Raw genomic sequence first — 70445 nt, 5'->3', positions numbered from 1 at the left:
GGTTTAAGTTCGACTAAAAGAGAGTTAATGAGATTCTCCTAAGGTGGGAAAATGTCTGTTCCCCCTCCTCTTGTTGGAACCTAGGAAGGGAATTTATTGAATAAAAAAGTATAAGGACACATACAATATACATTCATCTCAAATAATCTATAGAAACTTGTCATTCTACGAGGAGTCGGCGATCTTAACCATCGAAATTTTCCATGGAAACACACATATTAACGGAAATCCTCGATAAAATTCTAAAATCAATGAAATATCTTAAAACAATCTGCAACCGTAAATTGCATAAAAGTAAAATCAACATTATCACAATCTTACTTGATGCACTCCTCGACCCTGGGCTGCCTAAGGAAGGCCAGGAACTCGGTCTGCTCCGACAAGTACATTTCCTTCCCCTCCTCCTTCTCACGTAGTAAACCAAGCTAAACCCAAATCATCATTAGTTTTCATCTTTATAGCTTCGGCAATCGGCATCCTTCCTTACGAGCATCTGCTCGTAAATTATTCTTTTAACTTCATTTATCAAGATCACGATGAGGATATTTTTGGTAGAAGTGTTGATTATTTTGGCCGGGAACATCTTTGAGAGGTAAATAATTATGAATATTTTGAAATACAGGGTTATCAACATAGGATGAGACAACAGTCTCGATTTATGATTCCATGCAACTGAAAACTTTTTTTCTTTCTTTGTTCAATCATACAATAAGACAGTTCAAGACTGTACTTCTAAGTGTTTTAGGTCGTCTTTACAGTCTCATTCTTTAAGTGGGTAACCCTGTAGGTAAACACTTATTCTTATTATAAGAATAACACAAATTCTTTATAGGATAGAATAAGATCTCAACCTTGTTCTGATAGATCTCGATCAACCAGAGGACGATCAGTGTTATCTGTGTTTTCTCACTCGGTCTCAATCCTTCCAGCTTCCTTTTCAAATAGTTCGTCAGAGCATTCTTCTCCTGCAAAGTAGTCATTCATCAATATATTATATAATTCATAAAGCTTACACAAAAACAAGAATTGATGGAAAATCCTATGCACTCTGAGAATGAAAAGTTAAAAGAACCTCCATATTGATGCAATAAAAAAATATATCTGGATCCAGTTTTCTTTATTAATCTTTATATGGAAATATCTGTTTTACTTCCATGATTCTAAAATTGATTGAACACAAAAATTTTAAAACAAAGCGAAAAAATGTTCAGAATGAATCTCGGGCTTAAGCATTGATCTCCAATCTCCATCTGACAGCAGAACAACTGATAATTCTATTACTCTTCAATATCCCGTGGTGGTCATATCATAAAGGGATAAATTTAATCGAGGGATCAAGCATTTATCATCAAATTTAAAAGTGCTCACGTTGGATATCGAGATCAAGGATTACCATAACAAAGTTCCGATATCTGAATGCTTTCTAATAATTTTTTTCTTTGTTTATTGTTGCCCAGGGTACTCATAGAAACACACGCCGTTTACCCGCGCTTGGTGGTAAATTACGATTGTAGCTATTTTTCCCTTTAAAAGTGGATCCACTCAACTTAGACTCTCAGAAACGAAGCTAAGAACGTTACCATTAGACATAAGATATAAGATACAATTAGGGCGACTCACAAAAATTCTCCGAAATAAAGATTAAATTTCCCAATCAAAATTTAAGGCAAATCGGTGAAGGGGTTCCTGAGTTATGATTTGACGTACAAACAGACGTACAGGCAAACAGAGATAGCAACTTTACATTTATAGATGTCCCTGGATTCCAGATTCGTGAATATGTTTAATATTACCTCTACACCCATAAACTTGAGAGTAACTTCCTCAAAGGATGATTTGGTCTTAGCATAATGCATAGCACTCTCAACATACCTAAAAATATTCAATATTCAATTAATATTTTCAAAAATAATTTATTGAAAGAATTACCTTTTCTCATCAAAAAGTTTCTCCGCTTGTTTTGTTAAGATGAGATCCAGAGCTGAAGCCTAAGAGAATTAATTAGATAAGATTAGAAATATTATCATCACAAAGATTCGAGAAACTTTTACTTATTGCGGTTGCGTATCTTAAATTCACTAAAATAATTGAATTTTTAACTTCAACTAAAACTTAAATATCACAATAAGAATAAAGGATTCGAGGATTTTTGAGGATATTTAACGGTCAAATACTTGTCAAATTTGTTTAAACTTGTCAGATAAAAGTTTTCATAATCTGAAAAATATTTAACTATTGTCGATGCTATGGAAACTGACCTAAAGGAAAACGACCTAAATGAATTCCGACCTAATTATTGAGTAGTTTAGATGCTATAGGTTCCTAGGGTCCTAACTAATTAGAGCAGTGTTTAGTTGCTATAGGTTCCTACAGTGTTTAGTAGCTATAGGTTCCTAGGTAAGTGTTTTATGTGATCTACAAGCCAACCACCAAATTTAAATTGTTCGCTATATCCCGAACAAAGGGGAGGGTGTTAATAATCCTTTAGAGGTCTCGAAATTGCAATGAATGTTGCAATTCTCCAAATCAACATCTTGATTGCTTCCGTCATTCATATTCATTAAGTACTTACATTCTTTAGGCCATTACGATAAAAAAATACAAATTTAAAAATACTCGACGATTAAGGTGATGAGGTGGTCGAAAGAACTAAAAAATCTAGTTAAAGCCTAACACTATCTAGCATATATCAAGGACACATCGGCGCATTGCATAAATAGATTTTTAAAAATCAATTATGAATTGTATTTTCAATTCAAGTTGCAAGGGATTTCCTTCAAAACTTTCTATTGCATTCAATCTATAAATCAATCAAATATTACGACATTGTAAACTTGTTCTGTTAAATCATATTCATGAATCTTTAATTTCACATTTTAAATGTTTTATTTATTTGTTTTTTTCTAAATTTATTTTTCAGCATAAGCTAAAGTTTACCAAGAAAAATCCTTTTTTTTCCTATTTTGAATAAAATAACCTTGATTTTAGTAATAATCTGGGATTTAAACATTTGACATATAAATCCCTCTCAGTCAGTCCTTGATTATACAAGTTGTATTGTTTAAATAAAATTATTCAACTGATATACATTTTAGAATAAACACAAAAATAACGAGGGGGAAAGGCCAGGGGAGGGATCAGAGTTTTTTTAAGGAAAAAACTTGATATAGTTTTACCCAAAAATAATTCATTTCTCTAAAAGTTAACTCAACTTTAAAAAGTATCTTGAGAAATATTTAGTATTTACCCCCTAATTATGGTAATATGAATCCTACCTTTAACCCTGTCAGGGTAGAGCAGCATCACATGGAACTCTGTCACTAAAATAGATAAACCAGTATAACCAATCTTAACAAACTTCTTTCTCATAAAGAACATATTTAATGTTACCTAGAGACTAGAACATGTTTTAGGTTACTTTAAATATATTAATGATACTTTAATGTTACCTATAACATGATTATTTTTTATGGTATTTAGATCTAGCACGTTTTTGTTACCTAAAGCATGTTCTTGTTATCTAAAGCATGTTATAATGTTACCTAGAGCTATGGATAGGAACGTTCGACTTTTTTCATTTTGTTCGTTCATCGTTCGTGAACGACCCATTTCGTTAATGTTTTTTTTTCAAAACTATCGTTCATTTTCCATCCATTTCGTTCGTTTTCTCATTGAACGATCGTTCAGTATAATCGTTCGACCATTAAAAAATCGTTCGTTCTGTAAAATAACTATAGTTATTAAAAAAATTGTTCCAAAAAATCGTTTGTTTTCAAAATCTTTTAGAAAATTCGTTTGATTCATAAAAAATGATAGTTTTTCTTTTCTCTGAACGTTCGTCCATCGTTCATTTTTTTAATGTTTAATGTTTAATGTTACCTAGAGCATGTTTTGGTATCTCCTGATTTAATGGATTAATCAGCTGGCAGTCAACAGTTACACTGTCACTATCTCCCTCCCAGGGATCTATTTTTCCTGGTAAAACAAAAAAGATATTATTTTCTTTATTTTCCTTAATATTTTCATTAACATATTCAACATGTTTTGAGTTTGAAGATAAAAAATATGTATTTTTTATTCCACTTTTAGATAATTAATACATAATAATTAATTTAATTCAAATTATAATCAATATGTTTTCTCACTTTTAAATAAAACAGTGAAAAAATGGCGCAAAAATTACAGAAAAACGAAAGGATTTACCCCTGGAGAAATGGAAATATTCACCCTGCATTTTCCAGTATATTATCTCATTGTTTACCAGTATAAAGTCCTGGCTCTGTTAACCAACCAAAGTGAGACGGGAGTCTTCGTTTCCCCTGCTGGGAGTAGAACATAGAGAGAGTGGAGTATTTCAGGGAGCTAGGGAACTCAAGAAACCTTAACAATAAAAGGTGGAGTACTTCAGGGAGCTAGGGAACTCAAGGAGCCTTAAATATAAAGGGTGGAGTACTACAGGAAGTTGGGAAACTCAAGGAGCCTTAAATACAATGGGTGGAGTACTTCAGGAAGCTAGGGAACTCAAGGAACCTTAAATACAAAGGGTGGAGTACTTCAGGAAGCTAGGGAACTCATGAAACCTTAAAAACAAAGCTGGAGTTTTAGTGTACGAGGATTATACGAGGATGAGATCTGCTAGAAACCCCATCTTGGGCAACACAAACCGCCCACAGCTGTAACTGACCAATCAAGCTACCACATTATTATTATTTTTATTATTATTAAAGGACTGGCGCTCCTGTCCAACCGATGTATCCATGGATAACGATTAACGCCCCAAGTTATCCCGGTCCAGGAGACTTATCACTGGGCGGTTTGCCTCGATTTGTAACGAGCGGTCCGCTCGGAACAGAACCATTTCTGGTTATCTTCAGTTTATATAAATACGTTTCTTATTCTACCTCTATATACATATATATTTATTTTGGGTGTTAAGAAGAATTACTACGATGACGCATATAGTCACGTTTATTTTCCATAAAAGACTTAAATAGACTTACCTTGCAGCTTTATTCAGATAATTATTAAAAACATGGTGAAGAAGTGGTCTTTCTGAGCTGTTACTAACATATCCCTAAAACCAACAAATTGATAAAAGTAATGATTATTGCGTGATTTAAAATAAAACTTGTGGGGAAAAACTTAAACTTTTTATCTAGCTGGTTCAAAAATTATACGGGTAAGGATAAAAATCTTTTAAATTTAAAAAAAAAAAAATGTTGGTTTTTCCTGTAGTTGATACATCCTATGTGGTGTTGTAGCGATGACGTAGTATTTAGTTGTATTGGGTACATTATGGTACTCTAGACCAGTAACCGGTACATGCTGTCCTATAAAATATAGTTGTATTGGGTACATTATGGTACTCTAGACCAGTAACCGGTACATGCTGTTCTATACAATATAGTTGTATTGGGTACATTATGGTACTCTAGAGCAATACATAATGTCCTTTACAATATAGTATAGTTAATTGGGTTCATTATAATACTCTAGACCAGAACATACTGTCCAATACACTATAGTTGTGTTGAGTACATTATGGTACTCTAGAGCAATAAATATTGTCCTATACACTATAGTTGTATTGAGTACATTATGGTACTCTAGACCAGTAACCGGTACATGCTGTCCTATACACTATAGTTGTGTTGAGTAAATTATGGTACTCTAGACCAGTAACCGGTACATGCTCTCCTATACAATATAGTTTTATTGAGTACATTATGGTACTCTAGACCAGTAACCGGTACATGCTGTCCTATACAATATAGTTGTATTGAGTAAATTATGGTACTCTAGAGCAATACATAATGTCCTTTACAATATAGTGTAGTTAATTGGGTACATTATAGTACTCTAGACCAGTACATACTGTCTTATACAATATAGTTGTATTGAGTACATTATAGTACTCTAGACCAGAACATACTGTCCTATACACTATAGTTGTGTTGAGTACATTATGGTACTCTAGACCAGTAACCGGTATATGCTGTACTATACAATATAGGTGTATTGAGTACATTATGGTACTCTTAGACCAGTATATACTGTCCTATACAATATAGGTGTATTGAGTACATTATGGTACTCTAGACCAGTAAATACTGTCCTATACAATACAGTTGTATTGAGTACATTTTGGTACATGAATTTCTAACCTTTAACGTAAAATATGCGAAACCACAGATTTTAATCCAAGTGTAAAATATCAACCAAATCATACAATTTTTAGCCTTTAAACCAAATTTAAGCGCGGACCTCAGAAGTGATCATTCAAGTTGCTTAATTATTATTATTATTATACACCAACGAAGAAATTTTACACCAACGAAGAACCATCAATGTACTTCGTTGGTAGAGCTCTCAATCTGTATGTTTTTACATAGTGTATTTAGCCTCGATATCAACTTTTCCTTAAAAATGTAAAATGTAGACGCAAACTGATTCTACATAACTTGCTCAAATTATATGTAAACGATTTGGTTGTAAAATATTTTTATTCAATCCACATAAACCTGTCTCGTCAACAACCTATTTTATGCATTTAATGTTCCACCACTTCATTGGTACAATTCTCAATTCGTATGTTTTGCATAATCTAAGTAGCATTGATACCAAATTTTTATTTAAAAAGTATCCGTAAATTAACTCCTATATAATTCTCACAAAATATATGTAAACGAGTTTGATGTAAAACTGTCTTATTTAATCCATGTAAACTATTTTGTACAATTTAAATAATCTCGATACGGAGATAATAAATATCTAGATCTCAAAAAAAAATTATTATTTGTAGAACCTGATGATAAATATTCATGGATTCGGATGCTTTTTTATATGACGTTAATATGATTGCTCAATCTGTTATCACATCAATATGATTCTTAAAAAGTGTAAATAAAAATGATATTATTTTTACCTTTTCCTATATCATACAGTTGTTTATAATATATTTCTGGTTCCTTTGTGAACATCCTAGGATCAAATTTCTATCAAATATCTTACTTTTAAATTCAGAATGTCTAAAAGGTGGGGGGGGGGGGGGCGGATTGAAAAATACGACAACAATTGGCAAAACTTCTTGTATGAAATTAATGAATTTTTCAATTTGTAAAAATTTAGCCATCAAAAGTCTCCTTAAAAATAGCTCGAAAACATATTTCTGGTAGAAAATGTTTACTCCTGAAATATTTAGATGAAATAATGTTATAATCCTAATGTTGTAAAAAGAAACGATAAAAATATCCAACTTTTCAGGAAGCTATGCAAATTAGCTGTATAATATTTTATATAATATAATATAAGATATTTGTTCTCAAAGGAAAAATGCCCCCTATTAATTTGAAGAAACATAAATAGGCAGATCAACAGGGCCAAATAAACAAACCAAAATAATCTGATATTGTCTGAACTGCGGAAGTAAAATGGTCTTAAAATAATTTATTTTTATTTGATAATTCCTTTCGTCTGTACATAGTTCAGTTTCTATAATAAGACCCAGGGTTGTACCAAGCAGTACTGGTCCTGTACTTCCCTCTCCTGTACTCTCGGGACTGTACAGTGAACATACAGGATCAACTAATTACTCAAATGTACATTGTACATACAGCTACAGGATCAACAATCACTCAAATGTAAAGTGTACATACATAATAAACTAAGTGCTCAAATGTAATTGTACATACAGGCGTGATCAATGCGTATATGGCTTAAATTCAATTAATACAGAAATATGTGTTTTTACAAAAAAAAAGAATCAAATACAAAAATAACTTTTTCAATAATCTTTTTCTCAAAATTTTCTTATCAAATCCGATTGTATAAAGGTATAGATCAAAGTAAAAATAATTTTATTTAAAGAAAATTTTCCATCTAAAACCCCGATCTTGAATGCCAAGCTGCCCATCTAAAAAATAAACCATATCAACAACCAACCAATTCAAAAGTTTTCAGTGTATGTTCCTAAATGCAACGGCAGAAACCAGATTCCCCTTGACCTTGCCACAGATCCTTGGTTTGATACTTTTCTTTGGTAGGTAAACAAGCTCAGCCTGACAAACAAACAAACAAAATTATACAAGGTTTACAATTTTAGGGATTACAAGGAAGGGAGAATTTTCAGCGTTAGTTCTTTCTTTGATGCTTTTCGCTAACACTTTTTTGTAGTTGGTGATTTCTACAAAAAAAATACGTCTTATGAAAAAAATGAACAAATCTAAAATTATTGTTTAAAAATAATCAATAACCCACAAACTACAATAAAGAAATATACAACTAAAAAATGAAATTTTTTTATTTTTAAGAACGAAAATAAATTGATTTAGTACCTGTCCATCAGCGGTAGATTTCAAGCTTATCAGTAAATGTTTTCCTGAACAAAAACACAGAATAATACTAATTCAAATCAAAAATGTCTAACAGAATTCGTTTATGCATTTAACTTAAACCCCCCCCCCCCCTTCAGCTCTTCTTTATAAAAATAATAATAATCTATAGAATCTAATAAATGATTTAAAGAGGCTTTAAAATGCAAACGCTTTTATAATCCATAAAGATGTATCACCAAAAATCTCTTTCATAAAAAGGCAGAATTCCACTCCGAACAAATCTTTCTAATATTCTTATATACATTTTACTTCTTATTCATCGATTTTGACATTTCTGAAATGTTCTCTAACCTGTTGAATCCAGAAATAGATTTGATATCTTTGTTCCAGGAAGAAACTAAACATAATTCACAAATAAAATACAAATATATTTTATAAAAGTTTTAAAACCATAACCTTTTTTGGTAAAAAAATCACTTAATTAACTTTTTAATCAAACTTTTTTATTTTCTTTGCTTTTAAGATCAAATTCATCCTTTTTATTATGTTTCATAACAAATTTCAGGGACCGTTGTACACTTGGATATGTGTGTTACTGCACTACTTGTCGAGAAGTTTATTTCTGATGTTGGGTTGAAATTTAAAAAATGTCTTTTTGCTTTTCACTTGTTGTGAACCGTTGATGGTCCTCTGAAAATGTGTACCTTATTCAGATCTATTTCCTCTAGAACATCAGGAGCCAAATCCTGATCTATTCTGATCAGAGTTCGATTAGCCAGTGCCATAACTAAATAAATCAATGATTTCATGATTATACTCTCTCTAACCCAACTATCACTCTAGGTTTTAAACAACTATGTAATTTTTGCAATTTTATATTTCGTTATATGTACATCATCAGATGGCTACTTATCTGTAAAAAGGATAACAAATTAAAAATAAAAAATAAAAATAGTCAATGGTATTTTAAAACAAATACAAAACTAAAGTGCAAACGATATGAAGCTATACTAATAAAGGCTTAAAACAAAAAAAAATACATGAACTAAATTAAATAAAGAGACAAAGAACCAAAAATTAAATAAATTCAGTGCTTAGGATCCGGATCCGGTGGATCGGCAAGATTTTTGCTTCCTGGATCCGGATCCGCAAAAATATGCGGATCAAAGGGGCAAAATTTCAAGCAAAAACTGCAATAAATTTTTTTCTGAACTATTTAAAAAAATCCTGATTTCTGAATGGTTCCTCAAGTTTTAGCATTAAATAAACGAAAAAAAATAAGACAAAAAATTTGAAAATTCCGCTTTGCTAAAAAATTCAGTAAATATAAAAAAATAACCTGGATCCGGAATTCCGAATCCGCATCAAAATTAAATGGATCCTAAGCACATTGTTTACAAAACAACAACAATGTACACAATGTAGATATAAATTGTTAAAAATTATGCATTTGTCTTGAAGAAAGATAAAAATTTCTTTTTGGAAGATAGCACCCCCCCCCCCCCACTTGTCGAACATGATAATGTGAAGTGACAATTTTGTATTTGGATCTAAATGTATTAATACATATACATAAATAGTATAGTATCGTATTTGTGTCTGAATTCTAATTCTTACCTATATTACTGTTGGAGACTACTAGATGAGTAAGCGGATGCTTTGGAGTAAAATTAACTTGCATCTAGACAAATAACGAAATAATAATATTTTAGTTTTAACCAGGAAGGGTATATATTTTTATTTGTTCTTAAAAACTGTTCCTGAAGATTTGGGGGAATTGTTAAATTAAACATCACCCCTAAACCCGAGTAATTTTTAAACCCATAATAAAATAGTTGAACAATCTGGAAGGATATGGTTTAAGAAGGGGGGAAGGTAACAACTTTTCAGCAACCTTTGTTCCCCTTAATCCTAGTAGATATTTTTACCTTTTTAAATATTGGCATTTCTTCCGCCAACCTTTCATTGTTAAACTGTGTTGTACCAACCATTTTAGACATTTTTATAATCTGACATATTTAATATAGGCTTATAATTGTAATAAACGTGGAATTGTGTTACTCGTCTAAATTATATTTATCACAAAAAATCTAATTGTCAGAAAAAAATGTCGATTAATTTGCCATATTCGTTAGTCATTAAGCCTGTCCTAGAGAACGATTTTTGGAACCCCCCCCCCCCAACCCGGCCTCCCATCAATTTTGTACATAACCACTTATGTTTCAGCAAAATAATTATCTTTTTTTTATTATTTTACGGTTAGGTTGGGTTAAAACGATTTCCGGACCGAGCGCTGTGGCTAGGAGAGGCTAGGAGGCCGAGCGCCGTGGCTAGGACATGCTAGGGGGCTGGGCGCTGTGGCTTTATGACCAATTATAAGATAAGATAAGATAAAGTTTATTGCTAAAATAAATGTATCTGTATACAGATAGAGTTTACAATCACAAAATTGATGATTATATTAACAGTACAAGTATAAAGCAATTATATCCATGTGTTACATCGGAGATCCATATAAAAATTTGATAGGAAAGGGGTTGGGGGGCCAAAAATTGTTCTCTAAGAAATTACCACGTTATTTAGTTATGATTTAGCTCTGACTTCCTCCCCTAACTAGCCTGGGGAGTGGGGAACCACAGTTAGAAAATGTTTTACGAATCGGATAGTTCAACGAAGGTTGGTAATTTCCTAGAGAGCGATTGGCCCCCCGCCTCCCCCCTCCCCTCCTATCAAATTTTTGCATGGATCTTAAATGTAAGACATGTGGCCGCAGCGCTCGGCCCCTAGCCTGTCCTAGCCGGAGCGCTCGGCCCATAAAGTGTCTTAACTTAACATTAACCGTGGCCACAGCGCTCGGCCCCCTAATCTGTCCTAGCCGCAGCGCTCGGCCCAGAAAGTGTCTTAACCAAACCTAACCCTAAATAATAAAAAATTTGCTGAAAAATAAGTGGTCGTGTGCAAAATTGTAAGGAGGTGGGGGGGCCGGGGGAGTGCAAAAATTGTATACTAGGACGGACCCCAAAGGTTTTACGACAAACGCTAAATAACTCTTTGTTCTTTAAATAATTTCGTATTTTTTTCTTGGTTGATCACTACCAGATATATTTGTCTCAAATTTAACTTTAATTCATTTAAATTCATAGAAGTAGAAATGTATCGTGAGTATTATCTTTACGAAAGAGAAGAGTTGGGGAGAGCTTGTTAAATTTGTTAAAACGGTTAATTAGATTTTAAATTGCAATCAAAACAAAATTTAAACGCCCATGAATTTCAGCCCGCGCCGCGCATAATCTTTGATTGAATCAAAGGAAAATTGCCTTTCATTTGAATCATACACTTAACTGTTTCAACACGAATCACTTAAATTTTCACTCTTTTCATAGATTTTCTTTACTAACTTATTCAGTTAAAAGTTAAAGAAACCTTACAATTTAATCTATTCTCGAGGAACATAAGATTTTTAAGACACTGTTGATGTACGCGGCAAAAGTCGCATTTCGGTTCATTGATGTACAGGTCGTCTTTACACTTTCTCTCTTCCAAGAGTTGCTTTAGTAAGTGTGATTTTTAAAAATCCAGCCGCCTGCCTTCCCCCGCTCGGGAGACAGATCCGTCGACTTTTAATTTAAGGTTTTGATAGTTACAAGCTTTCTAGAAAAATATTAATTCAACATTCCACAAAATATTTAATTTTTTTATTTTTAATTAATGTCAAAATTCTTACAGTTAATTCATTGTGGTACTCAATTTTCAGAAAACAGCCCCTGTTTTAGGTTAATTTTAGCCATCCAGGGTGGTGGGGGGCTCAAATTGTTCCAGGGCTGGGGGTGGGCTAACCCCTCCCCAAAATTTTTTTCCCCCGGGTACATTTTTAAGCCCCCTGTAGACTAAATCCGAAAAACGCCATTGATATGTTCCCCTTACCATATATCGACTCCGCCGTCTCGATCCACTCCAGTCAGGGTTGGGAGAGTGCTTGTTGGAAATTAAATAGCCCCACCCGGTATCATGGTATGAAAATGCAATCTGTAGATTTTTTAATAGTTTCACTGGAATGTCAAAAATATTGCCAAAAAATAAAAACCCGTAAACACACTGGTGATCGGAATTTCAAAATGTTTTGCATAATCTAAGTAGCATTGATACCAAATTTTTATTTAAAAAGTATCCGTAAATTAACTCCTATATAATTCTCACAAAATATATGTAATACACACACAAGAAACGCCAGGGCATCCTGGTAGATGATAATAATCAGAACGTGAAAAAATTGGATGTAGAATGATGTTGAGATTATACAGATGGGCACGTTCGGCTTTTTTATTTCTTTCGTTTATTTTCCACCTATTTCTTCCGTTTTCTCATTGAGCAATCGTTCAGTAACATTTTTTGTTCATTAGAATTATTCTTACAGCAATTCAAAAGATAGTTCGAAAAAACGTTCATTAAAGGGAGTGACCGGCTATGTAAGGTAGTTGAACTCGTTGAACTGAGGACGCAGTGTTGTGGAAAACTTCTTTAGGATTTATTTGAGACATATTTTACTTTTTAAAAGTATGTAAATCCTGAGTTTGAGCGCAAATTCGACGTTCAAAACTCCTGATTTGGGGGTGGATACGATTTCAGAATTAGCTTTTTTTTAAATTATTAATTAACGACGACATAAAATGTAAAAATATTCTACAATAAACTATTGACGTCATGTTTAGGAACATTTTGAGAAAATAAAAATTAATCTTATCATCGAAAATAAGTAATCTTGTTCAATTATGAGTTTCTATTATCTCATTATTCTAGTTTCTCGTTATTCATAGAGATGTTCGCAGATTTTCTATAATTATTATTGAAATAATCGATTTTAGCATTGATTTCTTGACAAATTTCTTTTGTGAAATATGTTCCTAGCCATCTATAAATTAGATTACTGTATAATTTTTATTTTATTTTTCGTTGTCGTTATTTAATAATTTTAAAAAAACTAATTCTAAAAGCGTATTCACCCCCAAATCAGGAGTTTTGAACGTCGAATTTGCGCTCAAACTCAGGATTTACAGATCTTTAAAAAGTGAAATATGTCTCAAATGAATCCTAAAGAAGTTTTTGACAACACTGCATACTCAGTTCAATTACCTTACATAGCCGGTCACTCCCTTTAAGTAAATAAAAATAGTTTTTTTCAAAATCTTTTAGAAAATTTGTTGTTAAAAATCATAATTTTTTTTTAAATTCAAATGAACGATTTTAAACCTATTGTTTTTAAAAAACTATTATTTTTCATTTATCTGAACGACACCATCGTTCACAAAAACGATGCCCATTTCTAGAATTAAGATTTAAGATAAGAATATATGAAGAATATGAATGAATATAAGGATGTGGAATTGGTATAACTTTTATTGTATGCGGATGAGATTGAGAACTTCAGGATAATAATTGGAATAGGTGGGAATATAAGATCGGATGAGGTTTATAGGAGGCATGTTATGTTAATGATGTGTATAAGTGCGGATATAAGTTCAAGTTAAAGATCATTCAAATCCATTAAAAACATGAAAGACTATGATAAGCAAATTTTTAGATTTTCAACCCCCTAAATTTAGATATAATCTAACTTGTTAAGTGTTGATTTTTTAGTTTGGACTTTGTAGTCAGCGACAATACTTTTCTTTAATTGAAATAATATACTTCATATTCTTTATTTGGTTTAAAAATAAAATTCTATATTTTAAACTGTAATTTTAAATAATTCTTAATATAAGAACTTCGTCATAGTTTACTTATAATTTATGCATTTTTGATGATGATATACACATTGAACTAAAAGACAAGTCTTTGATTGAACCAAAACGTTCAAACTCTTGCGCAAAAACTTTTAAATTTCCTTTTAAACTGGAGATAGAACCAAATGCTTTGCAGTTCTAAATATAACATACTAGCTGAAGTGCCCGGCGTTGCCTGCGGATATAAGAAAATTTTTTACAATATTTAAAAGAAAAAAAACTTTTTTTTGAAAAGTAAAAAGTTAAAAAAAAAAATTTCGAATTTTTTTTAGTCTATACACTAAAAAACACCCTCCAGCCACCCATGAGTGCCCATGATCAAATTTCAGCCCTCTCGGTCCAGCCGTTTGACCGGATATAGGCAACATATATAAATGTCTTGTTTTATTATATAGATATATACATACATACATACAATACGGACATACATACTAGAGATGTGAACGTTTTGATTTATCTAGTTTTTAGCTTTCGTTACGATAGTGTTCATCAATAGTATAAACGTTTGAAACGTTACATTGCACATTATGAAATTTTATGGGATAGAGTAACGTTATGTAACGAATTGTCTGCACTTGAATACTTTATACAACGTTAAGCTTTGGTAAATGTTTGTAAAAAAAGTAATCTACGTTAAGCTTTTGCATTTCCTGTTTTAAAAAACTTTCCCAACGTTGCGTTAAAGCAAAAGTAATATAACCACAATGTTTAATCATTCCACTTTCATGCAAGGTAATTGTTATTGTAATAACTTTTTTATTACACTATTTTACAACTGCCAATCAAAACTGTAATTATTCGTTTTGTTGATATGAAAAAATGTTCTATGTTACGATGTATTTAAATGTTCAGGCCTTAACGTTTCTTATATTACACTTCATTGAAAATCATATTATTTCTAAATCAAAGCATTACAAGATTTTTTCCGTGATAATTGCATTGGGTAGCAAAGATAGGGATTAGAAATCTGAGTTTGTGACACCAACTCAACATATGCTCCTTGTGGTTTGTAAACTAAAGCTAATGCCGCTTTTTTACTCACTTTGTAAGGAATATAAAAAAAATCACAAACAAACTAAACATTCACCACAAATTATGATTTTCTAATCTCTATATCTTTGCAAGCTGGTGTTGTAGACTTTTGATATTTCAAACTATGGCTACTGTTAGATAAGAAATTCTAAAGGAATTGAGTTGTTGTTAACTTAGATATTACAAATTTTAAAAAAACCGTTCAAATAATAATATTATAACATCTTTATATTGCTGCGTCGAAAAATTATCGATGATTATTGGTTGTACTATCTGAATGATTTGTTTGGAATTAAATTGATTTTTTTACGATCTGAGTTGAATATTGCAACTTTCTGAATTTGTATGGACGCTATGTTCTTCGGTATGAGTCGTTTTTAACAATTTTCTTCTAATAGACGCAACAGATAGAAGTAAGATTAGAAACGATCAAATGCGCTTGTTTTTCGCCGTAAGCCTATACCCCTTTTCATTTTTCGCGAACACTCCCTTTAACATTGTATAAGGTATCCAAGTGCAGAAAATTCGTTACATAACGTTACTCTATGCTATAAAATTTCATAATGTGTCATGTAACGTTTCAAACGCTTATACTTTTGATGAACACTCACAATCAAAACGTTGACATCTCTAATACATACATACATATATACACTTATATATAATATATATAAAGATAGAGAGAGAGCTTTAAAATATATAATTGAGCTTGTAAAATCAAACTAAAGGCCAAGGCGTTAGGACATTTTAAAGTCGACCCTGAATTGAATTTCGAAGACTAATTTTCATATCTGTCTAGATCTCTGTGTATATTATCATCTAATCCTGATGAGATATTTCATATCCATCTCGTATCCAAACAGATGAAAATCCATCTCGTACAGTTGGAATAAATCATTTATCTCTTCTTCGTTCAGTAAATTAAAATATGCATCCCTGAAATAAAAAGTATATTATAGTTTTAAATGTAAAGATATGGCAGTACTCTTCACACTTTTATTTAAACAATAATTTGAAAGAAATTGTTGTACTTTTAGCTTGAAAATTGTTTATTTCTAACAATTTCAGTAATTTTCTGTAGTAAGAAATCCACAAATAACTTTTATGGAGAAACCCACAATTTAAAATAATTAGCTTTAAAAATAAAAAAGGATATTTTTTGTAATCATACAGGGTGTCCCAAAAACATAGGAATTCAGTGACGAATTGGATATCGTCTTTGTTATGAATTAGCATTGTAATACCTAATTTCAAACCCATAATATTATTATGTCTGCTAGAGTTTATTTTATGAAAAGGGTAAAAGACTGTAAAGATGTGTCTATAATGTCTCCGCAAGATGAACAGTGAAGACGGACAAGTTTACTCTGTTTGTATACTGCAATTTTCTTGTTTTACTAAGTACAACCGTATGCAGTAAAAACATAAACAAACAAAATGTGAACATAGCAGACGAAACTCTTACAGATTACAGCTTTCTCAGTAGGTATCATTATTAAAATCTTAGAATTATTTAAAAAGACGATATCGAATTCGTCACTGAATTTCCATGTTTATTGGGACACCCTGTTTATAAATGGAGGGTCGCTTAACATTTCGTCTATTGTCCGTGCTCTTAACCAGTGATTAACAAAACTTTTACATTTTTTCTTGCAAGTTTTTTCTACAGCATAAAAATGAATTAAAAATCTTTATAAGATTCTCGAGCTGGGCGAAAAAGATTGAACAGAAGTTACACTTCTTTGTTTTTTTTCAATATGAATATGATAATCCGAGAATTTTAACGTTCTGAAGGAAACCATGTCGACGTAATTTATTTAGTGACCGTTAATTTTTGAAGTTGCATGCTCGATGTACAACAGTACCTTTAAATCTTCGTCTGACAAAAAATGTCAAACAAAATTTTCCTTTTTACCATCATAAATTCTATGTTTCTTTGTCAAAAGAATCCAACAATTGTTGGATCGAAAAATGACTTACTTATCATTGATCAGATAAGGATATTCCGTTGTTATCTATATATAAAAATTTGGCTTGTCTGTCTGTTTGTTTGTATCCAATAAACGTTAAAACGGCTGAACCGATCGGGCCCAAATTTTTTGTGAGACATCACGTGACCACAGGGAAGGTTTACGAATGATAAAAATTAAAAAAATGTGTTTTAAAGGTTTTTAATTTTGTAAAAAATTTAAATTTTTGAAAATCCGCGAAATTTTTTTCTTTGTTTTGAAATGTAAACAAAAAGAACATGTTCAGAATTTAAATAGAAGATGGGCGCGAAGCGCCCTAAAAGCATAGTCTATATATATACTTTGTTTGTTTGTCAGTTTGTATCCAATAAGCGTCAAAACAATGAACCGATCCGGCCCAAATTATGTGTGGGACCTCGCTTGACCCGGGGAAGGTTTATGGAAGATTAAATTTTCAAAAATTTGCTGCTGACAAATTCGATTTTTTGAAAACTTTGAAAATCCACAAAAATATTTTTATAAAATCCGCAAATTTTGTTTGTTTTTGATTTACACAAAGAGAACATGTTCAAAGTTAAAATAGAGGATGACTATATTGCATGAAACTGTTTAATTGAATTTAAAGGTCAAAGAGTTTAGAAAGAAAATAAATGTTTGAATTAACCTAATATGTTGATCAATGGGTTGGCCAGGGTATCTGTTCTCCCACTGAGGGATTATGAGATCCTCCACATTCAAGCGGTTTAATAAATATCTGCAATCACAAAATAATAATCAGACAGGGTTACCCACAAAGGATGAAACTGTAAAGACGACTTGAAACCCCTAAAATATGACGATTCCAAGTTTAAAATATGTCTTCTGCCTTGAATGTGGTCTTGAAATGGTTTATTTAATGATTTGGAAAAAACAAGTTTATGGTTGCAGGGAATCATGTGTATAATTAAATATACAGTATAAATTCCGCACAGTCGTCTCTGGCGTCTTATCCCTTGTGGGAATTCCTGTATAGACTGGTTCCTGGAATAAAAACATTATACAAAGTTAAAGGTGTTGTAATTGAAAGAATTATTCAACCCTGATTCGGCGAATAAGGATAGAATCCATCTTTATAATCTCATCTTTTTTATTATTATTATAATAATATCATTGTTTGTTATTTGTATTGTTTTAGTGCCCAAAAAAAATATTTAATAATATGATTTTTCAATTTTTTCTTGATATATTTGTTTTGAAAAAACAAAGCTAATTTACCTTTCTTCAGCTGCCATATTTTCATATTTTATTATAACGTTATAGTTTAGTCCTTTTCTGCAGAAGCTGCAGAGATCACTGATAGGCATCCAGTGATCGTCCATTAATTCATCCTACACAATAGAAAAAAGATATAGGCCTCCAGTGATCATTCATTAATTCATCCTATGCACACAAAAAATAGATATCATTGATTGGCCTCCAGTGATCATCCTATACACATAGAAAAAGAGATCATTGATAGGCCTGCAGTGATCATCCTATACACATCCTACACAATAGAAAAAAGATATAGGCCTCCAGTGATCATTCATTAATTCATCCTATGCACACAAAAAATAGATATCATTGATTGGCCTCAGTGATCATCCTATACACAAGGAAAAAGAGATCATTGATAGGCCTGCAGTGATCATCCTATTCACAAGGAAAAGAGATCATTCATAAGCCTGCAGTGATCATTCTATACACAAGGAAAAAGATATCATTGATAGGCCTCCAGTGAACATCCTATACACATAGAAAAAAGATATCATTGATAGGCCTGCAGTGATCATCCTATACACATAGAAAAAGAGATAATTGATAGGCCTGCAGTGATCATCCTATACACAAGGACAAAGAGATCATTGATAGACCTGCAGTGATCATCCTATACACATAGAAAAAGAGATCATTGATAGGCCTGCAGTGATCATCCTATACACAAGGAAAAAGAGATCATTGATAGGCCTGCAGTGATCATCCTATACACAAAGAAAAAGAGATCATTGATAGGCCTGCAGTGATCATCCTATACACAAAGAAAAAGAAATCATTGATAGGCCTCCAGTAATCATCCTAAACACAAAGAAAAAGAGATCATTGATAGGCCTGCAGTGATCATCCTATACACAAGGAAAAATATATCATTGATAGGCCTCCAGAAATCATCCTATTCACAAGGAAATAGAGATCATTGAATTTTATTCCAAAATAAAATATAAAGGTAAACTTCAACAAAAAAATCTTCTGAAGGAACACATTTTAAAAGGATAAACTTTAGTAAGTATAAATTCCGAAAATTTCAATTTAGACTACTGGGAAAAGTCTTTTAGTAGTTTGTCTTAAAAAAGTGTCTTTTAGAATTTTTATTCCTTTACAGAATGTCCTGTAGAATATGGCCTTTCTGTAGAGGTCATTTAAGTCTATTTTTCCTTGTATGTCTTTCAGGGGTTGTATTTCATATCATACGGTGGTAGGCGATTATATCAATATAATGATGACGAGTTTAAATTTAAAGTTTGATTTATATCAAGATTTCAAACAACATGGATACACAAAAACAAAGAAACAGAGATAAGATATCAATTAAAAAAGCTTCACTTTAATTGCTTGTAAACTTGTAATTCGAAAAAAAGCTTATTCAAAATTAAAACTTAAACAAAAAGCCGTCTTCATTATACTGATATAATCCCCTATCACCGTAGTAAATCATCACCTCTATAATTGCTGTAACAAACTCCCAGAAAGTAGGTTCTGATCCTTTCCTTCCAGGGACAACCATTGGAGCACCGTTATTCATATTCCTCTGAAAATAAAGTCTTAATCATCAGAATAAAGCGGCATACAAGTTATCGTCTTCAAATTAGAAAAAGTCGGAAAAGTTTTTTAATCTGTAAATGTTCACATGTTATGATTGATACACGGTTACCCACAAAGGATGATATATTAATGACGACATGAAATTTTCCGTTTTGGATAGATTACTAAATGATGTGGGGGAAAAAATATCGAAAATAACAAATATTTTTTAAAACTTCAACTGAAAGTCAATTCTTCACCAAAAAATTTGGAAAACATGTATACATTCAGTTAAACCCTAAATGAGTCATACATCGAAAGAATTTATCAAATGTCGTCTTGACAATTTTAAAATAGGTTTTATACTATTTTACGTAAATCTCAGTATAAATAAATAGCCATGAATATGCAGGAACAGTTCTAAAGAGCTCCATATAATCATTTAATTAAAAAACTAAATATCTGCAACATTCCATTATCTGAAAGTGAAGATTTGATGAATTCTTTCGATGTGATTATGTAATTTGAAATTGTATTTAATCAAATTTATTATTATTTCTCCAACCTGATAGAATTTGTGTCCAAACCTAGCGATTCCTCTCTCTCTGTATCGTATTCGTGTTACATTTAGGGGAAACAACACATTTATATTAAATGGGATCCACAGTTTGTCTTTATACTACCAGGAAATTCAAAGGGCTTGAAGGGAGTGTTCGCGAAAAATGAAAGGGGGTATAGGCTTGCAGCGAAAAAAAGCGCCTTTGATTGCTACTAATATTACTTCTATCTGTTGCGTCTATAAGGAGAAAATTGTTATATATTGTTTATATTTTCCAGAAATGTTCGAAAATCCAGCGCCAGCGAAAATTATTTTTTTTTAAATCAAAAAGAAACGCTTATTTTTCGCCGTAAACTTATACCCTCTTTCATCGAAAATCAGAGTTTGTAACAAATACTCAATTTCTTAGTGAGGTTTTCAAAATTTTTGAACTAGTTCATCTTATATAAAATAACACGTCGGGATATGTAGTTCTTTTGTAAAACTCGAGAAAATTCTTTTCATGGAATGTTAGTGCATTAATACCATTACAATTTTATAAATTTTTAATCGATGGCTAGACACACAAGGTTTTGTGTTAACCATTATTAAGATTGATGAAATCTATTAAAATTGTTTAAATTGTTGAAATATAAATATGTACACACTAGCCTGTATTTACGAACAATTTCTTTTCCATACAGATTATAATAGTATCTGTTTTTCTAAAATTAAAGATTATTTTGAAAGATGTCATATGTTTTTTTTAGTAACTGCAGGATGTTATTTGCACGAAATATGTGCCTTTAATGACATTTTAAACCTAAAATGTCAAAATATCGGACAGTGGACTTAGGTAGAATTTTGTCTTTTTTTCGCACATCAAAACAATTTTTATTAAAATTGTTTAAGAGAATGTAAGAATAAAGACTGAAAAATGTCGTCCAGCCGTCTCTGATATCTTGTTCTTTAATTTTTACAAGTATGAAAAGATGAGAATCTGTAGGCATTACTTTTTCAATAAATCATATTCTTGATTGAAAAATGGAAATTAACTACATTTTATTAGAATTGCAATATTTAATAATCTTTATTTGAATCTCATGCTTTTTCTCGTTAAATGTAATAATTCAAATTTTTATTAAAAAAACGGTTTTAATGTTGAACAATTTAAGCTTTATGGTTTATGCACACTGTTTGAAATACACTTACTCATCGTAGCACCTGCAGTCATGATGTGAGCGTGCACATTCTGACCAGTGCTATGCAGACTCGCAGGGTAGCTCTGGACCTTCTGAATTCCAGTCTGAGAGGGTCCAGAGCTACTCTGCAAAGCACTGGTCAGACTCTGCAGTCTGCAAAGAACTGGTCAGAATGTGCACGCTCTCATCTGACTATGCTTGATGAGTAAGTATAATTAAAATAGTGCATTTGACCACATTGTTTATTTTTTTATTTTAAGTCTTTTCCTCTTTCTGCCATAACAGGATGCCCAAATAAACATGGAAGACTGATCTTGAGTTATGTATCATCTTTTTATCACGCGGTATTATTTCGTTATCAACATTTAATAATATCCCACTTAAAACAGTTAACACCTCAATTACTATTCTTGGGAATTCCAAAATGTGGTCTATCCAAAGATAATATATAATCATATTATCACCTGGGTCTACCACTTTTGTATACCTTTAAAGTTATTGAGAAAATTGTCCAGATTCCAATTTTTCAAATAGTACATCAAAATTGCTTAATTCTTCAATATCAATGTCAATATTAAAGATACAAAATAGGTAGACTACATTTTGGAAATCTCAAAAAACATAAAAATCTTTCTTTCGTACCCTTGTTGTAATCTATCCACTATTAGAAATCAAAACCGATTTTCAAGTTGTCTCCAAATTCAAATTTATATTGGTATTGGGAAACCCTGTAAGACGCTCCTTACCCTCTCCATCTTGTCCCTATATGCTGATAGAAGACGATCAAATGGATGCCGCACTATCAGGAAGCTGACAGACTTCGATAGAGAAACCAATAAGTAATTACAAGATCAAAGATTAAAATTAAAATTCACTTTGAACAGTTTTCAGGCTTATTGATGGAACTAATCCGATTGTAAAATCCGATTGTTTAATCCGATTTGATTTAAATTTTGTATTTTTAAGATTTTGAATAATTTAGAAATTTTATTTTTGTTTCTCTACCTCTGAAGTTGGTTTAGATAATAACTCTTTGATCTTCTGTGTTGGCAAAACTGGAGCAATTGCTCTAAATTAGATAAACATTACTGTAGATTACTGGGATTACTGGGATTACTGGGATTGTCTTTGTTAACAAACGAAATTTTTCAAAGACAAAGGTTGTTTTCAGAACGACATTAGAATTTAACAAACGATGAACGTTTTTTTTACTGAACGAACGATTTTTTTGGATAAACTTGAATAAACGTGTATTGATTTCTTTAGAATGACCAGTTTCAAACTACTCGCTCTATAAAAACTGTGTTTTCTTTAATTCTTTATTCAGATGGTGTTACTTGGTAGAAGAGAGTTTGGATGTTTAACTGAAATAGATTGAAGAATTATAGCAACAATATAACATTGATAAGAACAATTTTTATAATGATTTCATATAATTACTTACACGAATGTCATCTATTAAGAAAGAAATCAAAGTAAGTTTACATAAGCGTCCATGGTTGGTTTAGGCCTTACTGAAGCTATACTCAGGATCCAGGCACACATATGTGCGTGCGCGTAGCAATTGGAAATGTACATATTCTATATAGTAAAATGGGAATAGATCAAATGCCTAATTTCAAAACAAAACGAACACGAAGGATTTATATGGAAAATGGACCATAGTCCATAATTCTGAAACGAACGAATTTCAAATGTTTTCTAATAAATAATATGAACAATTGAAATCTAAAAAAAAGCGAATGCGCCCATCTCTAAACATGAATATTGAAATAACAATTATTTTCTATTATGATTCTTTTTCAAGAACAAGTTTTAACTGTCGATACAACTATGTCCACTCTTTTGCTTAAAAAGGTTTTTTGTCCAACATAACAGTAGTAAACATAATTTGATGTTTTTATAATTTTTCTGTTTTTAGAAGATTGTTTTAACAATAATTTTGATACAGGAGAAGTAATCTTTTTTGTCGGATTTTCATAATTTGAAACTATTTCTAAATGATTAAATTGTGTAAAGGCAATTTTAGAATTTATTAATTAAAAACTTAAAACTTCATTTTTATTTCCGGTGTCCGAATTTAATGAATTTGAGCCGCGTCCTAAATCCGCCAAAAACCGATTTCAATTGAGCGCCGGCATAAATCTTGAAACAATGAATACGATTTTAAGTGGAACCAACCATATTTGAGCCGCGGCTTAAATTTAAGCCGTGACTCAAATCCTTTAAATTCGGCCTCAGGGTATAAGTTTATAAAATAAAATTGTTGGTTTACCTAGCAAGTGATATTGGCTGATAAGCTTTCTTTGCCTGGTTTAGCATTCAAATTAGTAGTTTTTTTTGGTGAAATTATGAAATGACATTATATCATTATTTACCAAATAACAAAACTAAGATATCTAATCCAAAAAAGGAGGTTACGGTCGAAATTAAGGGGAGGGGTTGATTTTTCTCACAACTTTTCAATTTAGATAATAAACGTTTTTTTCGTCTAAAACTAAAAATTTTCAAGTTTGAATATTTTCCTTACGGATTCGTAATATTTGGCTTGGGGTGTAATAACTCAGCTGAACAGGAAATAATCATTAAAATAATTAAAAAATTAAATTTAACCAAATAACTATTGACGCATTATCATCTTACTTTCTTAGCATGTAAATGGAAAAGAGTTTTTACTTAGTAAACTTGGCATGCAGTAAGAACAAGAAAACAGTGCTTGTAATTTCTGCCGTAAAAGGGAGAATGCATATGAAATTTGTTCCACAGTTTTATGGTTCTCTCTGTAAAGATTAAAATCAAAGAAGTTCGCAGTAAGATTTTGTTTCCGCTGGAGACCAGCGGAGGAATTTCATTTTCACTGGAGGGGTTTGAAAAATCGCGATTTACAATTCAAAACTTTATGCGGGGTGATTTACATTCCACTGGAGGGATTCAGATATCTTTCCAAGGAGTTTACAACTCCACTGCACTGAAGGGATTCAGATATTCACCCAGGGTGTTTCACTGGAATTATAAACCATCTGGATGAATATCTGAATCCCTCCAGTGGAAATATAAACCCCCTGGATGATTATCTAAATCCCTCCAGTGGCATTTTAAACACCCTCGGTGAATATTTGAATCCTCTAGTGGAATTATAAACCCCCTGGAAGGATATCTGAATCCCTCCAGTGGAGTTATAAACTCTCTGTAAGGATATCTGACTCCCTCCAGTGGAAAATATCTGAATCCCTCCAGTGGAGTTATAAACCCCTTGGATGGATACCTGAATCCATCCAGTGGAGTTAAAAAAAAACCCTGAAAAGATATCTTTATCCCTCCAGTGGAATGTAGATCACCCTGCGTAAAGTTTTGAATTGTAAATCGCGATTTTTTAAACCCCTCCAGGGAAAATGAAATCCCTCCGGTGGTCTCCAGTGGAGTAAAAATCTTACTACGAACTTCCGTGACTCTAAAAGTTATCACTAATATTAGTCTTGAAAGCGATGATTTTGATAATTTTCATATGATTGGTCGGTAATTTATCAAAAACCATAAGATTTTTTTATTTAAAGATTATTCCGAAGTTCCTTGACAATGTTTTTGAACCAGTTAGAAGAAGCTGCTTTGTAGACGGGACACCAAAATAATCCCTCTCTACAAAAATATATATATTTGCTTTAAAGGGACTGTTTGCATAAAATCTGCCGTACAAGATTTCTATGAGGAATAAGAGATCTGTTTATCGATATCCATTGGCTGTATTCGAATTAACAAAATCACAATGTTCACAAATCGATATCCATGGGCTGTATTGGAATAAACAAAATCACACTATTCTCAATCCACCAAAGCGTATTGATAAGCAAAAAAGTAATTATTTAAAAAGTTTTAAAAATACTCGTTTAATCGTTAAAAACAGGTTCACATGTGAACGGTCTTCCGTAAATAATGGCAAGAAATTTGAATCAACGAGCACCATAAATCTATATGAAAAAGCTCATTTGTATATAAAATGTATGGATATGGGGTAACAAAGGCTAAAAAATGAGCTAGTGTGTAAATATATATATAGTTAATTCCCTGGGTAGAATAAATAGTTTAGTATTATCCAGTTCCTCAGTTGGTCCATCAGGGTAGTATTCAGAACATACTTTTCTTAATAGATCAAATATATACATATATATATATCAGGGTAGTATTCAGAACATACTTTTCTTAATAGATCAAATATATACATATATATATATATATATATATATATATTCCACTCTTTTGCTTAAAAAGGTTTTTTGTCCAACATAACAGTAGTAAACATAATTTGATGTTTTTATAATTTTTCTGTTTTTAGAAGATTGTTTTAACAATAATTTTGATACAGGAGAAGTAATCTTTTTTGTCGGATTTTCATAATTTGAAACTATTTCTAAATGATTAAATTGTGTAAAGGCAATTTTAGAATTTATTAATTAAAAACTTAAAACTTCATTTTTATTTCCGGTGTCCGAATTTAATGAATTTGAGCCGCGTCCTAAATCCGCCAAAAACCGATTTCAATTGAGCGCCGGCATAAATCTTGAAACAATGAATACGATTTTAAGTGGAACCAACCATATTTGAGCCGCGGCTTAAATTTAAGCCGTGACTCAAATCCTTTAAATTCGGCCTCAGGGTATAAGTTTATAAAATAAAATTGTTGGTTTACCTAGCAAGTGATATTGGCTGATAAGCTTTCTTTGCCTGGTTTAGCATTCAAATTAGTNAAAATCCGGATGCAATGATAAGTAAGTTACAGTCGTCATCGTATATATCAATACAATGAAGACGACATTTAATTTAAACTTTTGTTTGCTACCAAGCCTTTAAACTGCATATATACATAAACAACAAGACCAAGAGAAGTTGTCAACAAACAGCTTCTCATTGCTTACTTGTAAAAATCTTGTTTGAAATTCAAACTGAGAAATAAATGTCGTCTTTGTGTATTGATATAAACGCTGACCACTGTAGGAACCTTATATACTTAAAAGTTATATTTGATAGATTAACAAGCTAGAAAGTAAAATCAACATTGAGTGAAATGGGTCTCTTATAACACTGCACAATTGCTTGTTCATGGCACTATTTAAGATTATAAATCGTCTTCTTATTTCACAGTTTTACGGGTCCTACAATGTATACAAGTAAAAAAAGCATTGGATCGTTTTTTTTTTGGTTTGAAAAGGTCTAGACAAAGTGTTAACTGCACTTCTAAAAAGTTTCACGAAAGAGGTAACAAGGGCAGGGTTGCGGAGAGGCTGATCATAATTAATCCGAGTATAATATGCTATTTTTAAAGCCTGTTTACCTGATCGTATCTTGTCTTCGGTTCATTTCTGAGTCCATAACACAATTTTGAAGCGAGTTAATTTCTAGAATAAAGAAAGTAGTTTTTTATTAAAGTTTATACGCACATGTCAAAAAGCAGCCGTATTCTCGCAAAGAGAGGAACCCAGAGCGCTTTCAAAAAAGGTGTGTAATCTCATTATTTTTAATTACAACATCTAAAAATTGGTTGAAGAGTTTGTAAAGTCATTTAAAAATACATATTAACAACAGTTTTTGGATTTATAAACACAACCAAGAAATCATAAAGCTCAAAGTTATCTCTGATAGAAGATTTCAGACCTAATGTTTATTTCACAATTACAAAAAAAATTAAATAAAGAAATCGTATTTATTATTTTATTATCTATCATTTCAAGCGATAAGTATAACAACTAAACTCAACATATATAAAAATGTTATTTCATGGCCGAGCATAAACCCAAGAATTGATCAAAGAAGCTAGCAGAGCATCTTTAGGTGGAAAGATTGTATTTGATGTTTTCTCTTAACTAAACAATTAGGAAATTAAGTCCAATCAAAAATAAGTGATCACTCCCTTTAAATCCCTATGTCCACGCGTTGGTGTGTAGTTTTTGAAATAAGTGATCACTCCCTTTAAATCCCTATGTCCACGCGTTGGTGTGTAGTTTTTGAAATAAGTGATCACTCCCTTTAAATCCCTATGTCCACGCGTTGGTGTGTAGTTTTNTTATTATAATTATTATTATGGTCGGCACACACAGTAATCATGAGGCGAAAACCTATTACACTTATTTTACCTTTGTTCAATGGAGAGAGAGGGTGGGGGGGCACGTGTCATTTAAAATTACAAGTATTTATATTTTTCTATTTATATAGAAAACGTGACGAGGAGGAAAAGTATAATTATCTATTAAATGGGTTCCAGGAAAAGGGGTTTATTATATATTTATAAAACGTCTGATGTTGATTTATTGATTTAGTTTACATTCATTCACACAAACCAAAAGACTACATACAATTAAATATAATATTTAACTTAATCAAAATTTGAGATAAATGGTCCAGGTGTTCCTGAGTTATGATCAGACATACAAAGAGACAGACAGACAAGCAGAGAGTATTTCTAAATATATACCTTCACTTGCACATACAAAGCGTGTTTAAATTTGAAAATAGACAGTTTTTTTATTTGGGAAGCATCGAGTAAACATTTCATAATTCCCAATTTGACTATTTGATTTCTTAAATAGCATGAAATATCGAAAAATAAAAATAAGAGGATTGGTAGAAATCAGTTTTATAGTTTTTAAGTTCTCTATGAGAATAAAAAGCATACCTTGTGGAACAATTCTGGAACAGTTCTGGAGGAAGTAATCATGATAACCTTTCTCGTCCAAACCATCTATTATCATCATTATTATTNTATTTTGGTTCGCAGTGTTATAAAGTTTTTGGACAGAAATTTTCTCTTTATCGAGAAGGTTCAAGCCTTTTAAGATTTAATTTTGTCTTTAGCCCGTGCTATGATATACAGCTAATTTAACTTTATAGCACGATGATTACTTTATAGCACAATGATTATTTTATAGCACGTTCTTTATGAAATTCACGATAAAGTGAGTAATAATGATAAAGTACACTATAGTTTCATAAAAATAAAAACAAAAACACCAAGGGAGAGGTGTTGAGCTTTATTTGAAGCTAGCTTGGGAGTTAGGAACCAGCGCTGCACAGGGGGGTCATAGTTAGTCTCACCGATTACCCGCGCTTTGTCGTAAATTATGATTTTACCTATTTATCCCGATATAAGTCGATCCACTCAACTTAGAATCTAAGAAAATTCCCGTGGGTCTCCCAAGTTCCCCCAATCAAAATTTGAGGCAAATCGGTACAGGGTTCCTACGTTATGATCGGACAAACAAACAGACAAACGGAGATTACAACTTTATATATATAGATAGCTGATAATATTTTGTCAACATTTCAGAAGGGGGTAGTCCATTACCCCCCTGATTGAAATTACGTAATTTTTTTTAAAAACCATTTTTAAAAAAAAAGTTTAAAAAATGGATTATTAAGTTATTAACTCATTTATTTGCCTACCCTGTACTATAAAGAAACTGTAACTTTTGTAGGGTTAGGGTGGTAAATAAAACTTTTTAGCAAAAGAGGGATGGGGGGGGATATCTTTTTATAAGATTACATGGGGTGGGGTAAAAATATCCCCCCCATAAGTTCAAGATTGTGGAGCTTAAGGAGAGTGCCGACATAAGTTCAAGATTGTGGAGCTTAAAGAGAGTGCCGACGTAAGTTTATAATTACCAGGATACATGATGGAGGGAGAAAATGTTTTATGAAAGGTTTGCGCCAAAGTAATATTTTTCTTCTCAAAGTAAGAACTGCTTTTTGCAGGAAAAATGGGCCTCTGAAATAAATACTATGATAATAATTCTTCTTTAATTCGAATTTTTACCTTTCTTTTATCTTCCCATTTGGAGCTCAATTTTCTTTTTGAAGATTTCAGCACAACTAGAAAATGTCAAATTAAAGTAAAGTAAAGTCTTTTCCACAAACTCAAATTTTCTAATCCCTATAATAAATATAGTAGTAAACCCCATATTTATAAACCTGAACATACCTGTACGTATAAAATACGTTATAACATTTCTGTATTCTAATTACGTTCGTTTATTCCTGAGAAAACCTATCTGTCCTTATCATTAACTTGTATTACAGTTTAGTTTAATTACGTCCATAATTTAACATGTTCCATTAAACTCAAAATATAGTTAGTTGGAATAAGACTCTGCTAGATTTTGAAATTAGAATAGTTGTTCCTTGTGTAGCGAACAAGAGGGACCTGAGTAGTATCTCGATTAATAGATATGAACTAGGAAATACAGAGAGTGTTGTATCAGGATTGATACAGCAAGAAGTTCTAGAGAGTTTGTACCTATATAGGGGATACATACTGAAGAATACAATACCGTTGTATCTGGATTGATACAGACTGAGTATTATTAATCGACCAGAGAGTTCGAGAGCGAGTTGTACCTGGGCGATACGGACTAATTTATTATTGTAGACAACGGAGTTCTACAGAGTTTGTATCCGGATTGATACTGACTTAAGAAAACTTATTGGAGTAAGGCATTCATTACATCCCTATATCTTTGCAACCTGATAGTGAAAAACTTTGATATTTCAAACATAATTTATAATTTGAAATATCTGAGATCTACAACATTGGGTTGCATAGATCAGAAAATCATAGTAATTGATTAGTTTGAAATCTTATATGTTATCAATCATAATTCCTTTATTCAAAAGATTTTTTTAGAAGAACAAAAATGTTTTAAATTTGTATTATGCAAACACATAAATTTGTTCTTCTCAAACTTTAACGTTAATTGTAAACAAAGCAAGTTTCAAGATCACAAAATTGTACTTGCATTTCCGCAGGAATTTGACCTTTTCCTTTTGTACCGCTTAAACTTAAAAAATTGATATAAATATATATCATTACAGAAGTTAAGAAGTACAAAAGGACTGCTTTCTAATTTAATGCGAGCAAAACACTTTTAGCTGATCAAATGATACGGGATATAAATTAATAATCATATCAACATGTTTTAGCGACCTTCTGGAGTTTTTTCACCCCAAAGTTTTTCTTTCATGGCCGGCAATTTTGATATCACATAAAATTTTCTTTTCTCAAACAATGCCAACCCGGCCCACCGCAGTAAAAAAACTGAAATAAAAAAATGTAAAATTGATCCATTTTGCGTTTGGATGACTGCTTGCATCTTTGATTTTTATTTGATTTTTATGTTATCGCAAAAGTGTTCCAAATATAAAAAAAATGTTATTGAAAGTCAGATTTACTTTTTACAATCTGATGAAAGTACAATTATTTCGTAAAAATGAGAATAAAATTTTTTGTTCAGTGTTGTCGATATAAATATGCTTCTTTTTTTACTACAAAGGAAATGAGTTTTTGTCACAAACTCTACTTTTCTAATCCCTTTATATTTGCTACCCAATGTCGATATGTTGATATTTCAAACTATGAATTCTGTTAGACCTTACAATATAAGTTTGAAATAACAAATGTTTATATCATCAGATTGTAAAGATATAGAGATTAGACAGTTTGAGTTTGTGACAAAAACTCAGTTCCTTTGCGTAGATATTACAAAACTCACAGAATAATTTTTAAGCAAAAAACGCTTTAAGCAATTAACTGACACAATTTAAAGGATTTTAAAAATATTCAATAAGCAACATGAGTTAATATTTTATTGAATGTTTAATTTATTTACATTTGATGCATTTGATTGTGGTGTATGAGGTCAATCACAATTTGATTGCCCAAGCCTTCCGCCTTGCCGTCCTATTATGCAACACTGCTTATTAAAATCAAGCTTTGTTACTATCTTTAATATTGTTTACATTAAACTATAACTTCCTGAGCTACACTAAAACAGTTAAAATGCAATGTAAACTAAAGTTCTTAAACTCCCTGGTGTAAACCATCCTCTTAAGCAGGCTAATACAGCTTCAATTTGCAAAGTAATAAATCAAAACGATTATTACTATTTCTTCTTTTTGCTTCAATTAGAGAGATAATTAACAGCTAGATTTCACGGCCACCATTTTCATTATTTTTATTTGTTCTTTCGAAGTTTTAAAACCTTTTTTCTCTCTTTTAATTATAGAGATAATTAACAGATACATTTCATAAATTTACGGCAACCATTTTTTATTATTTTTGATTGTTTTATACATAAAGAATAGAAACGAAAAGTCAAAGCGTATCTCATAATTCCCTCAGGTGTACACAGATGCTTCCAAGAATGTAAACAAATATTGATGTACACAATCGACAAGTCTATACATTTTTCAATGGCTGGCCGTTGGTTATATGAATGTGTACATCTCTGTGAAGATTATGAGATACTCTTCGTTTCCACTCTCTATGGGGTTAGACCTTAAAAGGAAAATCAGTTATAAAATTACGACTAATAAATAAATATCTATATAACTCCACTGTTATATAAAAATATCGAACATTTGGGTAGAAATTTCGAACAGAATTCTAAGAAAATAAAGATATGTGTAATACCCCAATCTCCCCTAGCAATCTATTCACAATTTCGAATAAAATTAACAAAATTTTGAAATGCTTTCGGTAGTTCGACGTTAATGTTCCAATATGTTTTTTGTATTTTTTTCTAATAATAAAATTAACATTGTATCATGCCTATCAAATATGGCCTATTGAGTTAACTGGATATCTCAATGTTAATTAAGGCTCAGTAAAAAGATTAAACGTACAGAATATTAATTTTACCTATTTTTTCAGTGGCTTGTTTACTTGTGTTTCTCTCCCTCTTTTCCAGCAGATTCAAGTCCTATAAAAGAGACATAATTCGTCGGGATTGTGGAGCTTAAAGAGAGTGCCGACGTAAGTTTAAGATTGTGGAGCTTAAAGAGATTGCCGACGTAAGTTCAAGATTGTGGAGCTTAAAGAGATTGCCGACGTAAGTTCAAGATTGTGGAGCTTAAGGAGAGTGCCGACATAAGTTCAAGATTGTGGAGCTTAAGGAGATTGTCGACGTAAGTTCAAGATTTTGGAGCTTAAAGAGAGTCACGACGTAAGTTTAAGATTATGGAGCTTAAGGAGAGTGCCGACGTAAGTTCAAGATTGTGCAAGCTTAAAGAGACTGTCGACGTAATTTCAAGATTGTGGAGCTTAAGGAGAGTTCCGACATAAGTTTAAGATTGTGGAGCTTAAAGAGAGTGCCGACGTAAGTTCAAGATTTTGGAGCTTAAGGAGAGTGCCGACATAAGTTTAAGATTGTGGAGCTTAAGGAGAGTGCCGACGTAAGTTCAAGATTTTGGAGCTTAAGGAGAGTGCCGACATAAGTTCAAGATTGTGGAGCTTAAAGAGATTGCCGACATAAGTTCAAGATTGTGGATCTTAAAGAGATTGTCGACGAGAGTTCAAGATTGTAAAGCTTAAAGAGAGTGCCGACGTAAGTTCAATCGACCCTTTATTTACAAATTAGTATGTCCGATTCAAAACAACGTAGGAGAAATCGTCATTTTTCTTTCTTAAAACGAATTGAATTCAAACAACTTACTTTAATGTCTCTGCTACTTTTAGAGAGAACCCACAATTAAAAAAATCAATATTCAGATAGAAAATTAAATCCTTTATTAAGGATTAAAGAGTACCTTTGTAAATCCTTTATTAAATCCTTTATTAAGGATTAAAGAGTACCTTTGTAAATGCTTTATTAAATCCTTTATTAAGGATTAAGGAGTACCTTTGTAAATCCTTTATTAAATCCTTTATTAAGGATTAAAGAGTACCTTAGTAAATCGGCACTCAATATATGGAGAGTTACATGAAACAATGTCTTTATTCCCTTTAATCCTTTATTAAGGATTAAAGAGTACCTTTGTAAATGGCACTCAACATATGGAGAGTTACATGAAACAATGTCTTTATTCCCTTTAATCCTTTATTAAGGATTAAAGAGTACCTTTGTAAATGGCACTCAACATATGGAGAGTTACATGAAACAATGTCTTTATTCCCTTTATTAAGGATTAAAGAGTACCTTTGTAAATCGGCACTCAACATATGGAGAGTTACATGAAACAATGTCTTTATTCCCTTTAAAAGCTACTTGATTAAGTTTTTAAATAAAAAGATTTATTATATAATTATGGTTTTTTTCAAAAAAAAACTAGAAAACAACTAGAAAACTAGAAAAATTAAATTTGTGGAAAAAACTCAAGTTCTTTACATTAAATTACTTTATACCTGTGGAAAGGTGTAGAGTAGAAGGACATGAAATCCTAGAACAAGAATCAAAAAGAAAAGAAAAGAACTTAATTCTGAGCTTCGTCCCCTCATTCGTATACACCTAGCTGTAACCATTTTTAATCATCTATATCAATATTACAACATTTATCAACATTTTTTAAAGTATCACCTCATAACTATGAGGGCCCCCCCTCCCTCCATTTGATCCAAGAAACTTTGTATGGGTGTAATGGGACCCGGGAGACTTTTTATATATGAGGTGATGAAATGTATTTGGCTTAAAATGAAATCCAATTATTATCGCACTAACTTGGAAAAAATTATGTTATTTTCACCATTTGCCCCCTTTTTTAACCTGAAGTTTCACCTTCTCAATCTCTCTCTTTTTATAGATAGAGTATCAAGAAAAAAGATTAAATTTTAGCACTGTACTTTTCTTCATGACATCCCCAGTAAATATAATATCTAAACGAAATCCCGTGTAAATGGAAATCATAGACATTAAAAAATAAACATTTTCCCCAAGGCCTACAGTCCTTTTAAATAAAGTTGAATCCTGATTGTAGAAAGGTTGATTGTTAACTGAGGCTTGTGAAGATGTTGCACTTTCCAATTAAATATTAAACTCCATTAAACGAATAAATATGTATTGATTAGTGAGGATAATTGAAGAGTCAAGGTATCAACAATAATTGGTAGTTTAAAAATAAACAAATTGATAGTCTGGGTCTGAATAAAGTTTACAAAAAAGCAACAACAAAATAACTATTTTGGTTCGCAGTGTTATAAAGTTTTTGGACAGAAATTTTCTCTTTATCGAGAAGGTTCAAGCCTTTTAAGATTTAATTTTGTCTTTAGCCCGTGCTATGATATACAGCTAATTTAACTTTATAGCACGATGATTACTTTATAGCACAATGATTATTTTATAGCACGTTCTTTATGAAATTCACGATAAAGTGAGTAATAATGATAAAGTACACTATAGTTTCATAAAAATAAAAACAAAAACACCAAGGGAGAGGTGTTGAGCTTTATTTGAAGCTAGCTTGGGAGTTAGGAACCAGCGCTGCACAGGGGGGTCATAGTTAGTCTCACCGATTACCCGCGCTTTGTCGTAAATTATGATTTTACCTATTTATCCCGATATAAGTCGATCCACTCAACTTAGAATCTAAGAAAATTCCCGTGGGTCTCCCAAGTTCCCCCAATCAAAATTTGAGGCAAATCGGTACAGGGTTCCTACGTTATGATCGGACAAACAAACAGACAAACGGAGATTACAACTTTATATATATAGATAGCTGATAATATTTTGTCAACATTTCAGAAGGGGGTAGTCCATTACCCCCCTGATTGAAATTACGTAATTTTTTTTAAAAACCATTTTTAAAAAAAAAGTTTAAAAAATGGATTATTAAGTTATTAACTCATTTATTTGCCTACCCTGTACTATAAAGAAACTGTAACTTTTGTAGGGTTAGGGTGGTAAATAAAACTTTTTAGCAAAAGAGGGATGGGGGGGGATATCTTTTTATAAGATTACATGGGGTGGGGTAAAAATATCCCCCCCCCCCATCTTATATCCTGAAACCGCCTGAGATTATTTATATGTCTTGAAAACAGTTAGATCAGGTTGATAAATGTCAACGGGCTGACAATAGGAAAAAATGGAAATGCATTTAATGGAATAATCAAAACCCTGAATAAATGGAATTTTAATTAAGTTGTGTAATGTTAGAGGACCGACATCGTTTATAAAATATAGAATATTATATTAAACTACCTCAAGTGCCCGGCGTTATCCTTGAAATAAAAGTAATGAAATTTAAAAAAATCGATTTTGAAAAAATATTTCGATTTTTATTTAGTGAGAATACAATTGAACAGCTAATTCCTTTGTATAGTTAAGAGTCTGGTAGCTGAAAATTACCCCTCAGTTACCGTAGTGAGAATAAAATAGAAAAGCTTATTCCTTTGTATTGATATAATCTGGTGGCTGAAAATTAGTCCTCAATTAACTTAGTAAGATTACAATTGAAAGGCGGATTCCTTTGTATTGATAGAATCTGGTAGCTGAAATTTACTCGTCAATTAACGTAGTAAGATTACAATTGAAAGGCGGATTCCTTTGTATTGTTAGAATCTGGTAGCTGAAATTTACTCGTCAATTACCGTAGTGAGAATAATATAGAAAAGCGGATTCCTCTGTATCGTTAGAATCTGGTAGCTGAAATTTACTCCTTAATTAACGTAGTGAGAATAAAATAGAAAAACAGATTCCTTTATATCATTTGAATCTGGTAGCTAAAGAATACTGTGGGTAGTTCTTTGAGATTAAAATTGAAAACAGATTTTTTACGAGACGCTAATTTCTGATTTTTGAGAAAAGCTCTTTTTTACTAATTTATTTCTCTAAATTTATACGTTTTAAGTTTTTACCAATACTTTTTATTTTCTATCTTTATTTATATATTAACTATTCATTTGCATAATAGCGACAAAATGGTAATGTTAAGATTATACATAGAATGAACAAACTGGCTTAAACTGAAAATCTTAATGAAATTTTGACAATGGAATAACTATTTCTGAATTAATGTAAATACTTTTGGACATTTTTTCCACTAAAATACACAAAATTACAGACTAAAATTTTAAATATGACAATGTTATTTTTTACACAGGCTAATATGTACACTGTACAGGGTGTCACATTATTACATTTTAATTTTATATCAAAAATAAATTGAAAGAATTATGAAGGAAGATCTACTATTGTACTAGGTCTGGAAGTTGTGAAATTTAATGTTTGCTCCACCCTGCTAACTAGATAAATTTAATACTTTCTTAAGCTTATTATTTAAATTACATAGTTAATTCAACTATTTACTAAGTTTGCGGTGTGCAATATACTGCACTAAGTTAGTATACATGATAATAAAGCATTGGATATGTACAATAGTTGTACTGGTAACTTCTATCTACATGAGTATAGCTTTTTTATGTACATAAAATTTACGTTGTACTTCAGCAACAATGGTAACTTCATTTCAGTAAATCATAATTAAATATAATTAAGTTTAGGTAACAAAAATTATAATATTTGTTACCAAAACTTTTTTTTAAAGAGAGTGTTATCGAAAAAGTTATAAATGACGAACTTATGACAAATTTTTCATAAAATAAATGTTTCAAATTGGATCCAGCGTTTAATAACAACTGGGTAAAAGTTAAAAAGACCGAATAACTAATGGTTTTTGTTCAACCAAGACAATCCCTTAATGAAATGCTATATGTACAATGTGCACTCGCCGGAAGATGTTAATAAGTTGCATAGCACTTGAGGAAGAAATTAAGAACTAGGTAACTAGTGGAAAGTTACGTCCATTTTGCGACATAACAGTAATTTCTTGAGTTTTAATTACATAAATTTCAGTTAACTGGCATCACTAATAAATGAAAATAACCTTTGGATGAATTATATCATTTTCTTAAGGTGTTTAAAGCTAATGACAATAAAACTTTAAAGAGGTTTGGAAGGAAATAACAGAATAACATTTACAGTGTAACCAATAACACGGAAGTTTTCTCTCATTTTGAAATAAATTTACAATACGATGAACCTTGCATTCAGAACTAGACTTAAAACTAACGTACTTATGAGAATTGAATAGTTTGTTGTTTAGATTTATAATAGTGAAATAATCAGGACCTCAGTCCAAACAAACAGCTGACAGCTGACAGATGAGTAACATGTTGTACATAAAATAAATAGAAGCACTGTTGTGTATCGAATCACCATTAAATAATTAACATTTAAAGGGACTACAAGCGTAATTTCAAGTGACCCTCCATTCCAAGATTCCGGACTCACAACATGAAACAATTAATAATTTCAACTATGGATAATTTTGCTACATTTAGACAGCAGGAAAGCTATGTGAATTATCGGAATGAATCACTTTCAACCCTAGAAAATCGACAATATATTTCACATGAATGATCCGATAAAGGTTTCTAGGATACTTTTTGTGAATTGGGCTTTGTAATCTTTGCACGAGGGGTCACTTAATACAATGCTAACAGTCATTATAACTTTTTTCTCCCAACACAAAATTGTGTACTCCCATAGTAAGGTACTGATTAATAGCTGCCTGGATTCATATTAAAACCTGTAGTCCAGGGATACCCTCCTCTAACCAAGGCGTTAGCGTTCCCGGAGTTAGTAAGAGAGCCGGGTATAGGGAACCCAGGAACGGATATTGTACTGGGTACAGGAACCCCTCCATAGGAGATACTTCCCGTATTGGTGATGGAGTAGGTTGGGTATGCTCCGGGTACAGATATATTAGTACCAGGTATCGAACTCCGGAACGGAGAAGGTAGAAGACCGGAGAGTGTGGCCTGATCATATTCCTGACCGTTAATGTGCAGATATGGATGTTTAGTCATCTTCTCTTCATAGTATGTGTTCCTGCTCCTATCCTGGTGATTAGACAGGTCACAGGGATATCCTTCGGGTTCATGGTTTGTGGCCTTGTGTTGCATTAAATCCTCCTCCGTCCCACACACATAGTTACACTCAGCACACTGAAATTTCTCATGTTCTCGCACTATATGAAGTTTAAGATATTCCTCAGTTGGTAGCTTGATGTCGCACTTGTGACATGCAAACTCCGGGGTACGGTGTAGAGTCTCAATATGTGCTCGGAGCTCCACCTCGGTAAGGCACTTGAACGCACACTGATCGCAGCCGAATGTGACGACGATCTCGTGGATCTTGCTGATATGCTCCTTTAGTTCCTCGGGGTTCAAACACTGGAACTCACAAGCATCACAATCATACCGAGATCCTATAAAACAGGTTGTGTATTTTTCCAAAGTCATTTTGTCCCCTTCTTAATTTCTCAAGTGCCATTTCCCAAATTAAAATTACTTCTAAAACTTCTTTTTCGGAAACAACCATAGAGTTGAATTATTTTGAAAGCTGACAAAATAATGGGGAAAATTTGGTTTATGGATCATAAATAGCCCTTTTTGTAAAAAGATTTGCCCCCCGGGGAATGATATTTGAAGATCAGGAAAAAAAGATTAAGAATTGAACATTAAAAGTCAAGTTTATTTCATCCTTACTTCTGGAAAAAGAAAATATTCTCTCCTTCAAATGATCTGAATAATTATTAGTGTGTTACCTTTATGAACACTGTCTATATGAGTCTGCAATGATTCTACCACGGTTGTTGAAAATCCACATTCTTCACATTGAAACTTAGGACCTGACCGATGCACTGCCTTGTGGTCCTTTAAACCCTTCGGACTCGGGAATACTTTCTCACATTCGTCACAGGGGAATGAGGCGCCGTCATGGGCCGTCATCTTGTGTTCTTTTAGTTTAGCAAGCTTGGAAGCCTGAAAGTCACACATGTTACATGGGTAGCGTATTCCCACGTGGGCGGTTAGTTTGTGCTGACTGAGTTTAATGGCACTATGTGCCCGGAACTGACACTGGTCGCACAGAAACTTCTTCTCCTCGTGTTTACCCTTCTTGTGTCGTTTTAAAGCATCAGGTCGTGCGGCTACATAGTCACATACATCACAGGGATATGTGATTCCCTGGAAAAAAGGATTGTAGGTTATGTAAAAGTTAAAAGTATTTGTAATAATATGACTATTTAAGATTAAGACTAGATTCATGAAAAGAAATTCTGAAAAGTATCTGTCCCTGCTCAGTGCTCAGACTTAGTAACGTATATAATATGTATAATATACAGAGCGCCCCACATCATTTTAAATTATAACTTCAAGCGTTTCTCGCTTAATAATATAAAATTATAATTTAGAGCTATCAGGTATTCAATATTCATGCTCCAACATGATGTGAAACTTCCTAAATATGCAGTACAGTACCTGGTGTACTGTCAGTTTATGTTGTCGCAGGTCGACCACATTCCTTCCTTCAAACCCACACTCGTCACAAACATACTTAGAGACCTGAGACCGAATAAAACAAAATAAATTTATCAAATAACCATGTAAAAAAAACAAAAAACATGTTATCAAAATTTTCTCAATTAGATGTTGATGATAAAAATGACAAAAATTGGACTAAGAAAAGCACAAATTGAACTTAAGATTAATAAGTATACAAACAATAATCATTCTCATATGTAAAATCGTTTTTGATCGTTAAAAACATCAGGATTTGAAAAACGAAACAGATTTCATAATTCATAAATCGTATTTTTATATCCCTAATACCCTAAATAAAAATGCACCTGTGGTGAATCTGTATTAAGTACTTGTGTTTCTTCTCGGAACTTTAAAAGTTCTAAACTCCGTCTGAAAAAATTCAAAAGTTTTTAACTCCGTCTGATAAATTCAAAAGTTTTTACTCCGTCAAAAAAAATCATAAGTTATAAATTCCGTCTGTCATAAATAAAAAGTTGTTTAACTCCGTCTAAAATAATTCATAAGTTCTGAACTCTGTCTAAAAGAATTCAAAAGGTTTGAATTAAGTCTGAAAAAATTCAAAAGTTCTCAACTCCGTCTCAAATATTTCAAAGTTATGAACTCTGACTTTATTAGTTCAAGATTTCTAAACTCCGTGTTACATGAATTTAAAAGGTCGAAACTTGGTTTCAAATAATTCAAAAGTTCTACACTCACACTAAAATAATCTTAAAATATAATTTTTTACTTGGGCGGTGAAAAAAACGCACAAAAAAACTTATGATCTGAGAAAACCGATAAATTAAGTAATAGAAGTTATCACTCACTTGGCAACATCTTTACAATTCTGGCAGTCACTTTTTCGACCTTGTTCTAACAAATTCTTTAGTTCTTCCTTGTTTCCAATCTTGGAGAATATCTAAATAAAAAATGTTTTAACAGAAATATTCAACATGTTAAGAACAATAAAAGTATATAATTTAAATTCTTTTAAGATCTGGTAGACCCGAAACGTGGGATTCTCAAACCCTCCACCGTACATGTTTATTTTTATCAGATAATTAACACATTGGAGGAAACATATGGAACTCTTATTTTTTATACAGAAGTCAAGACGACTACTGGAGGTTATGGAAGCAATGTGAACAAACTTATTACAGGTTTATTATACATACACTGAAACACACTAACATTGTAAAACAGAGCTTATGATCTTTTTAATTTTGACCCGTATCCTGGCTCAGACCTGCAAAAAACAGATCCGGATTCTGGATCCAGGTTCTAAATATTTTTTTTCTAACTAACTTTTTGAACATATAAAAAATAATACAAAATCTTTTTTCCCGCTTATTTTTTTGCTGAACCTTTATGAAATTAAGTACATAACTTATTAGTTAACAGTTGAGATACATGTTAGGAAAGCAAAAATTTTTTTAGCATATTTTGGTTGATATTTTGCCACTTGGATCCGGACCCTAAACACGTTTTAAACAATGTACTGTGGGTTCCTGTAGTATCTTCCTTGATTCAAACGTGAAATTAAATAAAAAATTTAAGCTACAAATTCACGAAATCTGCGTTCTGGAAAAAACAAGAGACAAATATCTTGTTTTTTTGTTTTTAGAATTGCGAATACAGAATCGACTACGGACATTGCAGCTTTTAGTCGAAATCTTAACGATACAAATATGGATTTACGAACAAATAGGAATTTAAGTTTGTTTACCTCCATTTCTGTTTTGGCACAGTCATCACAAGCATATTTCAGATCTACATAAGGATGCACAGTTTGTTTGTGTCTTTTCAAACTACTGGGGTGAGTTGTGCTAAATTCACAATGATCACAGGAGTGGGTGACCCCCTCGTGAATGGCCATTATGTGTTGCTTTAATTCCGCTGGATTTCTGGCCTCGTGGCTGCAGATCTCACATTGGTTTTTGTTCACCACTCCCTGCACTCAATCAATTAATCAATTTCAAACTTTAGATAGGAAAACAGAATTCTCTTTTAATTCATTAGGAACCTATTTGTTTGTTTAGTAAATAAAGTCTGAAACTGAAAATAAAATATGCAAAGAAATAATCTATTGTTTTACAAAATTAGCACTAAAGTTAGACAAAATGTCATCGAAAAAATCGCGAAATTCACAAACGTTAAAAAAATGATTCAATAAAATTGTTGAAATATTTAATCGGTGGTTACTTCTAAACCCTGAGAACTTATGCAATAATTGGGATGGATTAGGAATTATTCATCGCTCCAAAATCTCCAATTTGGTTATGCATAAGGATCTAGAATTTGATTTAAAGCTGGTTGTGAGTATTTGAACTATTTTAATAATAAAAGTATAGAAATTGATTATTTCCTTTTCTTTCTTTATCTCCCATTCTTCAAAATCATCTTCATAAATGTCTTCGTCGCCCTAAATAATAAGTAACTTAGTTTTTTTACATACCAAAATTGGCAATATGAATTTAATCGAGATTAAGACCGCATTTTTCATCCAATGTTGACAAAACATATAAAATTCACAAAACGTCATGTTAGCAAAGTCTTGCTTATCAATCATAGTTTAAAGTGACTATACAAGGAGGGGAACGGGAATTAATTAGGAAAAAATGATTATCTCAGCTAGATTTTACATGACAGGTTTATGGATTTTAATCGTCTTTAAACTTAAAAAATCTGGGGTTTCAAGTAACAACTTCGCAAAAAGAAAAAAAATCGTTCTTCTCAAGGAAGACGACATACCTTACACACCTTCTGTTTCTTCAGAATATCAATCGCCCCCTTGGCAACTATAGCGCAGTCTTCACACTCAAACTTTACATCTTCTCTCATAATCTGGCGCAGCTGCTTGGCGGTGGTGATCTGAACTGCGTGAGTATCACAGGTGAATTTGAGCCCACTGTGCATAGTTTCTTTGTGATGTTTTAACCGGGAATTGTTGATGGCGGAATACTCACACTTGTCACAGGGAAACCTGCAGGATTAATATTATCAACAAATACATAATTAATACAATATCTTCAAGTACCATTCATTAATCGATTAATTTAACCAGTGACTAGATTTTATGAACTGGAGAGGTAGTTAAACTACCTGTAGACGATTCAAATTCTGAATTACAGATTCAAATCCTTATGAATTTTTAACTTTAAATCGTTGATTCAATACTTGAACCGGCGGTAGGAAGTTCAGTGACCTAGCTCAAATTCATTAAACTCGGTCCCGGCGGGAACTAACTATATGAAAAGTAATTGCACAACGTAGATATATTAAACCACTTCTCTTCCTCCTAACCCGGCACACAACAGGTGTAACAAGCAGTATATCAACTCGATATGGCTAGTTCAACTACTTCTCCAGTTCACTATCGTCCACACTATAGAACTACTTCTCGCTCTTTCATAAATCCGAAAGCTGAATATTCACATAGACGAAAATAGCAATGGCAAAAATAACTCGAAAAATCAAAAAAAAATATTGATTATTTGGCAGGAAAGGTATATTTTTTTATTCATTCTAAATAACAGTCTATGGTACCTGATCTTGTCGTGTACACTCCTCACGTGTTGCTTGAGATGACTGTTAACCTTGGCCACATATTCACATGAAGGACAGGGAAACAGTATCTTCTTGTGCAATGACCGCTTGTGAACCTGGTAACAGATTGTTAATGAGGTGCGAGGGATCAAGGTTATTGTTCGACATCAACATCTAATTTTGCTAGATGATTTTCTTATGACGATGCAACAAAATGGATCAATTAAAAAATCCCTCACGACTTAACTCAAAGCCAAATCAATATTATCAACTCAAAGAATCAAAAAAGTATCAAAATCTGACATGAATTTAAGATTAAAAACAAACAATTTGATTTAGATTTGTTTTAAAAAGTTAAGAGAGGGGATGATAGAATATACAAATTCTAACCTGCGCACTTTTAGACCGATTATTCTTGCGCTTGTGAGGGCAGGGTAACTGTTAATTAGTATATTCTTACCGACCCCCTCCAAGTTAAATAAAATGAAAATATTTCATCATAACCATTTTCCAAATGACAACTTTCCAAGTGACACATTTTCGAATGACAATTTCCTGTATGTTCGGTGGCTCTAACTCGATTCGATAGGGGATTTTTTTCGGCTCAAGGCTAAGGTGCTGCGGCTTTCATCCGCTAGAGGGTTGAGCGCTCGACTTTGATCCGATGAGGGACCTAACCCTGCAGCTTTATTTCACTAAAGCACTTTAATGATCTAGGAACTAAGAAATCCAGAAAACGGTTTGTCAGCTTCTACATTTGTGTCTGAGAAATTGTCACTTTGGGGAGTAGTCACTTAGGAAAATGCCTTAGGGAACATACTTTCTCAAATGAGATTTACAACGGTTATGGGAGGGGGTGAGAATATACAATCCTGACCTTTAAACTTTCTTTAGTTGTAGATTCATGCTCACACTCGTTGCATTTATACTTTATGCCCTCGTGAACGCTTTCTTTGTGCTTCTTCAGGTGACTTGCAGTGGTTGCCTTATACTCACAATGAGGACAGGGGAACCTTGGTAAATCCAGAATATAATATCCTGACACGTGAATTGAGAAAACTAAGTTTTTAAAAAGATTAAGTTTTCTTACTTACAGTCGTCTTTTAAGGAAGAGTAAACAATAAAGTTTTTTACAAAATTTTCATTGAGAATCTGATGTTGGATTAAAAAAGCTTGTAATTCAGATCATTTAATTAAGGTGAAATTTTTTAATTAAATTTCAGATTTCTATGTTAAGTTTCAAAATACCTAGGGTCAACCCTTTAAAATTCAACCCTAAGCCCATTCCATTTTGATGCTTATCCACCCCATTGATATTTTTACGAATTTTTAAGGAAATTTCTGATTATTTCTTGTTAAAAATTCAAGATGTCTTACCAAGCTCACAGAGCAAATATGTTGCGTAAACTTAGCACTTCCCCATCTCCCCTACCCCACTTTTCGGTCATGTGTAATATGGATTATATACTCCTGCCTGAGTCCCATGTGCACGGTATTGTGGTGGTATTTGAGGTTTGCCGCGGTGTTGCTCACGTGATCACACTCCGAGCAGGGGTACTTTAATCCACTGTGGATTGCGTTATAATGACGTCGTAGAGAACCCATAGCTGTCGCCTAGAACATGCAGACTTAGTAAAATACAGTTCGTGGAAACTTTAACCTTTAAATTGCCATGTTATTTGGCAGAACTTGATGATCATTAATTTATGAGTTATGACAACTAAAAATTTACAAATTTTCATAATTTTGGGCAGAGTAAAAAAGTAGAAGAAAAAATATGTGATTGGTTGGGTCATAAGACTGACAAATATTTACTTTTTAAGTAATTCTAGTTCAGTTGTTTATAACAAAGGAGTCAGTAAAACCTGGATTGAAATTCATATATGCAGTTAATGGTAATTTGATCTATAAACTTAAAACTTACCTTGTACTCACACTGATCACAGGGATATTTCACCCCTTCATGAACACTTTGCCGATGCGCCCTGTTGTATCGAACAATTATTTTAAAAGATTCTTCATAATTGTGCAGACTGTAACGAAAACTTATAATCTAAAGATGATTTGGAATAGTTTAAGGATCATGCTACATAGCAATTGCTAAAGATTGGGATCTTCGTTCTTAAAGAAAATAGGTCACCAAGAAGTTTTAACTGAGTTAATTTTCAAAATGTAGCACTTATGTTGAAAAGTCATATTTGTATTTGATTGGCTTTCACTGAATAACAAAAACTAAAAACCCAGCACCAAAATACAACTTTAGCAGTCAGACATTGCTTCTTTAAAAATTGGACTAAAAATACCTCAAGTGAGACCTCATCTTTGCTCTGTATGGGCAAAGATCACAGGGAAACCCTTCTGGATGTTTGTAAATTCTTTTCTTTCCATTCTGAAAACAAATAATGTACCTTGAACATATATATTCTTTATCAAAATTTGTCAAAAATATTTATAATTTTTGGACGATTTATTTAAGTTGGACACTTTTTTTTTGGAATTACAAACCAAGTAAATACAGACTGTCCATGAAATGGAGCTGAATGGTCATAAAATGATCAATTGAAAAAGGGTCAAGAAACTCAGCGTTTCGTTTAAATTTAATACGTCGCTTTTTAACCAAAGTGATTGAACAAATGTCCAAAACAAATTTCTTCCAAAAATTAGCGAAAAAGACCTTAAAGCAATACGGGTTAAAGTTTTATATTTCGTAAATTTTCCATTTTAAGTCTAAAATGAACTGTGTAAACCCACTTACCAGATCTACCTGTTCCGGTTCTATACTGTACACCCCTTCCATCCTCATCTCCCGGGGCTCCAGGGGTTTACGCATCTGGATTTGGGTCATATGTGTCATGTTACTGAAATAAATAAAATATTATGGTTATACTTTATTTTATATTATTATTATCTATATAATAAAGCTCTTGTTCATATATTTTTATCATTATTAAAAATCAACCACAGACAATGTACCATACCATGTACCTATGGGTAACAATACAATTAAATATATTTATATGTTAGCCAATCTGTTTAACCAATTTGGCAGACATTTTTTGAGGAAACCCTTGGGTACCCTGATATTGAAACAAAAAGATATAATTTTTTTTATTTCATTATTTATCAAAACATTGAGGATTTTGAGCAAAAAATTCAGTAAAAAAAATCTCAATTAGGATTGCATATTAATTATACAATACTTACTACCCCTAAACAAATCTTTTTCCTCGTTCGTCAGAAAATTGAATCTTAACTTTTAAGAACACTTTTAACACAATTTTTTTTTTGAGGTGGGGGGATGTTTTTTGGCTGTGAGGGGTGAAAAGTTTTACATTTTTAGCTTCTAAAATTACTAAACTTACATCATGTTGCTGTGAGAGGTGAAAAGTTTTACATTTTTAGCTTCTAAAATGACTAAACTTACATCATGTTGCTGTTACTATTGGATTGTTGTGCAGCATAGTTCTGAGCATCAAACTCCTCTGTCTCGGTGAGGATTGTCTCCACGAGACAGGAGTTGTAATTGTTCTCCTCTCTCGTCTCCTTCTCCACACCCAGCTCCATCCCGTCTACTTAGAACATATTGTAAACAACAACAGAGGTCAAAACAGTGACCACATTTTTTCCTTCCTAATCAAAACTCAATTACTTTAATTCAGTGCTAAGGACCCATTTAATATTAGGATCCGCACTGGAAAAAAATGGATCCGAATCCAGGTCATGAACATTACTGATTTTTAAACAGAAGAAGAATTTTTCAAATTAATTTTCTTTTTATCGTGATTTTTATGCTTAAACTTGAACAACTATTCAATAGTTTAGATTTGAACTTTTGGAGCAAATGACGTTTGTTTGCAGTTTCTGGTTAATAGTTTGTCTCTTAGATTTGGATTTGCATATTTTTGCGGATCCGGATCAAGGAACCAAACAAATTGTGGATCCAACAAATTTGGATTCTAAACACTGCTTTAATTTATCCTAAACGAACTTTGTGTTCAGACCCGGCACTTTCGAGTTCTGACAAGATAATTTGCATCAATGTTCACAAACGTATTAATTATTAATTAATCGTCTACGATACAGTCAATCATCTGGGGGCTTATCCTTCCCCCTGAATCAGTAACATCTCAGGGGGGGGGACTTTATAAAGGTAAAGGGTAAAACCGGAGATCACTTAAGATCCCGGGTCCGTCCTAGAGAACGATTTTTGGACCCCCCCCCCCCCCCTCCAATCAATTTTGTACATCTATTTTATATTATTGAGGGTAAGGTTAAGATCAGACAATTTCTGGGCCGAGCACTGCGGCTAGGATAGGCTAGGGGGCCGAGCGCTGCGGCTAGGACAGGCTAGGGGCCTGGCGCTGCGGCCTCATGATCAATTATACAAACAAAATTGATGGGAGGGTGGGGGTCCAAAAATCGTTCTCTAAGAAATTAGCGTCCCGCCCCATTACATAAAGATTTTATACTTAAAACTCCTATCATAATCAATAAAAGGCATAGACAAACTGGAGCACCAGTACCAGATGCACTATTTAATTCTTTAACAATACTGATAATTCACAATATATTTAGATCTTATGAAAAAGGCAACACATTACCCTCTCCCACCTCCATGTCCGGTCATCTCAGGGGTTTAAAATCAAGTTGACTTAATGCCTTAATGAAATTCCGGAGGGTAGGGGGGAGTTTTGAGTCATATTTCAGATCCAAATATAACGGATGAATCCCTGTATAAGTGTTTAAGTGATAAACAAAACCTTATAAATGTATCTTTTCCCTGTGTGGGTGCAGTGGTGGTGGTATAAGGGGGTTAACGGAGGTTTTACACTCACTAGAGAACGTGTTCAGAAATTTCACAAAATTTATCACAATATTATTTAATTGAATAAGATAAAAGTACCTGTGTTCATGCCACTTGTCAACAACACACTTCCTAGCATGGACATTTAAAATCTTTACATATTATTTTCTGTAAATCACTAAATTTTGTTTGACTAGAGACATGATTCATGAATGCTTCAACGTGGTGTTGATTTATCACAGAAATTAAATACCCAACCCAAGATTTTTGATGGCTACAACCCCAAAAGTTTCTAAACAAACACCTATTTTGAACCTGCGCACGGAATAACTGAATGCACCGTAAGCTTACCTAAATTGGAAAGCAGGATTTAATCTCTACGCATGCGCATTTCGTTTTCTCAAAATGAAGGTTTTTACATAAAAGGCTAAATATATAACTTTTTAAATTAGAAAATAATTTGATATGAACTGATTGGAAAAAATTCAATTGACATTATTAGTAAAAAATTTCTTTTAGTTTGAAAAAGTTTCCTCTTTTAGAGATGTTCGCTATCTCGCTGGGATATGGGGGGGAGGGGTTGTGACGTATGTGTTTGTGTGTTAGGTTTATGGGTAGGACTAGGAAAGAGTTGGTGTGGGGGTATTGGATTGGACGAATTATATGGCAACAGACGAACATTCGTTCGTATTAATCGCTTAAACTTTTTAACGCGATAATTTCGGATTTTTTTCTCGAAAATGATCAGGAACTTATGCGAAAAATGCGGAATAATACAGCAGCATCACTTAAAATTGCGCCAGAAAAATTCGCGGAATTTATAAAAATCAACCCAGCAACAAAACTTACTCCACATTCCATCTTGTCCTCCTCAAGGACCTCAATTGCGGCCCAACAAACAAAACACAGGTTTTCAACGAGCAGGGGAAGGCAGGCGGCCATGAGCCACCACTATTTCTCCTTCCGTGCCACATATTAGCTTTTTTCTCTTCCGGCAGCCATGAGCCACTACTATTTCCCCTTCCGTACCACCACATTTGGCTCTTTCGGGCAAAACTACTTTTTTAAATGGTATATTTACGGCCTTTAAAGTGTGATTTTAAAAAATCCAACTGCATCACACAAAAAAGCACAACTCAAACCATTTTTTCAATTCTACCTAAGATTAATATTTTGTGTGTTGAATTCTTAAACTGTTTTACAATGAAATTTTGACAAATTTGACTGAGTATTGCATCTTGAAATATCACAAAGTCTAATGATTATTCAATTACTGACTCATTATACTAAATCCATCTTAAAATCACTCATTAACCAACTTTGTGATATTTCAAGATGCAATACTCAGTTAAATTTGTCTGATCTGGAGCTGACCGGTACTAGTTTTCCAGGGCTTTCTTCACAGAACAGTTGGAACAAGACACAGTTTTCTCAGGTTTTATTTGAACGCCATGGAGTATAAAGGTTGAAATCGGAACATAGACCAGTTACGTTTAACTAATCAAACTATCAACATTCCTACCTTTCAGTATTCTTTTATTTCTATTATTTACATACTAGCTTGGGAACCCAGTGTTGCACAGTTAGTCCCAGCTAGATTACCCGCGCTTTGTCGTAAATTACGATTTTAACTATTTTTCCAGATAAAAGTCTATCCACTCAACTTAGAATCTCAAAACCATACTAAGAACATTCCCGTGGCTCTCCCAAGTTCCCCCATCTGAATTTTAGGAAAATTGGCCCATGAGTTCCTGAGTTATGATTGGACAAACAAACAGACAGACAAAAAGAGATTGCAACTTTTTATATATCTATATATTAAAAAAAAAAACAAGAATAGATCTGCACATTTAAGATTTAACTAAATGAACTTTATCTGAAACAGTAGAGGAACTGAGTTATTGCAACAAACTCTGATTTTCTAATCCCTTTATCTTTGCAACCCCATATTGTAAGACTCAGGTGTTTCAAACTATGAATTCTAACCAGATAATCAGATAACCTAAGGATTACACTATCAGGTTGTAAATATATAGGAATTAGAAAATTTTAGTTTGTGCCTGGTAAAAACTCAATTACTTTATCATATAACAGGGTCTCATAAAATTAATTTGAGTTTGTGTCTGGTAAAAACTCAATTACTTTATCATATAACAGGGTCTCATAAAATTAATTTGAGTTTGTGTCTGGTAAAAACTCAATTACTTTATCATATAACAGGGTCTCATAAAATTAATTTGAGTTTGTGTCTGGTAAAAACTCAATTACTTTATCATATAACAGGGTCTCATAAAAATAATTTTGACAGCTTCTAGAGCTGCATCTCTCTCTCTCTTTTTATTGGAATTCTATTTTTAATAATGACTATAATTACAATTGAGTAAATAGTAATTATAAACTCTGTTTATCTGTCAATTAATTTATATTATTTAAACTATAACTTTTTCTTTTCATAGAGATAAAACCAATCTTTATTTCTATTTTAATTTCTAAAATTGTCTTTATCTAATACTTGAAAGGTAAATAAAACAATTCAAAAATATGTTTAAACTTTATTATTATTCACACTAATCATAAAGTTGATTTCCATCTAGCTAAGACTGAATTCGTTTGATAAGTAATGAGAAAGTCCATACCACCAGTAGATGATTGAGAAAACAATTATAAAAATTGGAATTATCAATATTGCTGTTATTTCTCCAACATTCACCCATACTTCTCTACTAATTGCTGAAAGAGATAATCAGATTTATTTATTATTAATATACATTTAGTTACAATATTTACCATTTTTATAAAACAATTGCCTTGCTTTAACAAGAATTTCTTCATTTCTGTTTGTTAGATTCTCGGAGTTGACAATTTCTCGAACAAAGATTTTCCTTTCAAAAAAAAATTAAAGCAAATTTTTATATATACCTTTAAAGTTACTCTAGACTTCATATGAAGTGAACCCTCAATTTTCAAATAGGCATGTCCAATTGATAAGCTTTCTCATACACTGTAAAACTTTTTATTGTATATTTTATTCAATATTTTCCAGTCGCGCGATTCGCTCAATAATATTGAATAAATTTTATCTAAATTTTGAATAATTTTGTTTATCAAATCGAATCTAATTGGAAAGGAATATCCCGATTTGTTGAATATTTTGTTCAAAAATTCGGAATCAAATATGATATATCAATGAGAGATCTATATATAGCCTTTAACCACAAAGATTAATTGTTTTAAACCGTCGTTTCTCTGTAAAAAAAAAGGCATTTTCAGAAAAACAACAGATAAGATAAACACAATTCAACATATTTTAAGATAGAAAAATTACAATATCTTTTTTGAAGGTGGCAATAACTTTTTTGAAGGTGGCAATACCTTTTTTGAAGGGTATAGCGAAAAGAGTTTCCATTGTGTAACAACAATTCTATTCTGTATTAAATGGAGAGTCTTATGGATTATGCAACTATATCTACAGTCCCTTTTGTAATTTAATTTTTTTTAGATATCAGAATTTTCCCTACCTATTTAATCTAGGAGCATTGTTGTTCATGTTGTCCGTTTCAATCTTTTTCTCTTCGTCTTTCGAGTTAACAGTTATTTTAACCCCATGATGATTAATTTCACGACTCTCAGAATCTATAGTCCAAAAAGATAAATAGTTCAGAGTTTGATGAATCTGGCATATTACAAACATTTTGTAAAATAAATAACAGAATTATACAGTGGCACCCATGCAATTGTGTAATTGGAAGTCGACAAACTTGTTTCATTTCATAACCGTAGCAACACCGACATCGCGCGACCAGTCCCATTAGGTCGAGATAGGTCAGATTAGGTTGGGATTACATCGAATTACCAAAATGGTCTTAACCTGACCAGTCCACTTAGGTAGTATTTGGTCGAGATTGGTCGGGTTTCATTGGATTACCTAACAGGTCGAAACATGACAAGTTCCCAAGTTCCCTAAGGTCGGATTTGATCAGGTTAGGTCGGTTTACTTTACTGGTCTCATACTGGTCTTAACCTGACCAGTCCACTTAGCTTGGATTTGGTCAGGATTGGTAAGGTTACGTTGGATTACCTAACAGGTCGAAACATAACTAGTCCCATGAGTGGGGAGTGGGGTAGGGTTAGCAACGACAGGAGGACGTCATGGTGAAAATATAATACGTCAAAAGATAGGTCATGAGGACGTAAAAAATTGTGCATTTAACGTCCCTGCAATGTTCTCAACAACTAAAAGATGACGTCCAATGGACGTCACATTGGCAATTGATGACGTCCTCAGGACGTCCCCTGGTTGAAAGAGAAGTCAATGTTAAATGGGAGTATTCGCGAACAATGAAAGGGGACAGGCTTACGTCGAAAAATATTTGATGGTGATTGCACTACTAATCTTATTTGTATCTGTTGCGTCTATAATGAGAAAATTGTTAAAAACGACTCAGACAGAAGAAAGTAGCGTCCATACAAATACAGAAAATTGCAATATTCGACTCGAATCGTAAAAAAATCAATTTTATTCCAAACAAATCATGCAGATATCACAAACTATAATCATCGATTATTTTTCGATGCATTCGTATATAGTTGATACTTCATAATATTCTTTATTTGTTTTATATAAAATGCAATTTGAACGACGATTAAATGGCCACCAGGTGGCTCTGCTCTCGATGTTTCTGCTTGTTTCCATGTTGCAGATATCTATCGGACAAAAATCGTCGTTTATGAACATTGTTCAAATTTACTCCCCCGCCTTATATCCTTAAATCCTTATATACGCCCCTACCTATACCACTTTTCATTTTTTGTGAACACTCCCTTTAAACTACATGGGTTTAACTATTTGCTTTATAACAACATCAAATATACATAAGATTGCTCAAATATCGTCTTCCTTCCCTAGTTTTATGGGTTTCACTGTAAATCATAATTTTACAATTATATTTTTGTAATTATTAACCTTCAGTTCTCATGTTGTCAATGAATGTATGAAGAAGAACCTCAAAGAACGGAATACTTTGAGCAAATATCAACCAAACATCAACCAGTTTCACATATGCTGTTGGGGGCAAGGATCCTAAAAATAAACAATTATAGAACTCTAGACGGAAGTTCATGTAATCTTCCAACAAAAAGCACGAGTCCGGTTCAGAACGGTTCCCTTTAATTTGTTGCCTGTGCAAAAGTGGCGAATATCTTTTCAATATTGTTATTTGAAAAAGTGACTGGCGAATAATGCGACAGAGAGAAGGAATGAAGTTGAACAAAGTCAACTTGTTTTCAGATAGTTACCAGTGCGAATCGGTTACACGGCTATTTAGGCGGTAAATTAGAATATAAAAACCTTAAAACTGTAATTTTATCTAACCTGAAACACTTATAAAGAGAGTAGTTAGTACTAGAAGAGCTGTAAGATTAACTGTAACAACTGCTTCAAAGAAGAAGTGTTTAAAGAAGTTTGTGCTGTAGACAATGATCAAGATCAGCACTGTTGGTAAATATGTTGTCATCATTTCATTTATAATTCTTCTTTTTAATACCAACACAACCTTCACTCCTTAATTAATGGGTTTTCTGAAATATCTTTTGTCTTTAAAATTTGATGAATTACAAAATGCATCAAAACCCCCCTCATATATGTGTTTTTGAAGTTTACTGTTTGAACGACAATATCAAATACATTCAAAATGGTATTCTTGTATACCTTTATCATAATCATTCTGATTTGTGTAGTTCAACATCCAGTGGGTGATAATGTACTAAATAAAAAATTATTAATTTTTTCAAAATAATTATTGAATAAATTTTTTAAATCTTAAATTATATTCCTGTGTTAGTGTAGTATCTCCTTCCATCCAGAGCATATCAGGTTTAATCCTCACAGATAATCTATCTGATTCTCTAGAGATTAAATATTAATCCTCACAGATAATCTATCTGTTTCTCTAGAGATTAAACATTAATCCTCACAGATAATCTATCTGATTCTCTAGAGATTAAATATTAAACCTAACAGATAATCTATCTGATTATCTAGAGATTAAACATTAATCCTCACAGATAATCTACCTGATTCTCTAAAGATTAAATATAAATCATTAGAGATAATCTATCTGATTCTCTAGAGATTAAATATTAAACCTTACAGATAATCTACCTGATTCTCTAGAGATTAAATATTTACCCTTACAGATAATGTATCTGATTCTCTAGAGATTAAATATTAATCCTTACAGATAATCTATCTGATTCTCTAGAGATTAAATATTAATCCTTACAGATAATCTATCTAATTCTCTAGAGATTAAACCAGGGGAATGTGCTAAACCTGGTTTAAAAATTTTAAGCTGAGAACGACCGATTTTTCAAAATATGTTTGCATAGTTCCCATAGAGCCCAGGAGGTTGATGAGTTATGATAGAACATACAAACAAACAAACAAACAAACAGAGAAACAGAGATTACTATACCTTTTATACATTACATATATAGTATAGTATATTATATCAAATATGGATTTCATAATTAGTTACCTTAATATAAGATTAGCTGTGCATACTTGGGTATCAAAAGGATACATTTGAAGCTGATAGACACACTAAGATTATAATTAGTTAACAAAAATAATAGTCATCTTTAATTGTTTACCTTGAAAGTTTTAGTGTATACTCTCTGAAATGTGATTCGGTTATCCTCTCCTTTAAACATATTTATTTCCTCCATCTGAGAATCTGGACTAACTGTAAAATTTCCTTCTCTTTAGAGAAATATTAAATATATAATTCTTTTATTATAAATGTAGAAATCTTTTATTATACATGTACAAATCTTTTATTATAAATGTAGAAATCTTTTATTATGAATGTAGAAATCTTTTATTATAAATGTAGAAATATTTCATTATAAATACAAAACAACGTTAAAAATTATTTACTTATGATCAGTTTAATATTCTATGAATTACAATATCAAGTCTTTTTTAAAAAGATTTTATATTTAAGTTAAACTATTTTTCACATTGATGACCAAAATTCATTAGTTTTCTACTAGCATTTCGCATATAAATTGCAGTCAGTGTCTAATATTTTAATTTTGATGCAATAATTACAAACTTTTTGTCTAAAAGAGTAATTTTCTCAATAAAAAGCTTAGAATTGAAAAGAGTTCACATGATGTTAATCTAAATCAACAAAACTTCAGAAAAATATAGAATATTAAAATCAACATGAAAACATATCAAGTGCAGACTAAATATTTTTCAAATCATTAATTCAATATTTTTTCCTTGTAATTGTCATCTCTGTATCTTCATCTACTTTAGTTGCCTGGTTTAATTCTGTATTCTCAAAGAGAACAAATGGAATCCAAATAGATTCGAATTCTGCTGAAGAAAGGGTGTTCAGAGAAGTATTTTCTTGAAAAAAAAACATTTTAAATATTTAAAATTAGCTTTCATCAAAGGAAATGAGTCTTTGCCAGAAATTCAGATTTTCCAATTAAATATTAATATTTACCTTTTAAGTTGAAAAAATTTATTCTGTAGTCATACCATTCCATTAGCATTACAAACTTCATTGTAAATACATGATTTATTTCTTCTATACTTAAAATATCCCTGGAGAAAACAAACAAAAATTTTAAATTTTAATTCTTCACATCAAATATCGAATAACCTTATTGCTACGGACACATTGACATCTGCTGGAATATTTTGTTTTGATTCTCGATCAAACTTAAAAGGAGGAATTTTCTTGTTGTAATTTAGCTTCATCATCAGCATTCTTAACAAATATTTGTAAAGAGAACAAAGTTTTTAATAATACCAATTATTTTTTACTACTAAATACTAAATGTTTTCAAGAAGAAGAAGAATAATTTTGAATCTTAATCAAAATGAATTCAATCCTTATTGGCTTAAAATTAAAAAAATGCATGGAATGAAGAACAACATCAACTTTTGTCAGTGTCATGCAAGTTGTGTTGATTTGATTCTTAAACTTGTTCACACTGAGCTTTATGGTGAATGTTTAAAATTATAAACCTGAATTATGACCCAATGTATAGACTACGCTAAGTTCTTTTTTAAACGATTCAACAAATTCAAATTCAAGCCCTCAACATTTGATTGAAAGTTTTACCAAAAGAATTTTAAGTTTTGTATCTTAAGGATTATTTGCATTTTAGATTGATAGAATGATTGTTATCTCTTTTCGTCTTTAAAATCAGAAAATTACAATTTTGCCATAAACAACCAGAAAATATTATTATGTACAGGAGCCAGAATATCGTCATTGATCTGATCCAAGTCCAAACCAAATATATATAGGCATGTAAAAAATGCCTCACTCCATTAGTTCTTTAAGTATGTATCAAACCAGATACAACTCTCGCAGTATTCTTAGGTATGTATCCATCCAGATACAACTCTCTCTGTATTCTTAAGTATGTATATATATCGAAGCTATAGAACTCTATACTCTCTAAGACATCTGTTTTCCCATAATGTTTTGGATGCAACGCCAGAACCAAAAAGTTTTCAAGGAAATTTTGATCACTTCCTCTTTAAGTTTTTCATCCCGGTTTAATATCTCTTTTAAGAATAAATTTCCTCTTGCTCTTTCTGTAATATAATTGGATTGTTGGACAGAATTTATCATTTCTGTTAATTTTTCATCTTCATCTTCTCCTACTTCAAGTTTACTTCCACTTCTCAGTTCTTCTCTGAGCCAGGCTTCTTTGTTAATATATAAGCTGTGGATTTTCCCTATTCCCTGACAACAAAAGTATTTAGCATTTACATAGAAGCATTCTAGATATAATATTACTCTAGTTTTCTTCACATATTTCCACTTCTTCATCTGCATGATTCTCAACGTTTATTGCTTGTTGTGTACGCATTTTTTGGAAGTACTAATTTTCGGCCTGATTCTTGTTCTTCTGGTGGCATGGATTCTACAAACCCCATCCCCTCTCCAATCTCCTTCTTTTCTTATTTTACTAATTTGATACTTCCTGCAGGAATAAACACTTGCTCCCCTGGCCACAGTTTTCTCTCTCTTACTTCCGGTATATGATTTATAGTATGGGGCTCTGTAAGGGGTTTCGCTGCTTTCCAGCAGGAAGGAATTACTTGCACTTACTTCTTTCCCCCCATATCCATCCTCTTTCCCTTATTGATAAACAGAACCGGGTTAATCTTTCCTGACTCACACTTCCAGTCACTAATTTTTCTTCTTGGTTTGAACAGGAAATGAAGACTTTCTGTAGCACTAGAAATTCCATGCCAAAATTCACTGCATGATTTAACCCTTCTATCACAATGGTCTCCACTTCAAAAACTTGATTTAACCCATCTAGATCAAACTTGATCTTTTCTCCTTTCCCTACTACTTGAGCCCTTTCCCTCCTTTCTCTGCTGCTGTATCTTTACGGGTTCTTTTAAAATATTTGTCCACCAATCATTTCCAAAAATTCACTGGACACTAGAATACTTTTCACTAAATTTCCTATGTCTTCTAAAGCTAGACCATAAACATCATGCTTGAATAACTTATACCTTACATAAGATGTGTTATGGTCGTCCTTTTTCATTTTATTCATATTGCTTAAACTCAATATTTAATTCTCTTTCCAATTCACCACTTTCTCTTCTAACTTGCCTTCTCAGGCTTGTAATGCGTTAACGTCACCAGACATCTCTCAGCTTTCATCTTCAGACTTGTCCACAATTAGCCTTGACATTGTATTTACTTCCATGGATATTTGTCCTGTCTTCAGCATCTCATCAGATCTCGTGCTGTTTCTCAGTGTCTCAAAACTATATGTGCTCCTAAACACGGCCATAAAATGGGAAGGAGCTCTGTACTTTCTTAGGTTGACCAACTGGTGATCAGGCACTGCCTTTATCACGTTTTCATGCTGCAGCTCCTTTGGCATATAAAACAGACATGTCTCCTTCAGCTCTACATTATACAGTCCCATGAGCATTTCATCTTTGAATTCTACCAGACTCCTCTTGTTCGCAAAGTACAATATTTCTCGGGATCTTCATCTCTTTCCTGTTTCCAGCCTTCCTTGTATTTCTCTTGCGAGAATTCCTTCAACAGCTCCTTGAAAAACACTCCTGTTTCATAGTTCTAAATGCTAACCCTGTAAGACATAACAGCACTATCTCTTTTCTAGCTGATCCTATGATGCAGGATCACAGCATCCTTTTTGCTGCTTCAATTGGGATCGTTTCACATTTATTTCCAAATTCTCGCACCATTCGAACACTTTCTCCGGGTTTCCACTATATTTGGGGGAACAGTCATGACGAAATTCAGTATTCTCACTCAAATACTAGCCCCAGATTTACTTAGCTCAGCCAACATACCAGGTTTGCTCTGTCAGCTGCAACTACTTCATTTAGATACTCCATGTATTATTGTGTCTCATCTATCTTCTTACTCTGCCCCAATATTGCCTTCACTCTTGCCATCTTTTTCACTGTTTGTAGCTTTTTTTGGGCTATTTCTGCTCACAACTTAATAGCTTGGGCTTGCAACTCCATTTGCTCCATCTTTTGCATTATGATTTGAAACTCTGCGAGTGGATGGTTTCCACCTGTTGCTCTGGTTTCCTCCATATCCGATTTTGTATCGAATTCCTTACTAGGAAAACTAGGGTACCCTCTAACACTGTTCACTGTTACACTCTGGTACTCTGCACATTCCGGTACTCTGGTACTCTCTACACTCTGGTAATCTGTACACTCTGGTAGTCTGTACACTCTGGTATTCTGTACACTCTGGTACTCTATACACTCTGGCAATCTGTACACTCTGGTACTCTTTATACTCTGGCAATCTGTAAGCTTTGGTACTCCTGTATGCTCTGGTACTCTGTACACCCTGGTACTCTGTACACTCTGGTACTCTGTACACTGAGGTACTCTGCACACTCTGTTACACTGGTACTCTGTTTGCCATCATACTGTTACTTGCACTGTTACTGTTTCTTCCTTGGAGTCTTAGGCATTTAAACTAGGGTTCATAGGTCTCATCGCAGCCACTACTTTTGTAACAAATGTCTTACTCCAATAGTTCTTTAAGTATGTATCAATCCAGATAAAACTCTCTCTGTATTCTTAAGTATGTATCAATCCCGATACAACTCTCTCTGTATTCTTAAGTATGTATCAATCCAGATACAACTCTCTCAGTATTCTTAAGTATGTATCAATTCAGATACAACTCTCTCTGTATTCTTAAGTATGTATTTCTCGAAACAAAAAGCTATAGAATTCTATAATCTCTACCGAACAATGGTATCTCTAACCGTCAGTAACCAGAGTCTATTTTCAACTAACTATATTTGAGTCTAAGGTAAAGAGTAAACTGTCCGATAACACGGTCAGCTGATTATAAAGTAATATATTTGCAGGTAGGTTCAGGTTTCCAAGATTTGGGGTTATTACTATGTTTATTGCATACAATAAAGATTTTAATAACCTCATGTTGTAAGTTAGAAATAATATACATTTCGTTTTGTTGAATTGGATTCAGATTCTATAATTTTGTGTTTTACAGTGAATTTTAGCAAAAATATCATTTTATTCATTAAATCCGATTTTTGTTAACAAAAATATTACCTGCAGCCCTCTTCATCTGATTCATCCATACAATTTGAACTTTGATCGCATCTAATAAAATTTTTTTTTTATAAATTTACCGGGGGAAGGGTTGTATATTTATGTATATAAAAAATTGTATAGTTTATTATATTTACCTTTCCTCAATGTCTATACACTGTCCATCATTGCAAGTAAACTGACCTAAAACATTTCATAAAAAAGGATTTACATTTTTAACAGATTTAAACACAAACCTTTTTTATACATTTTTATATACATTTTCTACGTTTATAAATTTTAACTGACCTTGCAAACATGTAGAAAATTTAATTGCCCTAACCATATTTTCTCCATCTTTAAAACATTTGCTATCAAGACTTTTTCTAAAATAGTTCTGATTAAAATGTTAATTATAAAGATTGAACTTAAGATCATTTACAAAAATCATCTTTGAAAGCAAATCATGTAATCACTGAGATATTTTGCCTGTCTCAATCAAAATTTTTTGTTGCTAAAAGATCAATTACTCCCATGATCCCAAACATCTACTAACTACTGTTAATTTTATAGTATAGTGGTTTTCAATTATTCTATTACTTCGGCTTGATACAATTGTGAGAACCCTGCATTTCGTATTGATCTTAAAAGTAATCTATAACTTTGCGAAATGGCTGCTTACTGCAAAGGATCTGAGTCTTTGCCACAAACACAATTTTTTTAATCCCTCTATCTTTGCAACTTGGTGGTTTAAACCTTTGATATTTCAAATTTATATTACTTGATCTATTACGGAATTTATAGTTTGTACTATCTTAGTTCCATAAAGATATTTGGCTGCCAGAATATTGGAGTTAGAAAATTCGAGTTTGCGGCGAAGACTTTCAATCCACGATTGAAATTAAACTTTCCTACCGAAAGTCAACAAACTGAATACCAAGGAGCAATGAATTCATTGTAGTTGTTATAAACGCTTCACTTCTATTATCCTTCCGATCATACCACTCCCATCTATATCATTGAAAATGAGGTAATCTGTATATGTTTGTCTATTCGTTTATATTCAGCCTTGTGGCAACTAAAATGACCAAAAGGAAGACGTTTGACAGGTAGAAATGGTCCATTCTTTCGGAAATCTTTTGGAAATCTTTGGAATTCTTTTGGAAATATTTCATTGAAAACTGGAAACTATGCAAGTATTTTTATTGCTAAAATTTAAATATGAACGAAAAGCTTGCAGAAAGCTAAGATTATAAATGAGAAAGATGGCGCGTGCTGAGTAGCGCCCATGAAACCTTTGGTTGGTTTGTCTGTGTCCAACAAAATTTAAACCGGCTGAACCGATCGAGCCCAAATCAATAAAAAATATGTTATTTCTAAATATTTATAAGAGATCATCATTCTCTCCTTGATTTAGTTTTATCAAACACTATAGCAGATGATACATAACCCATGAAGAAAGAGGTTCCATCCTGAATAAAGTTATATAATCTAAAGAAATTTAAGTTCTTAAATTATACAAATATACTTTTTACCTTATATATATTGTAGATATATTTCCGATCATATATTGAGAGAGGACATAAACCACGTACATTTACAGTCAAAATTGGATTATTAACCTGTAATATTATATTATTAAAAGATGATGCTAATTCGAACAGATTCACCTGGTGTAAAACAAAACCTTAACATGTTTATTTGATTTTTAAAACATGAAAATCCAAAAGGCTATCGACTCACTAGTCACCAGCATTGACAAAAAACGGTATGACGTCACTTAATATATCTTGCAGCAACTTTTTAACTTTTTTATCAGAGTTTTCGAATTGTTACAAACTCAAATGAAGCCTGTGACATTTAATTAGATCAATTAGTATTTAATCATCATTCAGAACATTTTTGTTGTTTTTATTTTCAGAGGATTAAATGCATTTTATTTGTAAATGCATAACCTTTCTCAAAAATTTAAACTGCTATGAAAAGATGTATCAAATTAAAAATAATGGGTATTGTAACGCCTTGGCTTTTACTTTCATTTTATTCAATATCATTAGGTTGCAAAGATAGAGATTACAATTTAGGACTTTCTGCAAGAGTTCGGTTCTTTTAACCTGACAGAGTCCACAGTCCACCCAACCAGCAGCACATTCTTGATCTTCTAGTTTAGCAGATATCGTGTTTGCTCTGCTCTTACCCTCATCCAACAGATCCAATGTTAGACTCATACAATTGTATTTCCTGGTTCCTAAATATAAAAATTAATGTATCTCATTTTAAGGACTTTGAAGAATAAATTTAGAAAAACATTTTGTCACATTTTTTTATTTACACCCATAAAACTAAAACTGTGGAATTATGAGTTTCTGTTCAGAGTACACACTGAGTACTAACCCTTTTTTCACGAAATGATTTGATTTTTAAACTATTTGCTTTAGAAAAACATCAATGTCAATATCAGATTGCTTAAATGTCTCCTTCAGGTCCCACAGATTTATGGGTCCCATTGTAGGTTTATTTACACCTGAATATGGTCTGTTAGGCCCCCAAGGAAGATAGTTCACTAGTTTAGATTTATTATATAAATCCGCCCAAACTCCTTCCTCAGCCTCATCAGTGTTACCAAGGAAAATAGTTAAACTGGAAATAAAGGAATTAAATCAAATTTTCTAATCTCTAAATCTTTGCATTCTAATGTCTTAAACCTTTGTTATATTAAAATTATTTGATCAGAATTTATTGTTTAAAATATTTAAGGTATAATATGAGCTAAAGGAATTAGAAAATGAGAGTTCATGGCTATTAAGACAATATTCCTTATTTAAGAAAATTATTAGAAAAGGTTTTCCTGAAATTTTTACTAAAGTCTAAACCTGTATGTGTCAATTCCTGTCTGCTTCACACAGGTTTCAGACTGAAAAATTTTAATTTGAAAAAAATTATTTATAAAACATAATAATTTTCTTACCTCTAAATTTTCTTCAGAAGATAAATGGTAAATAATTCTTTCTAACTCTTCTTTATTTGTATAGCCAGCAATTCTTTATTTTTAAATATGTTAAAGTTTTTAAAATATTTTTTTATGTTCTTACAGAGACTATTGCTGTAATTTCAAATAGCCTTTTATTGACAGAGGTCCATGTCCGATTCACAATGATAGTGATACCCTTTAATGAAAGCCAAAAGATTAAGGTGTAAAATGCACCAATTATAAATTGGACATGCAACTCTATAAATGCGGGATCACTAGGAATTAAGTGTACATTCCCTTGAAATCCAATTACTCTTAACGAGTTGTTCTATCCAATACCTTTATTTTAAAAACAACGTTTAGAATTAACATTACTTAAAGGGACTGTTCACTTTTTTCAAAAAAAAAACACAATTAGAAATAAAAAAATGCATTTTTAATAAGTAAAATCGAACCTGCCGGAGAGTTTACTACAGACCCCTTTCATCTCGGGAATATTCATCTTGAAGGGAAGAAAATGAAAACTGATGGAAGAATCAATGCAAACATCTTTCTCTTTAACATAAAACAAATTTGACACTATACAAATAGTTCCCTTTCCTGATAGTGCCGATAAAAGGATTCATATCTCTAATTGGATAATGATATAGATAGAAAGATAGATGTTACCGCCATACTATTTCTATTGGTTAATAATAGACAACAAACACATGACTGAACCCTGATTGGATCAGGCGCTAATGGACTTGGCATACAGGAGTGTTGAACTGAAAACTCGCCATTAAATTTAAATTTGCAACCTGGTGTCTTAAATCTTTTACATTTCAAATTGGTTCAAAATTTTAAATGTAAAAAGGTTTACATCATCAGGTTGCGAAGATATTGGGTTTAGATAATTAGAGACTGTTCAGTTTTTCAAATGATGTAGTTCAATGTAATTTAGGATTTTAAAAACCCAACCTAAATCTTTTTCCTCGGTGTAGGAACTGTTTAGAATTCCAGTTAATTTCCAAGGAACAGTTTCCCAGTTTAGAATATCCCCCTTCAAGTTAAATGATTGGCATCCTGAAACATATTCTAGCGGTACATGTTAAACTAACTGCACACCCTCAACTCCTTCAACTAAGCTTTAGGTGTGTGTGTACTGCAGTGATTTGCAATACACTGACCAGGTGAAATAGTGGGTTTTAGTGGAGGAGGGGAGGAAGGCCAGCCACAGCAATTTCTCGTCCGAGCCACATTCTCCTCATTTTCTCGTCCGAGCCTTTGCTCGGAATTCTCGTCCTTCGATTTTTATGTGTTTAAATGTTTCCAATTCTTGAAGATAAAACTATTTTTTTAATCTGGCCACGTTAGGGCATACAATATGGATGGACTAAAGTATTGCAATGATTATATCATGTTGAAATCTTCAAATCCATGAGAATGATGTCAAACTTTATTTAGGTAAAGCTTAAATTTCTTCTGCCTCTGTAATGGCTAACCTTCGAAATATAAAATAAATAGCAAAATATTCGGCATACTTTTGCCTATAATTTTCCCCATAGAACCATCTGGAAAAATTCGATGGTTTTTCACTTTAAGTCAACAAAAAAGATTGAAGTTCTATAAACTCAGAATTATTTGCGGCATTCTACACCAAAATATCTGAAAATGCGCGTAAAAAAAGGTGAACATTTTTAAAGACAATAAACTTGAAATCTTTAATTCAATTGAAACTTTTTTATTCGATTTACAAAAATGTTATACTTCATTTATGCCCTAACGTGGCCCTATTCTTTAAAAACAGTTTTATCTGGGAGGATTAGACGCTTAAATAAAATAGTATTGAAAGGACGAGAATTTCGAGGTAGCTCGGACGAGAAAATGAGGAGAATGTGGTTCGGAAGAGAAATTGTTGTGGTTGGCCTTCCTCCCCTCAGTGGAGACTGGAGATTAGTGTTTCCAATCGGAATTCCGTTGTGCGCAATTGCGCGCAATGGTTGCTTCCGCTTGCGCCATTTCATTGCGCGCAATTGCGCTATAATTGCGAAAAAAGGAAGCAATTAAATATTTGCGGAATTGCGTTGAATTGCGCGGAATTGCGTGCATCGGAATTGGTTTTATACCTAAAAATCAATAATTTTAAATGTTATACTTGCAAATTTATGCAGCAGATACAAGAATGGAATTAAATATCTCTGTTTATTTTAAAATAATCGAGGCCATGGAGTGTCACTAGTTTCAATAGTTTTCAAATTTCTTGTGGTTAAGCTACTAATTAACAATTTAATATGATACATTTTTCATTTGTTCACATTGGATAAACATTAAAATGGAAACTTTTTTGGTTAAAATTGTAGGGTTCGTTTAATCAAAATTAGATATTTTGCTACAGTGAAAACCAGAAAACTATGGAACAGAAAGACAACATCACAGTGTATTTAATATTATAGTTACAAGTCGAACAAAATTAATTAGTAACTTATTAAATCATTTATCCAGTTACATGGGTCTGCTTGAGTCTAAACTGTCGTCTTCCTATGCAAGATTTTTCTGGTAATCATGCTGCAAATGAATATTATAAAACAAAATATTAAGTTTAGATTCAATTTTCTTAGCATTTGAGACTGAAATGTTAGTGAAGTTCATGGTTTATTGTATGCCCCTGCCAAAGTTTAAATTCAATTTGCTTAGCATTTGAGATTAAAATATCAGTGAAGTTCAGTTTTATTGTATGGCACTTCCAAGGTTTAATTGCAATAATTAATTGCATTTCTTGTGTGCCATAAGGTTTAAATTAAATTTTATCAAAAAATTGAAACACAACGCAAGAAATTTGGACGGAATTGCGCGCTATAGCGCGCGATTGCGCGCAATTCCGTTGCGTTTATTTGCGTGCAATTATTACGGAATTGCGCGCAAGTAAAATCCACTTGCGTTGGAAACCCTACTGGAGAGTCAAACAAGAAGTACATCCTGTCTCTATCCACATATTTGCAGTCATATTTTTATCTCTCATTCAAAATACGTTGAAAATAGCGTAAATGACTTCACATACTCTAATATTTATAGAATAAATTAATGCAAAAAAGTACAGAATAAAAAATACGAAAAACCTTCATTTAATGATTTAAAATGGGTTTCAGTTAGGGCTCATATGACATTTAACCTGGATCCCTAATTTACCGTGATTAGGTTTCTTAACTATTAAAGCACATTCGAAAAATTTAAAGGAATTGAGTTTTTGCCACAAACTCAAATTTTCTAATCCTTATATCTTGCCAATCTAATGGTGGAAACCCTTGATATTTCAAACTTAGGCTATTTGATCTAACAGAATTCATAGTTTGAAATATATAACGTCTACGAAATTGGATTGCAAAGTTATAGGCATTATAAAATCAGAGTTTGTGACAAAGACTCAATTCCTTTATGGAATTTTGAGGGACATTTTGGGAATTCTCCAAATGCTAAAAAGTGAATTCCCCAAATACCTGGAAATCTATTTGGGAAATTTCCCAGTTACCCATTTTGGAAATTTCTCCAATTATCCAGTCATTTTTGAAATTTCCAAAATCTTAAAAGTATACATCCTCAAATTCCTACAGATTCCTACAGGAATTTTGGAGATTTCGGGAATTTCCCAAATTTCTGGGAATCGGTGAAATTTCTCAAATACCTGGGAATCTGGGGAATTTCCCAAATTTCTATTTTCTTCAGAAGTATAGTTGCTGTACTCGGAGTGTCGGGTTTTGGTTCGTTTTTTTTTTTGATTTTTAATAAAAGTTGCAAAATTTCAAAACTGTATTAAGTTTACTTTTATTACACTTTGTAATATTTTTATTCTAAAAAATAAAAACGATAAAGTTTTGGATAGTTTTTGGTTCGTTTTTCGCCAATATATTTTGTCTGGGCCCAAATTTGGCATATTGCAAGAAAAACAACCGTTTATAATTCAAAATTTTGCGTTTCTTCACCAGGCCAAATTTTGACCCTAAACTACATTAAATGCTATAATCAAACCAAAATCAATCCAGCATAAGGACTGATTACAAACCTGTTATTTCTACAAGTTCTTGAGAAGTTAAAACTCGAGAAAAAACTTGAAGATCTGTTACTTCACCATGCATTGATACATCTTAATTAATTAAATTCTTGAAATATTTTTAGAAAGCTTTTTTAATATGTAAATTATTAATGTTAAATTATTAATGATTTCCTCTTAGAAAGTTAACTTCAGAAGAGCAGAAAAGTTTTACATAATTTTCCATTCTCATCCTTGTGCTTAAAAAGCCAAAGAAGCTTCAAGGTCAAAAAGTTGTACCCTTTTATCAGTGGATTTCACATAAATTCTTCTGCACTATAGTGCATCAGCGTGTCAAATCTTTATGCGGATATAAACCATGAAGAATAAATATTTTTCAGTTTTGAATTTAAAGAAATAGATCAGGTTGGGTTATCGTGTTAGAATTAACAAAATTGTTCGTCAGATATTTTTTTTTTAACAGTTCTATAATTAGTTCGTTTCAAACAAGAATTAATGGTCTTTCCACGGTCTTCTTACTGGAATTTTCCGATTACATCCGTTTGCTAACTAGACTAGCACATTTAACTCCGTTTGCTAACTAGACTAGCACATTTAACTCCGTTTGCTAACTAGACTAGCACATTTACCTTCGTTTGCTAACTAGACTAGCACGTTTACATCCGTTCGCTAACTAGACTAGCACGTTTACCTCCGTTTGCTAACTAGACTAGCACGTTCACATCCGTTTGCTAACTAGAATAGCACGTTACATCCGTTCGCTAACTAGACTAGCACATTTACCTCCGTTTGCTAACTAGACTAGCACATTTACATCCGTTTGCTAACTAGACTAGCACATTCTCATCCGTTCGCTAACTAGACTAGCACGTTTACATCCGTTCGCTAACTAGACTAGCGCATTTACATCCGTTTGCTAACTAGACTAGCACGTTTACATCCGTTCGCTAAATAGATTAGCACATTTACATCTGTTTGCTAACTAGACTAGCACATTTACATCCGTTTACTAACTAGACTAGCACGTTTACATCCGTTCGTTAACTAGACTAGCACGTTTACGTCCGTTCTCTAACTAGACTAGCACATTTACATCCATTTGCTAACTAGACTAACACGTTTACTTCCGTTTTCTAACTAGACTAGCACATTTACATCTGTTTGCTAACTAAACTAGCACGTTTACATCCGTTCGCTAACTAGACTAGCACGTTTACATCCGTTAGCTAACTAGATTAGCACGTTTACATCCATTTGCTAACTTATAGACTAGCACGTTTACATCCGTTAACTAACTAGACTAGCACGTTTACATCCGTTCGTTAACTAGACTAGCACGTTTACATCCGTTCGTTAACTAGACTAGCATGTTTACACCTATTTGCTAACTTATAGACTAGCACGTTTACATCCGTTCGGTAACTACACTAGCATGTTTACTTCCGTTTGCTAACTAGACTAGCACGTTTACATCCGTTCGCTAACTAGACTAGCACGTTTACATCCATTCGCTAACTACACTAGCATGTTTACTTCCGTTTGCTAACAAGACTAGCCCTACATTTTAGATAATTTAAATTGATCTCCTGTATTAATATAGCGAGTCTATAATCCCGATTCAGATTTGATCTGGACTTGATTCGAGTTAATGCTGGAATCATCTCCGAATCAGGGTCCCAAAACCAGTTTAAAAACCAGTCTAAAAAGTGACACTGACTTTTTGATTTACAGTTAGTAAAAATGCCAGTTTCCCCCATTTTTTAAAATGTCTTTGATCAGGACTTGATTCGAGTTAATGCTGGAATCATCTCCGAATCAGGGTCCCAAAACCAGTTTAAAAACCAGTCTAAAAAGTGACACTGACTTTTTGATTTAGTCCTTCAATTATCATACAGGGAAATTTTCATCTTTCTAAACATCCCAACGAATGATTTTACAGGTTCTTTTAGATTAAAGTTATCAAAATTATAGTAATTTATTATAGGGATTAATTAGGGAACCCATCAGACCGTTATATGATCAATAATGTGAAAGACGTCATCGTTTTTTCAGATTTATTTCTGAGGAAAGAAAATACAATTGAAATAATCAATTTTCAAGGTTAAAAACAAGGTTATCTCTTTAATCCTTGATAATGCAAAGCTTTCAAGGGTACTGTTGTGAATGGGTTATGCCACTCAGTTGAAATTACCCTACTGCAGTCCCTTTAATTTTTTTAAATTTTAAACCTGTATTTGTGTTCAGAGTTAAACAAGTATGTCTCCACATTTGTAGTGTAATATCAGACCTGTAAGACAGATTAAAATTTAAAATTAATTTTACCTGATAAAAAAGTAAGTAGATTTATTAATTGTAAATAAATCCAAAAAATAGGATAAAAAAGCTGTTAATATTTGTTGCAAATTTTCATTGGGGTGTCCCAAACAAATGATATTTTAGACATTGTAGCACTAATCTAGTGACCATGATTAAAATTTTTTACTGTTCTCTTCTTTAAATGTTGTGCTCTGTACTTCTAATTGATATCAATCGAGCGGAAATGTTCCATACATTTTAAGAATATCCTAAATTTAACTAGGACGAGTGCTGCAAAGTTTAAAAGATCGTCTTTTTGGGACACCCTGTATTTTATACCTAGATTCCCCAAGACCCAACCAACCGTAGGAACTCATATTCTTTTGCTTCAACCCTAACCAGCTTCCTGTTTCATAAGCTCCCAACACTATTCCCTGAGATTAATTTACAATACATAGAAGACGATCAGGCGCGTACACAGGATTTATCCATGAGGGGGGGGGGGCGAGATTTTGCGCGAAGTACGAAAAAAAATGTTTCACCTCCCCCCCCCTGTTATTTCAAATGCCCACCTGAAGACTACTCCCCTTTGTAAGCCCACTGTAGTCCCGATTCAAGAACTATATATTACTACCTGAAGGTCCCAGTGCCCGTGGAAAAAAAATTTGAAAAAATAAAAAAAAATCATTTTTTAGCTTAAAACACCCCACGGCCACCCATGAGTGTCCGCAAACAATTTCAGCCCATTCGGTCCAGTCGTTTGGCCGGCTATAGGCAATATATATATATATATACGAATGTCTTTTTTTATTATATAGATAATGTATCCCTCTGTGTAGCTATGTATGACCCCCACCCCCTGGCCTTCATGGTGGTTGCGGGAAGACTTGTCATGCAAGACGCATTTAGCCATAATTGTTTATCGAGTAACTGTTTCGTTAGTTTTGTCACTAAATGATCGTTCAGTAAAATCGTTCGGTTAATACAATTGTTTAACCAGTAAGAAAACGATAGTTTTTTTAAAAGTTAGTTCGAAAAAATAGTCAGTTCTTTAAAAAATATCGTTTTTTAAAAAGTTTTTTTAAAAAAATCGTTCGTTCAGTAAAATAACGATAGTTTTTTGCAAAACCTTTTGGAAAATTTTTTTGTTCAGTTAAAAAACTTTCGTTCTTTCAAGGTGACACCATCGTTCACGAAGAATGATATGCGCTACCTCTCTAAGTTGAGTGTAATCATCTTCCATTACACCCAAGGATATTATAGAAGAAGTTGGTTCTTTAGGAAACTCAAATCTATAAAATACAATAACTAGATAGTTTGTCGAGTATTATTTATCTTGAATGTTTGATCTTGATATCTAATATAGACAATCTTTTATTTTTAGGATAAATACGTGAT

General features: G+C 32.4%; 6 protein-coding genes and 2 long non-coding RNA genes across 13 annotated transcripts in view; all 8 read right to left on the bottom strand.

Annotated features, from left to right (window-relative positions):
- LOC111704250 (vacuolar protein sorting-associated protein 18 homolog) overlaps positions 1-10372 on the bottom strand; it is a 17704-nt gene extending 7332 nt beyond the window's left edge. Inside the window, exons 1-18 of the mRNA XM_023476435.1 lie at positions 10262-10372; positions 9951-10014; positions 9038-9120; positions 8685-8730; positions 8334-8377; positions 7969-8057; positions 7467-7559; positions 6926-6981; positions 5230-5330; positions 5001-5074; positions 4262-4380; positions 3880-3975; positions 3248-3320; positions 3177-3195; positions 1930-1988; positions 1794-1872; positions 852-965; positions 322-425 (exon numbers count right to left, since the gene is read on the bottom strand). Of these exons, the coding sequence (XP_023332203.1) occupies positions 322-425; positions 852-965; positions 1794-1872; positions 1930-1988; positions 3177-3195; positions 3248-3320; positions 3880-3975; positions 4262-4380; positions 5001-5074; positions 5230-5330; positions 6926-6981; positions 7467-7559; positions 7969-8057; positions 8334-8377; positions 8685-8730; positions 9038-9120; positions 9951-10014; positions 10262-10333 (1385 nt within the window). The 5' untranslated portion in view covers positions 10334-10372. The remainder of the gene's footprint in view (positions 1-321; positions 426-851; positions 966-1793; positions 1873-1929; positions 1989-3176; positions 3196-3247; positions 3321-3879; positions 3976-4261; positions 4381-5000; positions 5075-5229; positions 5331-6925; positions 6982-7466; positions 7560-7968; positions 8058-8333; positions 8378-8684; positions 8731-9037; positions 9121-9950; positions 10015-10261) is intronic.
- A 5412-nt stretch (positions 10373-15784) lies between these two features.
- Positions 15785-24021, bottom strand: LOC111704249 (carbohydrate sulfotransferase 14). Its single transcript, XM_023476434.1, has 9 exons — positions 23948-24021; positions 22678-22741; positions 22419-22490; positions 21143-21195; positions 20498-20537; positions 19850-19939; positions 18370-18482; positions 17780-17869; positions 15785-16081 (listed from the first exon to the last, which is right to left on the bottom strand). The coding sequence occupies exons 1-9, from the start codon at positions 23992-23994 to the stop codon at positions 15961-15963; spliced, it is 690 nt and encodes a 229-aa protein (XP_023332202.1). The 5' UTR covers positions 23995-24021; the 3' UTR covers positions 15785-15960.
- LOC111704257 (uncharacterized) lies at positions 22972-23293 on the bottom strand. The gene is made up of 2 exons (XR_002765786.1): positions 23117-23293; positions 22972-23036 (listed from the first exon to the last, which is right to left on the bottom strand). It is a non-coding gene; the product is annotated as an uncharacterized LOC111704257 (long non-coding RNA).
- A 1199-nt stretch (positions 24022-25220) lies between the features above and the next one.
- LOC111704248 (uncharacterized) lies at positions 25221-33951 on the bottom strand. The gene is made up of 8 exons (XM_023476431.1): positions 33836-33951; positions 32354-32414; positions 29474-29529; positions 29323-29425; positions 28337-28402; positions 26999-27062; positions 25735-25809; positions 25221-25308 (listed from the first exon to the last, which is right to left on the bottom strand). Exons 1-8 carry the CDS (start codon positions 33926-33928, stop codon positions 25221-25223), a joined length of 606 nt encoding a protein of 201 aa, XP_023332199.1. The 5' UTR covers positions 33929-33951.
- Positions 33952-37512: 3561 nt separating this feature from the next.
- On the bottom strand, positions 37513-48421 carry LOC111704253 (zinc finger protein 62). 6 transcript variants are annotated; one of them, XR_002765785.1, is made up of 18 exons: positions 48240-48421; positions 46761-46908; positions 46092-46194; positions 45640-45725; positions 45261-45321; positions 44808-44950; positions 44214-44349; positions 43727-43774; positions 43337-43452; positions 42542-42773; positions 42156-42212; positions 41517-41741; positions 40618-40709; positions 40117-40180; positions 39749-39832; positions 39034-39454; positions 37917-38694; positions 37513-37666 (listed from the first exon to the last, which is right to left on the bottom strand). XR_002765785.1 is itself a non-coding variant. In XM_023476438.1 (17 exons), the coding sequence occupies exons 1-17, from the start codon at positions 48283-48285 to the stop codon at positions 37985-37987; spliced, it is 2772 nt and encodes a 923-aa protein (XP_023332206.1). In that variant the 5' UTR covers positions 48286-48421; the 3' UTR covers positions 37513-37984. The 6 variants fall into 6 exon arrangements, 5 of the variants coding, with proteins under 5 accessions (XP_023332206.1, XP_023332210.1, XP_023332208.1 ...); XM_023476438.1 differs by having other exon boundaries at positions 37513-38694; XM_023476442.1 differs by having other exon boundaries at positions 37513-38694; positions 42551-42773.
- Positions 48422-50680: 2259 nt separating this feature from the next.
- Positions 50681-54939, bottom strand: LOC111704256 (glutamate-gated chloride channel alpha). Its single transcript, XM_023476446.1, has 8 exons — positions 54792-54939; positions 54677-54741; positions 53848-54044; positions 53512-53700; positions 53104-53220; positions 51659-51773; positions 50928-51022; positions 50681-50870 (listed from the first exon to the last, which is right to left on the bottom strand). Exons 3-8 carry the CDS (start codon positions 53882-53884, stop codon positions 50731-50733), a joined length of 693 nt encoding a protein of 230 aa, XP_023332214.1. The 5' UTR covers positions 53885-54044; positions 54677-54741; positions 54792-54939; the 3' UTR covers positions 50681-50730.
- Positions 54940-55413: 474 nt separating this feature from the next.
- LOC111704255 (uncharacterized) lies at positions 55414-63837 on the bottom strand. The gene is made up of 15 exons (XM_023476445.1): positions 63686-63837; positions 63181-63280; positions 62723-62795; positions 62628-62668; positions 62279-62394; positions 61869-62002; positions 61290-61376; positions 61162-61226; positions 60670-60765; positions 60064-60140; positions 59913-59958; positions 59776-59826; positions 55817-55924; positions 55658-55758; positions 55414-55557 (listed from the first exon to the last, which is right to left on the bottom strand). The coding sequence occupies exons 2-15, from the start codon at positions 63225-63227 to the stop codon at positions 55415-55417; spliced, it is 1185 nt and encodes a 394-aa protein (XP_023332213.1). The 5' UTR covers positions 63228-63280; positions 63686-63837; the 3' UTR covers position 55414.
- A 5141-nt stretch (positions 63838-68978) lies between these two features.
- On the bottom strand, positions 68979-70329 carry LOC111704247 (uncharacterized). Its single transcript, XR_002765784.1, has 3 exons — positions 70261-70329; positions 69387-69481; positions 68979-69039 (listed from the first exon to the last, which is right to left on the bottom strand). It is a non-coding gene; the product is annotated as an uncharacterized LOC111704247 (long non-coding RNA).
- Positions 70330-70445: the final 116 nt, after the last annotated feature.

The sequence above is a fragment of the Eurytemora carolleeae genome, unplaced genomic scaffold, assembly GCF_000591075.1.
Source record: "Eurytemora carolleeae unplaced genomic scaffold, Eaff_2.0 scaffold399, whole genome shotgun sequence".
In the NCBI taxonomy this organism is placed as follows: domain Eukaryota; kingdom Metazoa; phylum Arthropoda; class Copepoda; order Calanoida; family Temoridae; genus Eurytemora; species Eurytemora carolleeae.
Note: the sequence above shows the minus strand (reverse complement) of the source record. Positions and strands in the feature narration are given on the sequence as shown.

What these genes read in the sequence shown, in the direction of transcription:
- LOC111704255 (XM_023476445.1), bottom strand. Translation starts at nt 63,227, where the DNA reads ATGAATATTCCCGAGATGAAAGGGGTCTGTAGTAAACTCTCCGGCAG. An exon ending in GCCTAACAGACCATATTCAG is followed by an intron (nt 62,003 to 62,278) that starts GTGTAAATAAAC and finishes TTTTATATTTAG; the next exon opens with GAACCAGGAAATACAATTGT. An exon ending in ATTTTCTACATGTTTGCAAG is followed by an intron (nt 59,959 to 60,063) that starts GTCAGTTAAAAT and finishes GAAATGTTTTAG; the next exon opens with GTCAGTTTACTTGCAATGAT.
- LOC111704249 (XM_023476434.1), bottom strand. Translation starts at nt 23,994, where the DNA reads ATGCTAAACCAGGCAAAGAAAGCTTATCAGCCAATATCACTTGCTAG. An exon ending in TATCTAAACCAACTTCAGAG is followed by an intron (nt 22,491 to 22,677) that starts GTAGAGAAACAA and finishes TCTCTATCGAAG; the next exon opens with TCTGTCAGCTTCCTGATAGT. An exon ending in GAAATTGTTCGTAAATACAG is followed by an intron (nt 20,538 to 21,142) that starts GCTAGTGTGTAC and finishes AATACGATACAG; the next exon opens with AGAGAGAGGAATCGCTAGGT.
- LOC111704248 (XM_023476431.1), bottom strand. Translation starts at nt 33,928, where the DNA reads ATGAGGGGACGAAGCTCAGAATTAAGTTCTTTTCTTTTCTTTTTGATT. An exon ending in TTCCAGAATTGTTCCACAAG is followed by an intron (nt 27,063 to 28,336) that starts GTATGCTTTTTA and finishes TCTTTATTCTAG; the next exon opens with AAATTAACTCGCTTCAAAAT. An exon ending in CGAAGACAAGATACGATCAG is followed by an intron (nt 25,810 to 26,998) that starts GTAAACAGGCTT and finishes TGATCTATTAAG; the next exon opens with AAAAGTATGTTCTGAATACT.
- LOC111704253 (XM_023476438.1), bottom strand. Translation starts at nt 48,285, where the DNA reads ATGTCCATGCTAGGAAGTGTGTTGTTGACAAGTGGCATGAACACAG. An exon ending in AAGATGAGGTCTCACTTGAG is followed by an intron (nt 45,322 to 45,639) that starts GTATTTTTAGTC and finishes TCGATACAACAG; the next exon opens with GGCGCATCGGCAAAGTGTTC. An exon ending in TTAATACAGATTCACCACAG is followed by an intron (nt 39,833 to 40,116) that starts GTGCATTTTTAT and finishes ATTCGGTCTCAG; the next exon opens with GTCTCTAAGTATGTTTGTGA.
- LOC111704256 (XM_023476446.1), bottom strand. Translation starts at nt 53,884, where the DNA reads ATGTTGAACTACACAAATCAGAATGATTATGATAAAG. An exon ending in TGACAACATGAGAACTGAAG is followed by an intron (nt 51,774 to 53,103) that starts GTTAATAATTAC and finishes TTTGGACTATAG; the next exon opens with ATTCTGAGAGTCGTGAAATT. An exon ending in AATGCTCCTAGATTAAATAG is followed by an intron (nt 51,023 to 51,658) that starts GTAGGGAAAATT and finishes TTTTTTTGAAAG; the next exon opens with GAAAATCTTTGTTCGAGAAA.